Source organism: Oncorhynchus kisutch, linkage group LG14 (genome assembly GCF_002021735.2).
Source record: "Oncorhynchus kisutch isolate 150728-3 linkage group LG14, Okis_V2, whole genome shotgun sequence".
NCBI classification, from domain to species: domain Eukaryota; kingdom Metazoa; phylum Chordata; class Actinopteri; order Salmoniformes; family Salmonidae; genus Oncorhynchus; species Oncorhynchus kisutch.
This window is the reverse complement of record NC_034187.2, coordinates 3,910,024-3,977,242: the sequence shown is the minus strand read 5'-3', so window position 1 is coordinate 3,977,242 and position 67,219 is coordinate 3,910,024. Positions and strand designations below refer to the sequence as shown.

The 67,219-nt window shown below is 44.8% G+C and overlaps 3 protein-coding genes across 5 annotated transcripts in view; 2 read left to right on the top strand and 1 right to left on the bottom strand.

The window, feature by feature from the left end:
- The first annotated feature begins 7,326 nt into the window (after positions 1 to 7,326).
- LOC109904345 (enhancer of rudimentary homolog) lies at positions 7,327 to 14,964 on the top strand. Its single transcript, XM_020501602.2, has 4 exons — positions 7,327 to 7,428; positions 13,588 to 13,675; positions 13,850 to 13,970; positions 14,426 to 14,964. Exons 1-4 carry the CDS (start codon positions 7,426 to 7,428, stop codon positions 14,526 to 14,528), a joined length of 315 nt encoding a protein of 104 aa, XP_020357191.2. The 5' UTR covers positions 7,327 to 7,425; the 3' UTR covers positions 14,529 to 14,964.
- A 1,493-nt stretch (positions 14,965 to 16,457) lies between these two features.
- Positions 16,458 to 59,581, top strand: LOC109904623 (BRD4-interacting chromatin-remodeling complex-associated protein). 2 transcript variants are annotated; one of them, XM_031787659.1, is made up of 15 exons: positions 16,458 to 16,844; positions 18,371 to 18,593; positions 25,067 to 25,212; positions 25,348 to 25,390; positions 32,463 to 32,531; positions 36,258 to 37,828; positions 41,908 to 42,145; positions 42,355 to 43,017; positions 43,847 to 45,167; positions 47,299 to 47,531; positions 48,459 to 48,514; positions 49,408 to 49,556; positions 49,878 to 49,972; positions 53,076 to 53,178; positions 57,356 to 59,581. In XM_031787659.1, the coding sequence occupies exons 2-15, from the start codon at positions 18,573 to 18,575 to the stop codon at positions 59,242 to 59,244; spliced, it is 6,597 nt and encodes a 2,198-aa protein (XP_031643519.1). In that variant the 5' UTR covers positions 16,458 to 16,844; positions 18,371 to 18,572; the 3' UTR covers positions 59,245 to 59,581. The 2 variants fall into 2 exon arrangements, with proteins under 2 accessions (XP_031643519.1, XP_031643520.1); XM_031787660.1 differs by having other exon boundaries at positions 16,459 to 16,844; positions 25,167 to 25,212.
- A 4,329-nt stretch (positions 59,582 to 63,910) lies between these two features.
- LOC109904624 (exonuclease 3'-5' domain-containing protein 2) overlaps positions 63,911 to 67,219 on the bottom strand; it is a 23,408-nt gene continuing 20,099 nt past the window's right edge. For both annotated transcript variants that reach the window (XM_031787658.1, XM_031787657.1), the window contains exon 11: positions 63,911 to 67,188. In XM_031787658.1, coding sequence (XP_031643518.1) covers positions 66,972 to 67,188 — 217 coding nt within the window. In that variant the 3' untranslated portion in view covers positions 63,911 to 66,971. The remainder of the gene's footprint in view (positions 67,189 to 67,219) is intronic.

Sequence of the window (67,219 nt, the reverse complement as noted above, 5' to 3'; positions counted from 1 at the left end):
GTAGCATACTGCAGTTATACTGCTAAGTTACTGCGGTATTTGTAGCATACTGCAGTTATATTGCTAAGTTACTGCGGTATTTGTAGCATACTGCAGTTATACTGCTAAGTTACTGCGGTATTTGTAGCATACTGCAGTTATATTGCTAAGTTACTGCGGTATTTGTAGCATACTGCAGTTATACTGCTAAATTACTGCGGTATTTGTAGCATACTGCAGTTATACTGCTAAATTACTGCGGTATTTGTAGCATACTGCAGTTATATTGCTAAGTTACTGCGGTATTTGTAGCATACTGCAGTTATACTGCTAAATTACTGCGGTATTTGTAGCATACTGCAGTTATATTGCTAAGTTACTGCGGTATTTGTAGCATACTGCAGTTATACTGCTAAGTTACTGCGGTATTTGTAGTATACTGCAGTTATATTGCTAAATTACTGCGGTATTTGTAGCATACTGCAGTTATACTGCTAAGTTACTGCGGTATTTGTAGTATACTGCAGTTATATTGCTAAATTACTGCGGTATTTGTAGCATACTGCAGTTATACTGCTAAATTACTGCGGTATTTGTAGCATACTGCAGTTATACTGCTAAATTACTGCGGTATTTGTAGCATACTGCAGTTATACTGCTAAATTACTGCGGTATTTGTAGCATACTGCAGTTATACTGCTAAATTACTGCGGTATTTGTAGCATACTGCAGTTATATTGCACTCTGACAGGAATCTTTTTTTTTTTTAAAGGGATGTGTTGTGTTGGGCAAACAAATTGCACTGTACAGGAAAAAACAATTGATAGTGTGTCCATAAAGTCAGGGCGCATTATACTGTCTAGAGTCCCTTAGAATACAAGAAATGGTGAGTTTGAACATAAAAAGCTAGGTCTGGACTTTTTCTGCGGTCAAACAGTTTATAATGGGATGCCTGGACACTATACGGTACAAATGTAGTACTGTAGAGAAAAAAATGATTGATTGCGTATCTGTTAAACCACGGTCCAGTCTATTCACTAGAGTCTACCTTTTCCAGACTGGCACATTGCTATTTTATGAGGTAATAATATTTCACAAAAAACCCAAACCCACATCCCTGCTACTTTCAGTCCCCCCAAAAAACCCAAACCCACATCCCTGCTACTTTCAGTCCCCCCAAAAAACCCAAACCCACATCCCTGCTACTTTCAGTCCCCCAAAAAACCCAAACCCACATCCCTGCTACTTTCAGTCCCCCCAAAAAACCCAAACCCACATCCCTGCTACTTTCAGTCCCCCCAAAAAACCCAAACCCACATCCCTGCTACTTTCAGTCCCCCCAAAAAACCCAAACCCACATCCCTGCTACTTTCAGTCCCCCCCCCCAAAAAAAAAATCCAAGATGCACATTGTTTTGATTTGACACCTTTTTGATTAATTTGCGACCAGAGTGGGTTGAAGAAAAGCATTGTTAACTGTTGATAGGCTATAGGAATAACTGGGGTGATGCTAAGCTATAGCGGGTTGATCTTACTTGGACACTGACTCAAAAAAATTGTTGATTTTTTGTTGTCACGCCAACACTTCACCTGATGCAGGCTGTCCTTGGGCTGATTTAAAAAAAAAAATTAATATATTTTTTTTAAATGTGTGAGGTCTGCAGCCTGCTCATCATCATTAAGATAATGTAGGTCATTTACAGGTAGGCCAGTTAGTTAACACCGTAGGTCACTGACTGGTCTACCTGTAAATTAACACAATGTAGGTAACTGACTGGTCTACCTGTAAATGAAAACACCGCAGGTCACTGACTGGTCTACCTGTAAATGAAAACACCGCAGGTCACTGACTGGTCTACCTGTAAATGACCACACCACAGGTCACTGACTGGTCTACCTGTAAATGACCACACCACAGGTCACTGACTGGTCTACCTGTAAATGACCACACCACAGGTCACTGACTGGTCTACCTGTAAATGACCACACCTTAGGTAACTGACTGGTCTACCTGTAAATGACCACACCTTAGGGAACTGACTGGTCTACCTGTAAATGAACACACCTTAGGTCACTGACTGGTCTACCTGTAAATGAACACACCTTAGGTAACTGACTGGTCTACCTGTAAATGACCACACTGTAGGTCACTGACTGGTCCAGCTGTAAATTAACACACTGCAGGTCACTGATTGGTCTACCTGTAAATGACCACACTGTAGGTCACTGACTGGTCCAGCTGTAAATGACTGGTCTACCTGTAAATGACTGGTCTACCTGTAAATTAACGCACTGTAGGTCACTGACTGGTCTACCTGTAAATTAACGCACTGTAGGTCACTGACTGGTCCAGCTGTAAATTAACACACTGCAGGTAACTGACTGGTCTACCTGTAAATGACCACACCACAGGTCACTGACTGGTCTACCTGTAAATGAACACTCCACAGGTCACTGACTGGTCTACCTGTAAATGACCACACCACAGGTCACTGACTGGTCTACCTGTAAATGAACACACCACAGGTCACTGACTGGTCTACCTGTAAATGACCACACCACAGGTCACTGACTGGTCTACCTGTAAATGACCACACCACAGGTCACTGACTGGTCTACCTGTAAATGACCACACCACAGGTCACTGACTGGTCTACCTGTAAATGAACACAATGTAGGTCACTGACTGGTCTACCTGTAAATGAACACAATGTAGGTCACTGACTGGTCTACCTGTAAATGAACACACCTTAGGTCACTGACTGGTCTACCTGTAAATGAACACACCTTAGGTAACTGACTGGTCTACCTGTAAATGACCACACTGTAGGTCACTGACTGGTCCAGCTGTAAATTAACACACTGCAGGTCACTGATTGGTCTACCTGTAAATGACCACACTGTAGGTCACTGACTGGTCCAGCTGTAAATGACTGGTCTACCTGTAAATGACTGGTCTACCTGTAAATTAACGCACTGTAGGTCACTGACTGGTCTACCTGTATATTAACGCACTGTAGGTCACTGACTGGTCCAGCTGTAAATTAACACACTGCAGGTAACTGACTGGTCTACCTGTAAATGACCACACCACAGGTCACTGACTGGTCTACCTGTAAATGAACACTCCACAGGTCACTGACTGGTCTACCTGTAAATGACCACACCACAGGTCACTGACTGGTCTACCTGTAAATGAACACACCACAGGTCACTGACTGGTCTACCTGTAAATGACCACACCACAGGTCACTGACTGGTCTACCTGTAAATGACCACACCACAGGTCACTGACTGGTCTACCTGTAAATGACCACACCACAGGTCACTGACTGGTCTACCTGTAAATGAACACAATGTAGGTCACTGACTGGTCTACCTGTAAATGAACACAATGTAGGCCACTGACTGGTCTACCTATAAATGACCATGACACTAATGACTTTGAAGCAGTTAGTTAAAGTAGTAAAAAAAATTTTTTTTAAAGTTTTAATCACTTGCTAACAGTCAGAATTTGGCACCTACATTATAGAGCTAAACAAACGTCTACTGTATATTTGTACCGTATAGTGTCCATTGGCTCCATTTTAAGGGTCAGTGTTTTTGGCACAGGTCAAGGCTGGTCTTGGGCCGATTCAAATGTGTAAAAGGCACAACCTGCTCATCATCATCAGGCTAATCTACGTTGTTAACAGGTATGGATCGTCATAATGAGGTTAATCTAGGTTGTTAACAGGTATGGCTCATCATCAGGTTAATTTAGTTCGTTAACAGGTATGGCTCGTTATCAGGTTAATTTAGGTTGTTAACAGGTGTGCCAGTCCATTATTCTTTGAAGTGACTAATCACTTCAGTGTATTGTAGGCCTACAGTGTATTGCATTGGGACCAATGGAGTGGGTGGAGTAGAAAGTGTTGCTGGGCATATAGATGTCAGTCCCCCAGGAAATAACACCATATATGGATTCTACAGAACCTAGTGATTAATCCCAACCCCACTTTTACTTCTGCACCTATAATAGTTTTCTCTTTATACTGTAAGCCAATATGTACAGTGGGGCAAAAAAGTATTTAGTCAGCCACCAATTGTGCAAGTTCTCCCACTTAAAAAGATGAGAAAGGCCTGTAATTTTCATCATAGGTACACTTCAACTATGACAGACAAAATTTGATGAATTTATGAATTTATTTGCAAATTATAGTGGAAAATAAGTATTTGGTCAATAACAAAAGTTTATCTCAATACTTTGTTATATACCCTTTGTTGGCAATGACAGAGGTCAAATGTTTTCTGTAAGCCTTCACAAGGTTTTCACACACTGTTGCTGGTATTTTGGCCCATTCCTCCATGCAGATCTCCTCTAGAGCAGTGATGTTTTGTGGCTGTTGCTGGACAACACGGACTTTCAACTCCCTCCAAAGATTTTCTATGGGGTTGAGACCTGGAGACTGGCTAGGCCACTCCAGGACCTTGAAATGCTTCTTATGAAGCCACTCCTTCATTGCCCGGGCAGTGCGTTTGGGATCATTGTCATGCTGAAAGACCCAGCCACGTTTCATCTTCAATGCCCTTGCTGATGGAAGGAGGTTTTCACTTGAAATCTCACGATACATGGCCCCATTCATTCTTTCCTTTACACGGATCAGTGGTCCTGGTCCCTTTGCAGAAAAACAGCCCTAAAGCATGATGTTTCCACCCCCATGCTTCATAGTAGGTATGGTGTTCTTTGGATGCAACTCAGCAGTCTTTGTCCTCCAAACTTGACGAGTTGAGTTTTTACCAAAAAGTTATATTTTGGTTTCATCTGACCATATGGCATTCTCACAATCTTCTTCTGGATCATCCAAATGCTCTCTATCAAACTTCAGACGAGCCTGGACATGTACTGTCGTAAGCAGGGGGACACGTCTGGCACTGCAGGATTTGAGTCCCTGGCGGCGTAGTGTGTTACTGATGGTAGGCTTTGTTACTTTGGTCCCAGCTCTCTGCAGGTCATTCACTAGGTCCCCCCGTGTGGTTCTGGGATTTTTGCCCACCGTTCTTGTGATCATTTTGACCCCACGGGGTGAGATCTTGCGTGGAGCCCCAGATCGAGGGAGATTATCAGTGGTCTTGTATGTCTTCCATTTCCTAATAATTGCTCCCACAGTTGATGTCTTCAAACTAAACTGCTTACCTATTGCAGATTCAGTCTTCCCAGCCTGGTGCAGGTCTACAATTTTGTTTCTGGTGTCTTGGCCATAGTGGAGTTTGGAGTGTGACTGTTTCAGGTTGTGGACAGGTGTCTTTTATACTGATAACAAGTTCAAACAGGTGCCATTAATACAGGTAACGAGTGGAGGACAGAGGAGCCTCTTAAAGAAGAAGTTACAGATTTGTGAGAGCCAGAAATCTTGCTTGTTTGGAGGTGACCAAATACTTATTTTTAACCATAATTTGCAAATAAATTCATTAAAAATCCTACAATGTGATTTTCTGGATTTTTTCCCCTAATTTTGTCTGTCATAGTTGAAGTGTACATATGATGAAAATTACAGGTCTCTCTCATCTTTTTAAGGGGGAGAACTTGCTAAATTGGTGGCTGACTAAATACTTTTTTGCCCCACTGTATTTCATATACAGTGTATTCCCTTACGAAAAAATATTGCAGTCAGAGTGCAGTATAACTGCAGTTCAACTGTGTTTCCTGTCCTATTAAGCAAATGTAACCAGTACTTTTGGGTGTCAGGAAAAATATATGGAGTAAAAAGTACATCGTTTTCTTTAGGAATGTAGTGAAGTAAAAGTAAATGTTGTCAAAAATATAAATAGTAAAGTACAGATATCCCCAAAAAACAAGTAGTAGTACTAGTAGTGTTTTTATGTACTTTACATCACTGCTTTTACTGCAGTTTTAAAACTGCAATCTTTTTGTTGTTGTTGTAAGGGTTGAATTGAATTGATTTGCCCTTGGAACATGTTTTAAAAGCCTAATTTTATTTGTTATTTTTTATTTCACCTTTATTTAACCAGGTAGATCAGTTCACCTTTATTTAACCAGGTAGATCAGTTCACCTTTATTTAACCAGGTAGGCTAGTTGAGAACACCTTTATTTAACCAGGTAGGCTAGTTGAGAACACCTTTATTTAACCAGGTACGCCAGTTGAGAACAAGTTCTCATTTACAACTGCGACCTGGCCAAGATAAAGCATAGCAGTGTGAACAGACAGCAACACAGAGTTACACATGGAGTAAACAATAAACAAATCAATAACACAGTAGAAAAAAAAGAGTCTATATACATTGTGTGCAAAAGGCATGAGGAGGTAGGAGAATAATTACAATTTTAGCAGATTAACACTGGAGTGATAAATGATCAGATGGTCATGTGCAGGTAGTGATACTGGTGTGCAAAAGAGCAGAAAGGTAAATAAATAAAAACAGTATGGGGATGCGGTAGGTAAATTGGGTGGGCTATTTACTGATAGACTATGTACAGCTGCAGTGATCGGTTAACTGCTCAGATAGCAGATGTTTAAAGTTGGTGAGGGAGATAAAAGTCTCCAACTTCAACGATTTTTGCAATTCATTCCAATCACAGGCAGCAGAGAACTGGAAGGAAAGGTGGCCAAATGAGGTGTTGGCTTTAGGGATGATCAGTGAGATACACCTGCTGGAGAGCGTGCTACGGGTGGGTGTTGCCATCGTGACCAGTGACCTGAGATAAGGCGGAGCTTTACCTAGCATGGACTTGTAGATGACCTGGAGCCAGTGGGTCTGGCGACGAATATGTAGCGAGGGCCAGCCGACTAGAGCATACAGGTCGCAGTGGTGGGTGGTATAAGGTGCTTTAGTAACAAAGTGGATGGCACTGTGATAAACTGCATCCAGTTTTCTGAGTAGAGTATTGGAAGCCATTTTGTAGATGACATCGCCGAAGTCGAGGATCGGTAGGATAGTCAGTTTTAATGCAAATGCAAAGATAGTTTTAATTTAATGCAAATGTCACTTAATATGAACAAATATGAATTATTGTTAATGTTTAGACAATTATTTTTCATACGGAATATCATGAATAAATACAGGTTAATTACACCTTTTTTTTTACTATTACGTGGGCGAGTTTTATCTTGAAATGACCGAAATTCCGTGACCCGGAAGTACTTTTCTGGCCGATACCGTTTCCTAGATAGCATAGCCACAAAGTCAAAATTTGCTTTATGTTAAAAATGTATGAAAACAAAAATAATTCGCTTTGTGGTCTTAATTTAAGGCTCGAGTTAGACATACGGTTAGCCGTGTGGTTATTAAGGTTAGGTATTAATTACAATTTTAAGAACATACATTTTTAGAAATAGGCGGGGTTTATGACTTTGTGGGTGTGGTAACTAGTGACGAGACGCTGATATCGAGTTGAACAAGATACCTTACTTACGCCAAGACCTCGGTGAAGGAATTATCCAAAACATGGTTAGTTTTTGTTTGTTTTAAAATAGCATATCTAAATTTGTGTTTAAGTGGTTTTCCAGAGTTAAAACAAAAAAAAAGATTCGATTGCTAGCTAGCCTTTTGAAATGTTGCGTGCATGTCAATCAACGGATGCTAACGCGTTAGCTAGCGTGCGAAGTGTGTTGTTTTTAAACGTCTTGGTTATAAACCAGTCTGACATATTACATGGTGTTGTATTAATCTTCAACTAGATGTTATAGTCTGCGTGTTCATTGACATGTCTGTGTTAAATTCCGAGTTACGCCTAGTTTCAGTACTAACGTTTTTAGTTAGCGACAACAATAATTGTATCAATGGGGGATGGTAGCGAAACAAATGCCTGGCTTTTGGTCCTGTGTTGCAGGATGATCCAGCTCATAGCTTTAACTGAGGTCGTCTAGAAATATTAAGTTACTGAAATTAAAGCATTTTATTGATTCTCTTCAAAGTAATATACAGTTGTACTCGTTACTCATGGGTCGTGTTAGTTCAAAGACCGGTAGATGGCGATGTTGAGTCGTGTCATTTAACCGTCCGAAGGGAATGTATGCAACCGATGTATGCAGCCAACTTGATCGGTTGAAATATGACGATACCAGCGCTCACTTCAAAAAATGCCCCGTAAGCCTCGCCCCAGTGGGCAGGGCTAAGCATATTGCCCTGGGACACGTTTTAATATGGTGAACCGCAGATCATTTTACAATGGGGCCTTGGTTCTGTGTATTCAGATTATGCTAATGTATTTGAGACCAGTGTATTTCAGTTAATTTCGTTTTTGACTTAAGTCAAGTATCTGTGAGTAGTAGACCTAAACAGGGGAAACAACGAGTCCCAACAGTTCACAATATAATAAACCAGAGAGGGGGTGTTTACTAGCTAAATTATTGGGACCCTTACAAAACAAGAGCAGTTTTGAAAGTGCAGTAACTTCAGTCGACTGGTAATTTGGACACAGTAATTACAGAATAACTGCAATTATACTGCATTGTAACTGTAGCTACACTACAAAATTAATGCAGTAAAAAAAAATTTAATTTGGATGCAGTATTTGTCGTTATACTGCACTCTGACTGGAATCTTTTTTTTGTAATGGGGAACTGGTTAATCTGGAATACATTCTAAATGTAAATGGAGAGAGAGTTAAATGGTGTATTTGTTGAAAAGATGGGTCTGGTTGAGAATAGAACGTTTGGGTGGAGAATAGAACGTTTGGGTGGAGAATAGAACGTTTGGGTGGAGAATAGAACGTTTGGGTGGAGAATAGAACGTTTGGGTGGAGAATAGAACGTTTGGGTGGAGAATAGAACATTCTGTTTTCTGCCTAAGTGTGGTGTTTACCACAAGTTTCTCGAAGTCCATAATGAACCTATACTCTCCGTTGTCTTACCAACTACAGCAACAACTTTTATTATTTGCCCTTTTGTAGAAAACCTTTTAATTTATATTTTAAACTACTGACTAAAAGGTGTGACCATTAACATTGGCTGCATATCTATTGTCCTTCTCCCAAAATGTGGACTTGCACAATTTTTAAAACATTTTATTTAACCTTTATTTAACTAGGCAAGTCAGTTAAGAACAGATTCTTATTTACAATGACGGCCTACACCGGCCAAACCCGGTGTAAAGTAGCTCAAGCCAATGCTTGGATATCCATGAGGAGAGAGATTGATTTCAGGGTGCTTCGTCAACAGACTGGCTGTGTCCCAATAGGGCACCTTATTCCCTATACATAGTGCACTAATGCTGACCAAGGCCCTGGTCAAATGTAGTACATTATACAGGGACAGTTGTAGGGAATAGGGTGCCCTTTGGAACCCATTCTGCCTGTTGAGCCTCACCCAGCCTATAGGAAACCAACCCCCCCCCCCCCCCCCCCCCCCCAGTTAAGCAAACAAAGGGTGAGAGGCTGTGACTGTTAATTATTTATTTTTTGAAAAAAGAAAAAAAAACTGGCAATGACCTTTTGATTAAGTTCCTTTTTTTGTAGGTTTAATAAAACTGTGAATTCATCTTTTGATTTTGATCATTGGTGGAATATTCAACGGACTGAACATTGTTGTACCAATGTGAGGAATTAGTTGTGTTGTGTTGTGTTGTTGCTTTTCAGCCTCATCTAGCCATGACATGGAATAACGGAGTAAATACCTCTTGGGAAATCATTTGGGGAGAAAAGTAAACACTCTCAGTAGGCGCACATCTTTATTTGCTTTGCTGTAAATGACAGAGTTACAAGACCCGTGTAAAAGCATACATTAAATTCTCTAACAATGTCTTTCATTTAAAATTGAAAGCATATTCTTCCTTCATTCACCATTTTTTTTAATAAGGAAAGAGCAAAAGCAGTAATAACGGCCAGCAGACAATATCCATAATGAAATATATAGAAAGTACAAACACTGGTCAGATGGCTTTTCATAAAGACGTCGTGGTCTTCGTGTTTCTGGGTGTGTGGCAACTCAGTGACTTGAGGGGGAGAAAGAACCATTGGAGGCAGGTATCAGGTAGAGAGGGGGGGGGGCAGGTAAATCCAGGTGCCTGGCCAGGGTGTCCTCTGTCATGGTCCTAGTGCCTCGCCCCCCCCCCCCCCCCCCTGGAAGGGGAGACAGAGAAAGACAGTGTTGCTGTGGACACTGGATAATCTGACTCACAAACACATGTTTGACCTGGCTGTGATACTGTAGTACTACTTATGTAACTTTACTGAGTCGAGTCGGGTAGCATTCAACGTCCTGCGTTTTGTGTTAACCATGGCAACCAGAACTGTAAATAAAAGAGATGTGCCTCTGTCGCCTTTAAATGTATTTTCCATGTCAGCCAGGAACATCCCTTTCAAAGAAACACCATTTATTTAAATCTCTAGTTGAGGAAAATACGTTTTAGTTTTTGTTCTGATCACAAGGAAAACCTAACAAATCAGTTAACGAGCCCAGTTACGGCAGAACAATCTGAATGTTCTATCGGGGAGTGAAAACAATTCATTTCTCTGGCTGCTACTAGAAATACTATAATTAAGCAATACGTCCTGAGGAGGTGTGGTATATGGTCAATATACCACGGCTAAGGGCTGTTCTTAGTTACAGAGTGCCTGGACACAGCCCATTAGCCGTGGTATATTGACCATATACCACAAACCCCCGAGGTGCCTTATTGCTATTATAAACTGGTTCCCGACGTAATTAGAGCAGTAAAAATACAATGGTTTGTTATACCCGTGGTATACGGTCTGATATACCACAGCTGTCAGCCAATCAGAATTCAGGGCTTGAACCACCCAGAGTTGAACAGTAATTAAATATACTATAAACTTGTCTCCGTATTAAATCGCATAGCCTACACAGACCCACCGCGGACCTTTTGACAAATAACTGTGTGTGAAGAGGCGCCCCCCCCCCCCCCAAGGTCTGTTATCAACGAGCTCCGTGTTTTCCAAACACTGATAATAACCAGATTTTCCCAATCATTTAGGTTGTAAATGAAGCACTCCTCTGGTATGTTCTATTGAGAACTGTCCGGCACTCGTTGTTTCCCTGTTTTACTACTCCCAAAAGATATTTTACTTATCTTAGCCGCATACCAACGGATCACCGCATCGTACCAACGGATCAACGGTGATCCGTTGGTAAGATGCGGTGATCCGTTGGTATGCGGCGATGCGAGCGCCTATTTCAAAAGGAACCGCTCCGTAAGCCAGAGATAGACATGCTGCGGTTTTAATATGGTGAAACGCCTCTCATACGGGTCCTTCGTGGTTCTGTGTAGCTAATATATTTGAGACCAGTATATTGCATTTAAAATTTGGGGACCTTTAACAGAATGTGACTGGCAGAACGGGTGTTGTATGTGGAGGATGAGGGCTGTAGTAGATATCTCAGATAGGGGTGGGAGTGAGGCGTAACACGGAAACCAAACCGGCTGCGCACGTGCGCCATCATGCATATATGTATTTTATCCCCCCACACCAAACACGATCACAACACGCAGGTTCAAATATCAAAACAAACTCTGAACCAATTATATTAATTTGGGGACAGGTCGAAAAGCATTAAACATTTTATGGCAATTTAGCTTGCAGTTGCTAGCTAATTTGTCCTAGTTAGCTAGCTTTCTGTTGCTAGCACATTTGTCCTAGTTAGCTAGCTTTCTGTTGCTAGCACATTTGTCCTAGTTAGCTAGCTTTCTGTTGCTAGCACATTTGTCCTAGTTAGCTAGCTTTCTGTTGCTAGCACATTTGTTCTGGAATATAAACATTTAGTTGTTATTTTACCTGAAATGCACAAGGTCCTCTAATCCGCCAATTAATCCACACGTAAAACGGCCAACCGAATCGTTTCTCGGTCTCTCATCCTTCCAGGCTTTTTCTTCTCTGGACTTTATATTGCGATTGGCAACTTTCATAAATTAGGTGCATTACTGATACTGGCCTTGTTCGTCTTTGTCACCCACTTGGGTATATCCAATGAGGAGAAGGCACGTGGGTACCTGCTTCTATAAACCAATGAGGAGATGGGAGAGGCAGGACTTACAGCGAGATCTGCGTCAGAAATAGAACGGACTATTTTAGCCCTTGGCAAGGCAGATGTTCGTTGGCATGTTCGAGCAGTGTGGGTGCAATAATTGAATAATGTAGATTTCTAAATTTATTTTGCTACGCTCACGCACGCAAGCGGTGTCGTCAGCCTGTAAGATCGGTTGGTGGGAGCGTCCTGTATAAACACAAACTCACTTCCTTGACAACAGCTCTGTGCTGCTCCGTGAAGGACCAGAAGTATGAATGGCCTGATTTCTACAGAGGCCGTATGATTTTAAATGCTCAATGGCCAATGCAGACGTCAGATTGATCATGCAGTGCCTTTTAGGCCATATGTCCATCAGATGCACATGCATTTTGCCATATTTTGTTTTTGCCTGATGTCTAGCCTGCATTTTCCACACTTGATGCACATGCCCTTCGCAAGGCTGCAGAACGGTTTGTAGCATGGAGAAGATCCTGTTCGACCAAAGCTAATATACAGAATAAAAACGCAACATGTGAAGTGTTGGTCCCCTGTTTCATGAGCTGAAATAAAAGATTCCAGTTCTATTCTCACAAAAAGCTTATTTCTCTCAAATTTTGGGCACAGATTTGTTTACATCCCTGTTCGTGAGCATTTCTCCTTTGCCAAGATAATCCATCCACCTGACAGGTGTGGCATATCAAGAAGCTGATTAAAAAGCATGATCATTACACAGGTGCGCCTTGTGCTGGGGACAATAAAAGGCCATTCTAAAATGTGCAGGTTTGTCACACAACACAATGCCACAGCTGTCTAAAGTTTTGAGGGAGAGTGCAATTTGCATGCTCACTGTAGGAATAACAACCAGAGAATTTAATGTTATTTTCTCTACCATAAGCCGCCTCCAAATTCGTCCAACCTGCCTTACTACCGCAAACCACGTGTCTGGCGTTTTGTTGGGAGCTAGCGGTTTGCTGATGTCAACGTTATGAACAGTGTCCCGTGGTGGTGGCGTATGGGCAGGCCCAAGCTACGGACCACGAACACAATTGCAATTTGAATGCACAGAGATACCGTGATGAGATCCTGAGGCCCATTGTCGTGCCATTAATCTGCCACCATCACCTCATGTTTCAGCATGATAATGCAAGGCCCCATGTCACAAAGATCTGTACACAATTCCTGGAAGCTGAAGATGTCCCAGTTCTTCCATGGCCTGCATACTCACCAGACACGTCACCCATTGAGCATTTTGGGATGCTCTGGATCGACATGTACGACAGCATGTTCCATTTCCCACCAATTATCCAGCATCTTCTCACAGCCATTGAAGAGGAGTGGGACAACATTCCACAGGCCACAATCAACAGCCTGATCAACTCTATGTGAAGATGCCGCTCCTACCCACCGACTCGGTACTGGTACCCCATGTATATAGCCAAGTTATCAATAACTTTGTATTTGTTCCTCATAATTTTTTCTTCTTTTTTTCTCTCTCTGCATTGTTGGAAAGGGCCCGTAAAATCAGCTTTTCACTGTTAGTCTACACCTGTTTTGTTTAGGACGCATTTCACTGTTAGTCTACACCTGTTTTGTTTAGGATGCATTTAACCAATAACATGAGATCATGTGTTTGTTGTTGCAGTCTCACACGATCCTGTTGGTCCAGCCCACCAAGAGACCAGAGGGACGTACGTATGCTGACTATGAATCAGTCAACGAGTGCATGGAAGGTAAAATTGACAGCCAACTCAACTGACAGAGAAGGATATAGAACCCACATCGTCTGTGAGACAGTACTGACCCGCTGAGCAAAATAAACAACAACGTGATGGATTTAAAAAAAAAATGCTGTTAGATGGTCAACCAGTTTAAACTTATCACTAATCTATAAATCTCTTTTCCAGGTGTGTGTAAGATGTACGAGGAACACCTAAAGAGAATGAACCCAAACAGTCCATCCATCACCTATGACATCAGTCAACTGTTTGACTTCATCGACGACCTGGCTGACCTCAGCTGCTTGGTGTAAGTCTGGGGGCGTTCCAGGAGGTGTTGCAACTTGTCTGTGTAGGCAACCTGGAACGTCTCCCAGTCCTAGTTGTTGTTCTTTCGTCTGAATGAGTCTGTCTGAACGATATCAAATGCCATACATTTTTTAAAATTAATTTATTAATAACCTGGTTGTTTTAATTTGCGTTAGAGTTGTTGTAAGGGTATTATGAATGCCTATAATGTCTTATAGTTCACTATAACACCAGCGTTAGATCTGCAGGTATTAAGTGAAGTGTCACCTAAGTGTGTACTTAGAAACATCCTAGGGTTGAGGATTTCTATCGCCTCATAAGGCTCAATTTTAATGGGGACACTCCGTCTCTCTTTCTCCACTAGGTACCGTGCCGACACACAGACGTACCAGCCCATGCGGACACACAGACGTAGCAGCCCATGTTTTAATATATCGTTCCGTCTGTCTCCTCTAGGTACCGTGCCGACACACAGACGTACCAGCCGTACAACAAGGACTGGATCAAGGAGAAGATTTACGTGCTGCTGCGGCGCCAGGCCCAACAGGCTGGGAAATGAGCCCTACAGCCTCTAGTTCCAGGCTGACTGCACTGCAGACGCATGCCAGATAGCAACACATCTGGTTTGGTGTTTACCATGTCACCTAACCACACACATACAATACAGCAATCTGATGACAGCTGCGTAGTCAATGACATTGGTTGATGCAGTGCGACTTTTGCAATGTAGTCTGCCTGGAACGCGACCAATCTATGACGGAAGAGGGGGGGGGGGGGGGTTTGATAGGAATGGAGAAGGGTTGAATTATGTTATGAGTCCTGGATATTATACTATTTTATAAGTTGTCTCGGTGAGAACTTTTCTAGTAGGATGGGGTGAAGTGTGATTTTATTTTATTCTTTTGTTTTGTTTTGTATTTAAAATTGTTTCCCCCCCTTTATGAAGATGTATTTTGTCTTTACTTAAATTAAATAAAAACCGCAAGAGAACTGTGTTTTTGTGTTTAAATGTTCTGTACTCATATGGAGAGGACTTGTCCATTGTGGCCTACTTTGATTTTCTACTAAACTCAGAAATCAAAAAAGAAATGTCCTCTTTTTCAGGACCCTGTCTTTTCAAAGATAATTTGTAAAAATAAAAAATCCAAATAACTTGACAGATCTTCATTGTAAAGGGTTTAAATAAACACTGTTTTCCATGTTTGTTCAATGAACCATAAACATGAACGGCCACCTGTGGAACGGTCGTTAAGACACTAACAGCTCGCAGACTAAGCATTAAGGAATGAGCGTTACACTGATTGTAACCTGTACTCTGGAGCGGGATCGAGGGTCCCTCATGGTCTGGAGCGGTGTGTCACAGCGTTGTGAGGCATTCTCATCGCTGTGTGTTACTGGGAAGACGTCCTCCCTCGTGGTACCCTTCCTGCAGGCTCATCCTGACATGACCCTCCAGCATGACAATACCACCGGCCATACTGCTCGTTCTGTGTGGGATTTCCTGCAAGACAGGTATGTCAGTGTTCTGCCATGGCCAGCGACGAGCCCGGATCTCAATCCCATTGAGCACGTCTAGGACCTGTTGGATCGGAGGGTGAGGGCTAGGGCCAGGGCCATTCCCCCCAGAAATGTCCAGGTACTTGCAGGTGCCTTGGTGGAAGAGTGGGGTAACATCTCACAGCAAGAACTGGCAAATCTGGTGAAGTCCATGAGGAGGAGATGCACTGCAGTACTTAATGCAGCTGGTGGCCACACCAGATACTGACTGTTACTTTTGATTTTGACCTCCCCCTTTGTTCAGGGACACATTATTCAATTTCTGTTAGTCACATGTCTGTGGAACTTGTTCAGTTTGTCTCAGTTAAATCTTATGTTCACACAAATATTTACACATGTTAAGTTTGCTGAAAATAAACGCAGTTGACAGTGAGAGGACGTTTCTTTTTTTGCTGAGTTTATATTGTAAGGGATATTGACAGAATGGTATACTAATGGTTGTTTCTTTTTAATGAATGATTTTTCACATCAATGGCCCTGTGAGAAGTTTCATGCTCACTTTGAAATAATATTTATTAGGGGAAGTTCAATGATCTTTACTGAAATATTCATGTGCACTTATTGATGCATTATTTCAGTCATATATCGTTTGGTTTATTATGGGGGTAAGGCCTGTCAGTCAGTGGCTATTTGACGCTGTTTTAATTAGCTGCATGGGTCATTTATTTTCTCACCAGGCCATTTCTGGACATGTTACATTTGGAAATGTTTCAAATGTCATTGATGCCTTTTAACGAATCATTCATTGTAAATGTATGCAACATGATATGATTTTAGACCGTCGCTACTGGAATATATGAGAAATCAGACCGCTAGCTAAATCATAGGTCTATGAAAATTATATTTTGTATTTATTTAACCTTTATTAAACTGGGCAAGTCAGATCTTTAGAGGACAGGTCTTTCCATTGGCTTTCCGTAGTCCTCATACATGCATAATGAAATAGCTCCGAAAATGATCCAAGAGAGCTGGGATATTTAAAGTAGCGTTTGTAGAACGTCCGCATGATGACAGGAGCACACAAGAGAGAGAGAACATGCAGCATTCCCATCTCTTCTTCACCAGTGAAGGACGTAGCGGCAGCTGGGCCACATCTCTTCTTCACCACTGAAGGACGTAGCGGCAGCTGGGCCACATTGCTGCCTTCTACTGTTTTCTACCTTTTGTGTTCTGGTCGGCTCTCTCTCTCACTCTTGTTTCGCGCACCCACCCCAGTCCCACCCCTCCTCTTAGCATCTCAAAAGACCACTGAGAGAGAATCGATGGCGCAGAGGCCCGCCTTGCTGACAGGACAATAAAACCACAAAAGAAGAAAAGGGTGAGTTTTTTTTTTCTAAGTTGAATTGCGGGAATTTTCTCTAATGGCAGAAGGAGACTGTGGACGAAGGAGTCTGTAGCTATATTTACACAGCATCCTTTGTTGTTTTCCGCTGTCCCCCCCCCCCCCTCCTCTCTCTCACCTCTCGAAATAAATAAGCATCACCACCATCCATAGCAACTATCTGTACATTATTTTAGATGTGAGATCCAACTCTCACCCCCAAATGTACAGTGTATAGCCTATGCAAAATATAACGACAAAAACACCACTGTATTATTTAAGACATATATAGATCAACGTTTAAATTGTGCGGGATGGTTCGAGGTCGGTCGTTTTTAATTCAATGCTCGCTGCGGTAACGTTTACCGTTTACCGCGGCGGGTGTGTGTGTGTGTGTTGTGGTTGTAAACAAAAAAAAATATGACAGATCGGTGGAGGAGGTCGGTCTATTTTAAGGGACCTCCCCTGGAAATTGAGCGAGAGGGGTAGGAAATGGAGCGAGTAGCCTAATGTTGTTACAATGTGTTGTGGGTTCATTCGCACTCGCTTCTCAAGACTGCTCGCTTAAAGGGAGGGGGTGTTTTGGGGGTACCCATCTCCACCATAATAATCCTAATAATCCTAATCAAATAGGATACTATTTTTCTCACCTACATTTTAAAGCCCATAACATAGGAAAATGGCATATAAACAGAATCATATGAACCATTTCCCACAACATAAAAGAGGATGTTCAATGCCATTGATATTGCCTGTTATTGTGTGGTTACTGTTTCTACATGACATTGATATTGCCTGTTATTGTGTGGTTACTGTTTCTACATGCCATTGATATTGCCTGTTATTGTGTGGTTACTGTTTCTACATGCCATTGATATTGCCTGTTATTGTGTGGTTATTATTTCTACATGCCATTGATATTGCCTGTTATTGTGTGGTTACGGTTTCTACATGTCATTGATATGGTCTAATGGACACCCATACATGTCTGCAATCACCCTACACATCTGTTGTACTGGGCTGTAATGTATCACACATACATCATACAACACAGCAATGTGTTGGAGCTCCCGAGTAGATCAGCGGTCTAAGGCACTGCATCTCAGTGCTAGATGCGTCACTACAGACCCTGGTTCGATTCCAGGCTGTATCACAACCGGACGTAATTGGGAGTCCCATAGGGCGGCGCACAATTGGCCCTGAGTCGTCCGGGGTTTGGCCAGGCTAGGTCGTCATTGTAAATAAGAATTTGTTCTTAACTGACTTGCCTAGTTAAATAAAATAAAAACACAAATATTTTGGATGCAAATAAGAATCCAAGCGACACACATAATATAGTTGGTTGCTGTCATTTCTATAGAATACAGTAACCAAATGACAGATTCATTACGAGAGATGTCCCGAGAGGACTAAGCCCAGACTGTTGTGGGTAACAGACATGGGTTTAAAGCAGAGGACTGGTGCTGTAAGACTTTAGTAGTAACCTTAAATAACCCCTCAACGTGGCCATGTTGTGCCCTTAGGACCTGCCTTAGTCCACTCCGTTGTGAGATACAGTGATGCCCCGTCAGACCGAGGACCTGCCCCACAGTCCTGCCTCCTCAACTGGGCACCGTTTTGCTGACAGCCTCTAATCCCCTGGAGCCTCTGGAGCTTCTGAATCCTCAAACCCAAGGCAGAGGTTCCCATGAGGCCCCCCAGGAGAACTCAGCGTGACACCTCTGTATGGGGCCTCCAGCATATGAAGTAGGTCTGAATCCATCCGTGCCCTTCACACCAGATATATAGCATGTTTCACTCTGTTAAACCACTGAAGGAGGAAGTGTATGGGGTGCCCTTCACACCAGATATATAGTATGTTTCACTCTGTTAAACCACTGAAGGACGAAGGGTAATGGGGTGCCCTTCACACCAGATATATATTATGTTTCACTCTGTTAAACCACTGAAGGAGGAAGTGTATGGGGTGCCCTTCACACCAGATATATAGTATGTTTCACTCTTTAAACCACTGAAATATCAAATCAAATTTGATTTGTTACATGCACCAGACGTGTACAACAGACGTGAAATGCTTACTTTACAAGCCCTTAACCAACAATGCAGTTCAATAAATAAAGTTGAGAAAATATTTACTAAATAAACTAAAGTAAAAAAATGTAATAAAAACAAACTATAAAACAACAATAATAAGGCTATATACAGGGGGTACCGAGTACCGAGTCAATATGTGGGGGTACAGGTTAGTTGTGGTAATTTGTACATGTAGGTAGGGGTAAAGTGACTATACATAGATAAACAGTGAGTAGCAGGAGTGTAAAAACAAAGAGGGTGTCAACGTATCTGGTGCTCTTCACACCAGATACAGTGCCTTGCGAAAGTATTCGGCCCCCTTGAACTTTGCGACCTTTTGCCACATTTCAGGCTTCAAACATAAAGATATAAAACTGTATTTTTTTGTGAAGAATCAACAACAAGTGGGACACAATCCTGAAGTGGAACGACATTTATTGGATATTTCAAACTTTTTTAACAAATCAAAAACTGAAAAATTGGGCGTGCAAAATTACTCTGTTAAACCACTGAAGGAGGAAGGGTATGGGTTGCCCTTCACACCAGATATATAGCATGTTTCACTCTGTTAAACCACTGAAGGAGGAAGGGTATGGGTTGCCCTTCACACCAGATATATAGCATGTTTCACTCTGTTAAACCACTGAAGGAGGAAGGGTATGGGTTGCCCTTCACACCAGATATATAGCATGTTTCACTCTGTTAAACCACTGAAGGAGGAAGGGTATGGGTTGCCCTTCACACCAGATATATAGCATGTTTCACTCTGTTAAACCACTGAAGGAGGAAGGGTATGGGTTGCCCTTCACACCAGATATATAGCATGTTTCACTCTGTTAAACCACTGAAGGAGGAAGGGTATGGGTTGCCCTTCACACCAGATATATAGCATGTTTCACTCTGTTAAACCACTGAAGGAGGAAGGGTATGGGTTGCCCTTCACACCAGATATATAGCATGTTTCACTCTGTTAAACCACTGAAGGAGGAAGGGTATGGGTTGCCCTTCACACCAGATATATACAGTACCAGTCAAAAGTTTGGAAACACTCATTCCAGGGTTTTTCTTTATTTTGACTACTTTCTACATTGTAGAAAGACTTCAAAACTATGACATAACACATATGGAATAATGTAGTAACCAAAAAAGTGTTAAATCTAAATATATTTTATATTTGTGATTCTTCAAATAGCCACCCTTTGCCTTGATGACAGCTTTGCACACTCTTGGCATTCTCTCAACAAGCTTCATGAGGTAGTCACTTGGAAAGCATTTCAATTAACAGGTGTGTCTTGTTAAAAGTTCATTTGTGGAATTTATTTCCTCTTAATGCATTTGAGCCAATCAGTTGTGTTGTGACAAGGTGGTGGTGGGGGGGGGGAGATAGGCCAAGTCCATATTATGGCAAGAACAGCTCAAATAAGCAAAGAGAAATGACAGTCCATCATTACTTTAAGACATGAAGGTCAGTCAATCCGGAACATTTCAAGAACTTTGAAAAATCCTTCAAGTGCAGTCGCCAAAACCATCAAGCGCTATGATGAAACTGGCTCTCATGAGGACCGCCACAGGAATGGAAGACCCAGAGTTACCTCTGCTGTAGAGGATAAATTCATTAGAGTTACCAGCCTCAGAAATTGCAGCCCAAATAAATGCTTCAGAGTTCAAGTAACAGACACATCTCAACATCAACTGTTCAGAGGAGACTGTGTGAATCAGGCCTTTGTTGTCAAATTGCTGCAAAGAAACCACTACAAAAGGCCACCAATAAGAAGAAGAGACTTGCTTTGGCCCAGAAACAAAAGCAATGGACATTAGACCGGTGGAAATCTGTCCAAATTGGAGATTTTTGGTTCCAACTGCCATGTCTTTGTGAGATGCGGTGGGGGTGAACCAATGATCTCCGCATGGTGTATTTCCCACCGTGAAGCATGGAGGAAGAGGTGTGATGGTGTTGGGCTGCTTTGCTGATGACACTGTCTGTGATTAATTTAGAAATCAAGGCACACTTAACCAGCATGGCTACCACAGCATTCTGCAACGTTGCGCCATCCCATCTGGTTTGGGCTTAGTGGGACTATCATTTGTTTTTCAACATGACAATGACCCAACACACCTCCAAGCTGTGTAAGGGCTATTTGGCCAAGAAGGAGAGTGATTGAGTGCTACATCAGAGGACCTGGCCTCCACATTCCCCCGACCTCAACCAAATTGAGATGTTTTGGGATGAGTCGGACAGCAGAGTGAAGTAAAAGCAGCCAACAAGTGCTCAGCATATGTGGGAACTCCTTCAGGACTGTTGGAAAAGCATTCCAGGTGAAGCTGGTTGAGAGAATGCCAAGAGTGTGCAAAGCTGTTATCAAGGCAAAGGGTGGCTATATGAAGGATCTCAAATATAAAATATATTTAGATTTGTTTAAGACTTCTTTGGTTGCTACATGATTCCATGTGTGTTATTTCATAGCGTTGATGCCTTAACTATTATTCTACAACGTAGAAAATAGTAAAAATAAAGAAACCCCTTGAATGAGTAGGTGTTCTAAAACTTTTGACCGGGAGTATAGATAAACCTAATATGACGACTGTGGTATACAACATAGAAGCTTATCAGGTTCTGATCATCTTTACCATGCTTCTTCACCTGAGATTGACCCTCGATTGCTAATCAATCAGTTCTCTATTCTCCAGGCTCCGCTTTGTCATCGAAATGGACAACCTTGCGATGAGTGACATGTATCCATCGTGATTTTCCCTGGACTTTTACTGCTGACCTCATTATGAACAAAACTTGATAAAGGACCTTCCCATTTTGGCCATAATGTCTCTGTTACATTATTATTTTTTTTAACCATCACCCACGGTCCTGGTACTACGTCATGTCCCCCCCCTCTGGAGTTATTCCCCTCGGCCTCTTTTACTTGTCTGACTATGGTTTCTCCTACTGCATTAGAAAGTTATATTCAACAGTTCCTCTAGCGGAACATCCAGTGAAATTGCAGAAATAATAAATAATAAATAAATCAAAATTAAGCTTAACTTCTTGTTAATCCAGCCACCGTGTCAGATTTCAAAAAGGCTTTACGGCGAAAGCAGACCATGTGATTATCTGAGGACAGCACCCCATCAAACAAACACATGACAATCATATTTCAACCCGCCAGGCGCAACACAAAACTCAGAAATAACGATATAATTCATGCCTTACCTTTGAAGATCTTCTTCTGTTGGCACTCCAATATGTCCCATAAACATCTCAAATGGTCCTTTTGTGCGATAAATTCCGTCATTATATCCCCAAAATATACATTTATTTGGCGCGTTTGATCCAGAAAAACACAGGTTCCAACTCGCCCAACATGACTACAAATGATCTAATAAGTTACCTGTAAACTTGGTCCAAACATTTCAAGCAACTTTCCTAATCCAACTTTAGGTATTTTAATACATAAATAATCAATAAAATTTAAGACAGAAAATACTGTGTTCAATAGCGGATAAAATGAAAGTGGAGCGAGTTCCAGGTCGGGCGCCCCAAACAAAACAGTCCACTTGGCTCGACACTCAGAAAGGAAAGGGCTACTTCTTCATTACTCAAAAGAAAAACATCAACCAATTTTGAAAGACTGTTGACATCTAATGGAAGCCATAGGAACTGCAACCAGATGCCTCAGACATCTAGATTCCCATTGAAAACCAATTGAAAACACAATGAACTCGAAATGAAATTTTCATCCGGATGTGAAAATACTGCCCTCTTTCCCAAACAGGTTAAGAATTGTGTAACTCATAAAATGTATGTCTGCTTTTCTCAAATCTGACGTGCCTGGTAGTGACATGGGTCGACCTGTGACGACCTCAAACAGACTCAACCCTGTTGGTTTGTTCTGATTTGCCTGTGTACTACATAATACTGTAGGCAATGCATCTGACCACGCTATCCCTTCTTTGATGAATATTTCAAAGTCTCTCTTTCAGTACTCTATTTGTGTGTTCTACCTGTCCACTCGGTTGAGGATGGTAAAGGGCAGTGTAGTTGCCAGTCTTATGTTCAGAAGACGAGCTACATCCTGATACACTTTTCCTGTGTAATGAGTGCCTTGTTCCGGAAATCGAATTGTTCCGGAAATCGCCATCTGGGAATGATTTCTGGAATCAGAATTTTAGCTGTGAGTTGTGCAGTTCCTTTCGTAGTAGGGCTTCAACCCATCGTGAGAAACGATCGACAAACGACCAGCACATCTTCCTGTCCTTTACATTTGAGCAGCGTGCTGTAGATGTCTGATGGGTCCTGGTGGGGCTCATCTGTACTTTCACTTGTCCCTTGGTGTTGTTTTCCATACACATGTTGCAATTCCTCACAACAGCTTCAGCCTCTTGCCACACACCAGGATTCCACCATTTGCCCACAAAATCGATAAACTATCTTGTCCACACCAAAGTGTTCCAAAGAGTGGATCTGTGTCACCAAGTAGGGTAGGAGTGCATTTGGCGCTACACATCTCCCGGTTGTATTTCCACACACCTTCTTGATGGAGTCCCTGCAGTCATCCATTCCTACACTTCATCTTTTGGTCCACTGTTTTTGTCACACCCTGATCTGTTTCACCTGTCCTTGTGATTGTGTCCACCCCCTCCAGGTGTTGCTTATTTTCCCCAGTGTATTTATCCCTGTGTTTCCTGTCTCTCTGTGCCAGTGTATTTATCCCTGTGTTTCCTGTCTCTCTGTACCAGTGTATTTATCCCTGTGTTTCCTGTCTCTCTGTACCAGTGTATTTATCCCTGTGTTTCCTGTCTCTCTGTACCAGTGTATTTATCCCTGTGTTTCCTGTCTCTCTGTACCAGTGTATTTATCCCTGTGTTTCCTGTCTCTCTGTACCAGTGTATTTATCCCTGTGTTTCCTGTCTCTCTGTGCCAGTGTATTTATCGCTGTGTTTCCTGTCTCTCTGTACCAGTGTATTTATCTGTGTTTCCTGTCTCTCTGTGCCAGTGTATTTATCTCTGTGTTTCCTGTCTCTGTGCCAGTGTATTTATCCCTGTGTTTCCTGTCTCTCTGTACCAGTGTATTTATCTGTGTTTCCTGTCTCTCTGTGCCAGTGTATTTATCTCTGTGTTTCCTGTCTCTGTGCCAGTGTATTTATCCCTGTGTTTCCTGTCTCTCTGTACCAGTGTATTTATCCCTGTGTTTCCTGTCTCTCTGTACCAGTGTATTTATCCCTGTGTTTCCTGTCTCTCTGTGCCAGTTCGTCTGGTATGTTTCCAAGTCAACCAGCGGTTTTTCCCCGTTCTCCTGATGTTTCGCATTCTCCTTTTTCTAGTCCTCCTGGTTTTGACCCTTGCCTGTTTCTGGACTTTGTACCCGCCTGCCTGACCATTCTGCCTGCCTTGACCTCGAGCCTATCTGCCACTCTGTACCTCCTGGACTCCTGGTTTTGACCTTTTTAGTCTGTCCACGACCGTTCTCTTGTCTACGCTTTTGGATTAATAAACAATGTAAGACTCCAAACATCTGCCTCCTGTGTCTGCATTTGGGTCTCGCCTTGTGCCTTGATCGCTTTACATGTCTATAATGTATTGTAATGTATCCAAGGTGCATCTCCTAACCATGTTTAGGTGACAGAGTTGTTCTCTTGGCAGCCGCCTTGGCAGCTCTGTCAGCCAGGTCATCACCTTTACTCTCGTCTGTAAAGATTTTCCCCATGTGCTTTCACTTTCAAAAAATTGCAACTCGTCCAGGTAACTGGAAAGCATTCAGTAGAGTCGTCACCTCTAGTACCATTCTTCACATGAGCTCCCAGTGATGTCATGAATCCTCTGTTTTCCCATATTTATTCAAAATCCTGGGTAACTCCGAAAGCATACCTCGAGTCTGCGTAGATATTAGCTGTTTTTCCCTTCAGCCTATTTACCTGCTTCCGTCAAAGCCACCACGGATGTTCCTGCAGGTGACGTGCCTGTCACTATCACATTATCCATTGTAGTAACTACCCAGCCTGCCCTTCCCCCCTTCCATAATGTGCAATAAAATCTTTCTCTTGATATTGAATAAAGTTTTCTCAGCAACCACTTTCGAAGTATCATTTTTTCTACCGAATGATGAGGTGTGCTCCGATGCTGTGGCTACTTCAAAACATCTCAATGTCACCAGGTGCTGAAGATGCATCTAGAACGAGAGAGAGAACTATGTGATGTGACTTTCTCGTCCTCCTCCTCCTCCTCCTCCTCCTCCTCCTCCTCCTCTCCTTCAGTTGACATGGAGAATGAAGACGGAACCTGTCTGCTTGATGTTTTGTGGTGAGCGTTGCTGACAAGATCTTTCTGCAAAAAGCAATATAGAAATGGCATATGATATTGGTCTGAGATAACATGTTTAAATCAGCCAGTCCTGTTCTAAGAGCTATATTTAACCCTGTTCTATTTCTCCTTCAGTGATCCCCAAGCCTTAAATAACTTCCTTCATGGAACAAACGAGGTAATGATTTATCTTATTATCCAGCATCAATCAGAACACGTATCTCAGAGAGACAATGCCAAATGTATTATTGATTAATAAATAGCTGTAGGTGTTGTTTATGGTGACAAGAACGATGAAAAGACAACTGTTGTTGTCACAGAGAACCAGAGAAAATAGCAATCAGAATACTAGCTCAGTAGGATCTCTATGGTCAGAACTGTCTGTCTGTCTGTCATCTCTATGGTCAGAACTGTCTGTCTGTCATCTCTATGGTCAGAACTGTCTGTCTGTCATCTCTATGGTCAGAACTGTCTGTCTGTCATCTCTATGGTCAGAACTGTCTGTCTGTCATCTCTATGGTCAGAACTGTCTGTCTGTCATCTCTATGGTCAGAACTGTCTGTCATCTCTATGGTCAGAACTGTCTGTCATCTCTATGGTCAGAACTATCTGTCATCTCTACAGTAATAAATGTCTAACTGTCTGTCATCTCTATGGTCATAACTGTCTGTCATATTTATGGTCATAACTGTCTGTCATCACTATGGTCATAACTGTCTAACTGTCTGTCATCTCTATGGTCATAACTGTCTGTCATCTCTACGGTCATAACTGTCTGTCATATTTATGGTCATAACTGTCTGTCATCACTATGGTCATAACTGTCTAACTGTCTGTCATCACTATGGTCATAACTGTCTGTCATCTCTATGGTCATAACTGTCTAGCTGTCTGTCATCTTTATGGTCATAACTGTCTGCCATCACTATGGTCATAACTGTCTGTCATCACTATGGTCATAACTGTCTGTCATCACTATGGTCATAACCGTCTCATCACTATGGTCATAACTGTCTGTCATCTCTACGGTCATAACTGTCTGTCATATTTATGGTCATAACTGTCTGTCATCACTATGGTCATAAATGTCTAACTGTCTGTCATCTCTCTGGTCATAACTGTCTAACTGTCTGTCATCTCTATGGTCATAACTGTCTTTCATCTCTTTGGTCATTACTGTCTGTCTGTCATCACTATGGTCCTAACTGTCTGTCATCTCTCTGGTCATAACTGTCTGTCATCTCTATGGTCATAACTGTCTAGCTGTCTGTCATCTTTATGGTCGTAACTGTCTGCCATCAATATGGTCATAACTGTCTAACTGTCCGTCATCTTTATGGTCATTACTGTCTGTCATCACTATGGTCGTAACTGTCTTTCATCTCTATGGCCTTAACTGTTTGTCATCACTATGGTCATAACTGTCTAACTGTCTGTCATCACTATGGTCATTACTGTCTGTCATCACTATGGTCGTAACTGTCTTTCATCTCTTTGGTCATTACTGTCTGTCATCACTATGGTCATAACTGTCTAACTGTCTGTCATCACTATGGTCATTACTGTCTGTCATCACTATGGTCGTAACTGTCTTTCATCTCTTTGGTCAATACTGTCTGTCATCACTATGGCCATAACTGTCTGTCTGTCATCTTTATGGTCATAACTGTCTGTCATCACTATGGTCATAACTGTCTAACTGTCTGTCATCACTATGGTCATAACTGTCTAACTGTCTGTCATCTCTATGGTCATTACTGTCTGTCATCACTATGGCCATAACTGTCTGCCTGTTATCTTTATGGTCATAACTGTCTGTCATCTCTCTGGTCATAACTGTCTGTCATCACTATGGTCATAACTGTCTGTCATCTCTATGGTCATAACTGTCTAGCTGTCTGTCATCTTTATGGTCATAACTGTCTGTCATATTTATGGTCATAACTGTCTGTCATCACTATGGTCATAAATGTCTAACTGTTGTCTTCTCTCTGGTCATAACTGTCTAACTTTCTGTCATCTCTATGGTCATAACTGTCTTTCATCTCTTTGGTCATTACTGTCTGTCATCACTATGGTCCTAACTGTCTGTCATCTCTCTGGTCATAACTGTCTGTCATCTCTATGGTCATAACTGTCTAGCTGTCTGTCATCTCTATGGCCTTAACTGTCTGTCATCACTATGGTCATAACTGTCTAACTGTCTGTCATCACTATGGTCATTACTGTCTGTCATCACTATGGTCATAACTGTCTTTCATCTCTTTGGTCATTACTGTCTGTCATCACTATGGCCATAACTGTCTGTCTGTCATCTTTATGGTCATAACTGTCTGTCATCACTATGGTCATAACTGTCTAACTGTCTGTCATCATTATGGTCATAACTGTCTGTCATCTCTATGGTCATAACTGTCTGTCTGCCATCACTATGGTCATAACTGTCTGTCATCACTATGGTCATAACTGTCTGTCATCTCTACGGTCATAACTGTCTAACTGTCTGTCATCTCTATGGTCATAACTGTCTAGCTGTCTGTCATCTTTATGGTCATAACTGTCTCATCACTATGGTCATAACTGTCTAACTGTATGTCATCACTATGGTCATTACTGTCTGTCATCACTATGGTCATAACTGTCTACCTGTCTGTCATCTCTTTGGTCATTACTGTCTGTCATCACTATGGCCATAACTGTCTGTCTGTTATCTTTATGGTCATAACTGTCTCATCACTATGGTCATAACTGTCTGTCATCTCTATGGTCATAACTGTCTGTCTGTCATCACTATGGTCATAACTGTCTGTCATCTCTATGGTCATAACTGTCTGTCTGTCATCACTATGGTCATAACTGTCTGTCATCTCTATGGTCATAACTGTCTAGCTGTCTGTCATCTTTATGGTCATAACTGTCTGTCATCACTATGGTCATAACTGTCTGTCATCACTATGGTCATAACTGTCTGTCATCTCTATGGTCATAACTGTCTCATCACTATGGTCATAACTGTCTGTCATCTCTACGGTCATAACTGTCTGTCATATTTATGGTCATAACTGTCTGTCATCACTATGGTCATAAATGTCTAACTGTTTGTCATCTCTCTGGTCATAACTGTCTAACTGTCTGTCATCACTATGGTCCTAACTGTCTGTCATCTCTCTGGTCATAACTGTCTGTCATCTCTATGGTCATAACTGTCTAACTGTCTGTCATCTTTATGGTCATAACTGTCTGCCATCACTATGGTCATAACTGTCTAACTGTCCGTCATCTTTATGGTCATAACTGTCTGTCATCTCTATGGCCTTAACTGTCTGTCATCACTATGGTCATAACTGTCTAACTGTCTATCATCACTATGGTCATTACTGTCTGTCATCACTATGGTCATAACTGTCTTTCATCTCTTTGGTCATTACTGTCTGTCATCACTATGGCCATAACTGTCTGTCTGTCATCTTTATGGTCATAACTGTCTGTCATCACTATGGTCATAACTGTCTAACTGTCTGTCATCACTATGGTCATAACTGTCTAACTGTCATCACTATGGTCATAACTGTCTGTCATCTCTATGGTCATAACTGTCTGTCTGCCATCATTATGGTCATAACTGTCTGTCATCACTATGGTCATAACTGTCTGTCATCTCTATGCTCATAACTAGCTGTCTGTCATCTCTATGGTCATAACTGTCTGTCATCTCTACGGTCATAACTGTCTGTCATCACTATGGTCATAACTGTCTAACTGTCTGTCATCTCTATGGTCATAACTGTCTAGCTGTCTGTCATCTTTATGGTCATAACTGTCTGTCATCTCTACGTTCATAACTGTCTGTCATCACTATGGTCATAACTGTCTAACTGTCCGTCATCTTTATGGTCATAACTGTCTCATCTCTATGGCCATAACTGTCTGTCATCACTATGGTCATAACTGTCTAACTGTATGTCATCACTATGGTCATAACTGTCTGTCATCTCTATGGTCATAACTGTCTGTCATCTCTATGGTCATAACTGTCTAGCTGTCTGTCATCTCTATGGCCTTAACTGTCTGTCATCACTATGGTCATAACTGTCTAACTGTCTATCATCACTATGGTCATTACTGTCTGTCATCACTATGGTCATAACTGTCTTTCATCTCTTTGGTCATTACTGTCTGTCATCACTATGGCCATAACTGTCTGTCTGTCATCTTTATGGTCATAACTGTCTGTCATCACTATGGTCATAACTGTCTAACTGTCTGTCATCACTATGGTCATAACTGTCTAACTGTCTGTCATCACTATGGTCATAACTGTCTGTCATCTCTATGGTCATAACTGTCTGTCTGCCATCACTATGGTCATAACTGTCTGTCATCACTATGGTCATAACTGTCTGTCATCTCTATGCTCATAACTAGCTGTCTGTCATCTCTATGGTCATAACAGCCTGTCATCTCTACGGTCATAACTGTCTGTCATCACTATGGTCATAACTGTCTAACTGTCTGTCATCTCTATGGTCATAACTGTCTAGCTGTCTGTCATCTTTATGGTCATAACTGTCTGTCATCACTATGGTCATAACTGTCTAACTGTATGTCATCACTATGGTCATTACTGTCTGTCATCACTATGGTCATAACTGTCTACCTGTCTGTCATCTCTTTGGTCATTACTGTCTGTCATCACTATGGCCATAACTGTCTGTTATCTTTATGGTCATAACTGTCTCATCACTATGGTCATAACTGTCTAACTGTCTGTCATCACTATGGTCATAACTGTCTGTCATCTCTATGGTCATAACTGTCTGTCTGTCATCACTATGGTCATAACTGTCTGTCATCACTATGGTCATAACTGTCTAACTGTCTGTCATCACTATGGTCATAACTGTCTAACTGTCTGTCATCACTATGGTCATAACTGTCTGTCATTTCTATGGTCATAACTGTCTGTCTGTCATCACTATGGTCATAACTGTCTGTCATAACTGTCTGTCATCACTATGGTCATTAATGTCTGTCATCACTATGGTCATAACTGTCTGTCATCTCTATGGCCAGAACTATCTGTCATCTCTACAGTAATAAATGTCTAACTGTCTGTCATCTCTATGGTCATAACTGTCTAACTGTCTGTCATCACTATGGTCATAACTGTCGGTCATCTCTATGGTCATAACGGTCTAACTGTCTGTCATCTTTATGGTCATAACTGTCTGTCATCACTATGGTCATAACTGTCTTTCTTCGCTATGGTCATAACTGTCTCATCTCTATGGTCAGAACTATCTGTCATCTCTACAGTAATAAATGTCTAACTGTCTGTCATCTCTATGGTCATAACTGTCTAACTGTCTGTCATCTCTATGGTCATAACTGTCTGTCATCTGTACGGTCATAACTGTCTGTCATATTTATGGTCATAACTGTCTGTCATCACTATGGTCATAACTGTCTAACTGTCTGTCATCACTATGGTCATAACTGTCGGTCATCTCTATGGTCATAACTGTCTAACTATCTGTCATCTCTACAGTAATAAATGTCTAACTGTCTGTCATCTCTATGGTCATAACTGTCTAACTGTCTGTCATCTCTATGGTCATAACTGTCTGTCATCTGTACGGTCATAACTGTCTGTCATATTTATGGTCATAACTGTCTGTCATCACTATGGTCATAACTGTCTAACTGTCTGTCATCTTTATGGTCATAACTGTCTGTCATCACTATGGTCATAACTGTCTAACTGTCTGTCATCACTATGGTCATAACTGTCGGTCATCTCTATGGTCATAACGGTCTGTCTGTCATCTCTATGGTCATAACTGTCTGTCATCTCTATGGCCAGAACTATCTGTCATCTCTACAGTAATAAATGTCTAACTGTCTGTCATCTCTATGGTCATAACTGTCTAACTGTCTGTCATCACTATGGTCATAACTGTCGGTCATCTCTATGGCCATAACTGTCTGTCTGTCATCTTTATGGTCATAACTGTCTGTCATCACTATGGTCATAACTGTCTAACTGTCTGTCATCACTATGGACATAACTGTCGGTCATCTCTATGGTCATAACGGTCTGTCTGTCATCTTTATGGTCATAACTGTCTGTCATCACTATGGTCATAACTGTCTAACTGTCTTTCATCGCTATGGTCATAACTGTCTCTCATCTCTATGGTCAGAACTATCTGTCATCTCTACAGTAATAAATGTCTAACTGTCTGTCATCTCTATGGTCATAACTGTCTCATCACTACGGGGCGGCAGCGTAGCCTAGTGGTTAGAGCGTTGGACTAGTTCAAACCCCCTAGCTGTTCAAACCCCCTAGCTGACAAGGTACAAATCTGTCGTTCTGCCCCTGAACAGGCAGTTAACCCACTGTTCCTAGGCCGTCATTGTAAATTAGAATTTGTTCTTAACTGACTTGCCTAGTTAAATAAAGGTAAAAAAATATATAAAATAAATAACTGTCTGTCATCTCTACGGTCATAACTGTCTGTCATCTTTATGGTCACACTATGGTCATAACTGTCTAACTGTCTGTCATCTCTATGGTCATAACTGTCTCATCTCTATGGTCATAACTGTCTTTCATCTCTTTATGGTTATAACTGTCTGTCATCACTATGGTCATAACTGTCTAACTGTCTGTCATCACTCTGGTCATAACTGTCTAACTGTCTGTCATCTTTATGGTCATAACTGTCGGTCATCTCTATGGTCATAACTGTCTAACTGTCTGTCATCTCTGTCATTACTGTCGGTCATTTCTATGGTCATAACGGTCTAACTGTCTGTCATCTTTATGGTCATAACTGTCTGTCATCACTATGGTCATAACTGTCTGTCATCACTATGGTCATAACTGTCTGTCATCACTCTGGTCATAACTGTCTAACTGTCTGTCATCACTACAGTCATAACTGTCTGTCATCTTTATGGTCATAACTGTCTGTCATCACTCTGGTCATAACTGTCTAACTGTCTGTCATCTCTACGGTCATAACTGTCTGTCATCTTTATGGTCATAACTGTCTGTCATCACTATGGTCATAACTGTCTAACTGTCTGTCATCTCTACGGTCATAACTGTCTGTCATCACTATGGTCATAACTGTCTGTCATCAATATAATAGTATTGTAAACCTTGTGAATATGATATTGATATGATATATTATATTGTGAATGTCTCTCAGTATGATCATGGTATTGTCTCTCTGTTTCACCAGCTGCAGAATGATGACCTGCTCATTACCTGTTCCTCTGGAGAGCCCTCCTCCCTCTTCACTGACACCCCAGTGAGTGTCCTTCCCTCTCTCTCCATCTTTCTATCTCTCCCTCTTCACTGAGCCTGCGGTGAGTCTCCATCCCTCTCTCCCTCCCTTTCTCCACCGCCCTCTCCCTCCCTTTTCACATCCCTCTCTCCCCCATCCCTCCCTCCTTCCTCACTGACCCCCTGGTGAGTCTGCCTCCCTCTCTCCCCCATCCCTCCCTCCTTCCTCACTGACACCCTTGTGAGTCTGCCTCCCTCTCTCCCCATCCCTCCCTCCCTCCTTCCACACTGACCCCCTGGTGAGTCTGCCTCCCTCTCTCCCTCCATCCCTTCCTTCCTTCCTCTCTCCCTCACTCTTCACTGACCCCCTTGTGAGTCTGCCTCCCTCTCTCCCCATCCCTCCCTCCCTCCTTCCTCACTGACCCCCTGGTGAGTCTGCCTCCCTCTCTCCCTCCATCCCTTCCTTCCTCTCTCCCTCACTCTTCACTGACCCCCTTGTGAGTCTGCCTCCCTCTCTCCCCCATCCCTCCCTTCCTTCCTCTCTCCCTCACTCTTCACTGACCCCCTGGTGAGTCTGCCTCCCTCTCTCCCCCAGCCCTCCCTTCCTTCCTCTCTCCCTCACTCTTCACTGACCCCCTGCTGAGTCTGCCTCCCTCTCTCCCCCATCCCTCCCTTCCTTCCTCTCTCACTCACTCTTCACTGACCCCCTGGTGAGTCTGCCTCCCTCTCTCCCCCCTCCCTCCCTTCCTTCCTCTCTCCCTCACTCTTCACTGACCCCCTGGTGAGTCTGCCTCCCTCTCTCCCCCATCCCTCCCTTCCTCCCTCTCTCCCCTCCCTCCCTTCCTTCCTTCCTTCCTCTCTCCCTCACTCTTCACTGACCCCCTGGTGAGTCTGCCTCCCTCTCTCCCCCATCCCTCCCTCCCTTCCTCCCTCTCTCCCTCCCTCCCCTTCCTTCCTTCCTCTCTCCCTCACTCTTCACTGACCCCCTGGTGAGTCTGCCTCCCTCTCTCCCCCATCCCTCCCTTCCTTCCTCTCTCCCTCACTCTTCACTGACCCCCTGGTGAGTCTGCCTCCCTCTCTCCCCCATCCCTCCCTTCCTCCCTCTCTCCCTCCCTCCCTTCCTTCCTCTCTCCCTCACTCTTCACTGACCCCGTGGTGAGTCTGCATCCCTCTCTCCCCCATCCCTCCCTTCCTCCCTCTCTCCCTCCCTCCCTTCCTTCCTCTCTCCCTCACTCTTCACTGACCCCCTGGTGAGTCTGCCTCCCTCTCTCCCCCATCCCTTCCTCCCTCTCTCCCTCCCTCCCTTCCTTCCTCTCTCCCTCTCTCCCTCCCTCCCTTCCTTCCTCTCTCCCTCCCTCCCTTCCTTCCTCTCTCCCTTTCTCCCTTCCTCTCTCCCTCACTCCCTCCCTCCCTTCCTTCCTTCCTCTCTCCCTCACTCCCTTCCTCCCTTCCTTCCTCTCTCCCTCACTCCCTCCCTCCCTTCCTTCCTCTCTCCCTCACTCCCTCCCTCCCTTCCTTCCTCTCTCCCTCTCTCCCTTCCTTCCTCTCTCCCTCCCTCCCTTCCTTCCTCTCTCCCTCCCTCTCTCTCTCCCTCTCTCCCTTCCTTCCTCTCTCTCTCTCTCTCTCTCTCCCTCCCTCCCTCCCTCCCTCCCTCCCTCCCTCCCTCCCTCCCTCCCTCCCTCCCTCCCTTCCTTCCTTCCTTCCTTCCTTTCTTCCTTCCTTCCTTCCTTCCTTCCTCCCTCCCTCCCTCCCTCCCTCCCTCCCTCCCTCCCTCCCTTCCTTCCTTCCTCTCTCTCTCTCCTCCCTCCCTCCCTCCCTCCCTCCCTCCCTCCCTCCCTCCCTCCCTCCCTCCCTCCCTCCCTCCCTCCCTTCCTCTCTCCCTCCCTCCCTCCCTCCCTCCCTCCCTCCCTCCCTCCCTCCCTCCCTTCCTCCCTCTCCCTTCCTCTCTCCCTCTCTCTTCACTGACATCCTGCTGAGTCAGCCTCTGTATGCACAGACAAACCCACACCTACAGAACAAAATATGCTATCTAGAACATTAAAGGGTCCTTTGGCTGTCCCCATAGGATAACCCATAGGAGAACCTATAGGATAACCCATAGGAGAACCTATAGGAGAACCCATAGGAGAACCTACAGGATAACCCATAGGAGAACCTATAGGATAACCCATAGGAGAACCTATAGGAGAACCCATAGGAGAACCTACAGGATAACCCATAGGAGAACCTATAGGATAACCCATAGGAGAACCTATAGGAGAACCCATAGGAGAACCTATAGGATAACCCATAGGAGAACCTATAGGATAACCCATAGGAGAACCTATAGGAGAACCCATAGGAGAACCTATAGGATAACCCATAGGAGAACCTATAGGATAACCCATAGGAGAACCTATAGGAGAACCTACAGGAGAACCCATAGGAGAACCTACAGGAGAACCCATAGGAGAACCAATAGGAGAACCTATAGGAGAACCCATAGGAGAACCTACAGGAGAACCCATAGGAGAACCCATAGGATAACCCATAGGAGAACCTATAGGAGAACCCATAGGAGAACCTACAGGAGAACCCATAGGAGAACCAATAGGAGAACCTATAGGAGAACCCATAGGAGAACCTACAGGAGAACCCATAGGAGAACCCATAGGATAACCCATAGGAGAACCAATAGGAGAACCTATAGGAGAACCCATAGGAGAACCTATAGGATAACCCATAGGAGAACCTACAGGAGAACCTTTTGAAGAATCCTTTTTGGTTCCAGCAAGAACCCTTTCGGGCGGCAAGTTGCCTAGTGTTTAAGAGCATTGGCCAGTAAACTAAAGGTAGCAGGTTCGAATCCTCAAGCCGTAGGTGAAAAATCTGTCTGCTGAATTAAATCAATTACTAAAATGTTAACTGTAAATGTTCCAGGTGGAACCCTTTCCACAGAGGGTTCTACATGGAGCCGAAAGGGTTCTACCTGGAACCAAAACCCTTTTTTCTAAGGGTTCAAATCAAGGACTAGCCGTTGCTCATTATTTATCCCTCACACTGTAACTCTATGGTCATACTATGGTCATACTCATTTTCCTACTCTAGGAACATTCTGATTGACTCCTACTCTAGGAACATTCTGATGTTTTCCTACTCTAGGAACATTCTGATGTTCTCCTACTCTAGGAACATTCTGATGTTCTCCTACTCTAGGAACATTCTGATGTTCTCCTACTCTAGGAACATTCTGATGTTCTCCTACTCTAGGAACATGCTGATGTTCTCCTACTCTAGGAACATTCTGATGTTCTCCTACTCTAGGAACATTATGATGTTCTCCTACTCTTGGAACATTCTGATGGACTCCTACTCTAAGAACATTCTGATGTTCTCCTACTCTAGGAACATTCTGATTGACTCCTACTCTAGGAACATTCTGATGTTCTCCTACTCTAGGAACATTCTGATGTTCTCCTACTCTAGGAACATTCTGATGTTCTCCTACTCTAGGAACATTCTGATGTTCTCCTACTCTAGGAACATTCTGATGTTCTCCTACTCTAGGAACATTCTGATGTTCTCCTACTCTAGGAACATTCTGATGTTCTCCTACTCTAGGAACATTCTGATGTTCTCCTACTCTAGGAACATTCTGATGTACTCCTACTCTAGGAACATTCTGACGTTCTCCTACTGTAGGATCACTCTGGTGTTCTCCTACTCTAAGATCACTCTGATTGACTCCTACTCTTTTATCTCCCTCCCTCAGAGCCCAATGTCTCTGTTGGCAGATGACATTACCCCCCCTGCAGAATGCGTTGACCTGTCCTTCCTGGAAGAGGCTCTACTGGGGGGGTCCCCCGAGGGAGGGAGGGAGAGAAGAGGGGAGGGAGAGGAAGTGCAGGAGGAAGAGGAAGTACCGCCCTGTGACATTCTCCAGCAGAGTCTTCAGGAGGCTGACATCACAGAGCACACTATGGCTCAGGAGGCGGGGCTCATCCAAACAGGGCCTGGGGAGGGCCACACCCTGTCTCTCTACACACCTGGCCCCCCACTCCTCCTCCCTCCTGCTGCCGTGCCGTTCCTCTCCAAAACCCTAGCCTTCCCTCACCCCCACCCTGGCCCCCCCACCCTGCAACACAGGGACACCCAGGCTGCGGTGGAGCCTCCCCAACCATCCCTGCTGGCCGTGGGACCAGGCTGCCCCTCCCTGAAGCCTGCTGCTCCCCAGCTGATGGGCCTCCTCCCTGGGAACATCTTCCCTGCACCCCCGCCAGAGACTTCCTTCTCCCTGACCCCTGCACAGGCCTCCAACACCTCCTTTTCCCTCATCCAGAAGGCAGTTCCTAGCCTGACAGGGCGCCCCCTACTGGCCCCAACCCTCAGAGCGGCTGCAGCCCCCGGGATCTTTCTCCAGAGAGGACCCCTGCCCATCCAGCCCAAGCTGCCTATCAGCATCCAACCCCGACTTGTTCAGATCAGCCCTAAGCCTCCTGGCCCTGGTGGGCCTGGTCAGAAACCCTCTCCAGGTCTCACCTTCCTCCCTGGGACGCCCTCGTCAAACATCCTCCTGTCCCCCCCTCCTCCCCAGCCCAAGCCTGCCCAACACCTCACCAAGCCCCATCCCCAGCCTGCCCAACACCTCACTGCCCCCCACCTCACCAAGCCCCAGCCCGTCAGCCTGCAGCTGGTCAACCAGGGAGGAGGCTCCTTCCTGATCCAGCCTCAAGGTCTCTTCCATGGCCAGAATCAGTTCCTTCTGCCTGGCCAATCCCCTGTCACTCTGTCCCAGCTCCCTGGCCAATCTCCTGTCACCCTGTCACAGCTCCCTGGCCAATCCCCTGTCACCCTGTCCCAGCTCCCTGGCCAATCCCCTGTCAACCTGTCCCAGCTTCCTGGCCAATCCCCTGTCACCCTGTCCCAGCTCCCTGGCCAATCACCTGTCACCCTGTCCCAGCTGCCTGGCGGTTCCGCGCGGCCCCTGTTCACCTCTGGCCACCAGGGAGCAACAGTCCAGTCTGTCCAGGGTATGACACCCTCCATGGGCCACCACCTAGTAGATGGCTCCCAGATCCTGACGGCCGTGCCCCACCACAGACAGCTCAACTTCAGCCCCCACACAGTCTTCAGCACCACCTCAACAGGCCAGCTCTCCCTCCGCCAGGGAACCCTGCTCTCTGGCTCCCTGCAGCTACAGTCAGGGTCGCCTACTGTCTTCCAGATGCCAGCCCAGTTGGCGGGTGCCTACAATCCCCAAGGGTCCCAGGGGCAGGGGGGTCCAGGCCAGCATGCCACCCTGCTCCACAGCCCTGCTCTAGGGAGCCACATCACCCTGATGCAGTGAGTGTGATATAGAGCCTGAGTCCCAATTGGCTCCCTATTCCATGCAGGGCCTAGTGAATGTCTACGCACCCTTTGCACAGTAGTCAAGTGGTGTGTTCATACTTGGTGGAAGAACCTCATTACACCTGTGAATAATTCTGAATAAGATTCTACCATCGATGCACAACTCTTAAGGCAACATATAAATCCATTATTTTTGTCAAAATTGCTCAAAGCACAGTAATTTTGGTTGGGAATCATTGATGGACAGTAATATTCGAACCTCTGTTAAAAAAATATATATATATATATTTATTTAAAATCGTCCACTATGTTTACAACAAGGCCCTTAAGTAATTCGGTAAAAACACCATGTTTATGTCTACAATGGAAAAACTTCAAGTTTCCTTCGTCTGTCAGTCAGTTTCGGTACAGCATACTATGGGGATCGTACTCCTGACAAGGCCAATACTATGGGGATCGTACTCTCACGACGCCTGACAAGGCCAATACTATGGGGATCGTACTCCTGACAAGGCCAATACTATGGGGATCGTACTCCTGACAAGGCCAATACTATGGGGATCGTACTCCTGACAAGGCCAATACAATGGGGATCGTACTCTCACGACGCCTGACAAGGCCAATACTATGGGGATCGTACTCTCACGACGCCTGACAAGGCCAATACTATGGGGATCGTACTCTCACGACGCCTGACAAGGCCAATACTATGGGGATCGTACTCTCATGACGCCTGACAAGGCCAATACTATGGGGATCGTACTCTCACGATGCCTGACAAGGACAATACTATGGGGATCGTACTCTCACGACGCCTGACAAGGCCAATACTATGGGGATCGTACTCTCACGACGCCTGACAAGGCCAATACTATGGGGATCGTACTCTCACGACGCCTGACAAGGCCAATACTATGGGGATCGTACTCTCACGACGCCTGACAAGGCCAATGCTATGGGGATCGTACTCTCACGACACCTGACAAGGCCAATACTATGGGGATCGTACTCTCACGACGCCTGACAAGGCCAATACTATGGGGATCGTACTCCTGACAAGGCCAATACTATGGGGATCGTACTCTCGCGACACCTGACAAGGCCAATACTATGGGTGATCGTACTCTCACGACGCCTGACAAGGCCAATACTATGGGTGATCGTACTCTCGCGACACCTGACAAGGCCAATACTATGGTTGATCGTACTCTCACGACGCCTGACAAGGCCAATACTATGGGGATCGTACTCTCACGACGCCTGACAAGGCCAATACTATGGGGATCGTACTCTCACGACGCCTGACAAGGCCAATACTATGGGGATCGTACTCCTGACAAGGCCAATACTATGGGGATCGTACTCCTGACAAGGCCAATACTATGGGGATCGTACTCCTGACAAGGCCAATACTATGGGGATCATACGCCTGACAAGGCCAATACTATGGGGATCGTACTCCTGACAAGGCCAATACTATGGGGATCGTACGCCTGACAAGGCCAATACTATGGGGATCGTACGCCTGACATGGCCAATACTATGGGGATCGTACTCTCACGACGCCTGACAAGGCCAATACTATGGGGATCGTACTCTCACGACACCTGACAAGGCCAATACTATGGGGGATCGTACTCTCACGATGCCTGACAAGGCCAATACTATGGGGATCGTATTCCTGACAAGGCCAATACTATGGGGATCGTACGCCTGACAAGGCCAATACTATGGGGATCGTACTCCTGACAAGGCCAATACTATGGGGATCGTACTCCTGACAAGGCCAATACTATGGGGATCGTACGCCTGACAAGGCCAATACTATGGGGATCGTACTCCTGACAAGGCCAATACTATGGGGATCGTACTCCTGACAAGGCCAATACTATGGGGATCGTACGCCTGACAAGGCCAATACTATGGGGATCGTACTCTCACGACGCCTGACAAGGCCAATACTATGGGGATCGTACTCTCACGACACCTGACAAGGCCAATACTATGGGGATCGTACTCTCACGACGCCTGACAAGGCCAATACTATGGGGATCGTACTCTCACGACTTCAGTTAAAGGATTTACAATCACGCCTTAGAAGGCCAATACTATGGGGATCGTACTCTCACGACGCCTGACAAGGCCAATACTATGGGGATCGTACTCTCACTACTCTCACAACGCCTGACAAGGCCAATACTATGGGGATCGTACTCTCACGACGCCTGACAAGGCCAATACTATGGGGATCGTACTCTCACTACTCTCACGACGCCTGACAAGGCCAATACTATGGGGATCGTACTCTCACGACGCCTGACAAGGCCAATACTATGGGGATCGTACTCTCACGACTTCAGTTAAAGGATTTACAATCAATTAAATCTGTGCCTGGCTGGAACACCCCGCTGTCCACAGGTGATAGGAGTCTCGGGTTCATTCCTTCAATTATTCCACTCTTCACCTCGTTGTGAACAGGAACGATTCACGCTATTAAAATAAACAATTGTAGCACGAGACTGTCTTAATTGCGCCAACTAAACTGTCCCTTAGTGGTAGAGCGAGCGCACCCCCTAAATTTTTCGTTTAGAACAAATTCTTATTTACAACAACGGCCTAAGAACAGTGGGTTAACTGCCTTGTTCAGGGGGCAGAACGACTGATTTTTACCTTGTCAGCTCGGGGATTCAATCCAGTAACCTTTCGGTTACTAGTCCAACGCTCTAACCACTAGGTTATCTGCCTCCCCCCTCTAACCACTAGGTTACCTACCTCCCCCCTCTAACCACTAGGTTACCTGCCTCCCCCCTCTAACCACTAGGCTACATAGCCTGGTTCCTCTCTAGGTTTCTTCCTAGGTTTTGGCCTTTCTAGGGAGTTTTTCCTAGCCACCGTGCTTCTACACCTGCATTGCTTGCTGTTTGGGGTTTTAGGCTGGGTTTCTGTACAGCACTTTGAGATATCAGCTGATGTACGAAGGGCTATATAAATAAATTTGATTTGATTTGATTTAGGCTACCTGCCTCCCCCCTCTAACCACTAGTCTACCTGCCTCCCCCCTCTAACCACTAGTCTACCTGCCTCCCCCCTCTAACCACTAGTCTACCTGCCTCCCCCCTCTAACCACTAGGCTACCTGCCTCCCCCCTCTAACCACTAGGCTACCTGCCTCCCCCCTCTAACCACTAGGCTACCTGCCTCCCCCCTCTAACCACTAGGCTACCTGCCTCCCCCCTCTAACCACTAGGCTACCTGCCTCCCCCCTCTAACCACTAGGCTACCTGCCTCCCCCCTCTAACCACTAGGCTACCTGCCTCCCCCCTCTAACCACTAGGCTACCTGCCTCCCCCCTCTAACTACTACCACTACACCCTTTAACTACACTACTACTATACCCTTTAACCACACTGTTACTACACCCTTTAACACCACTACTTCTACTACTACACCCTTTAACCACACTACTACTACACCCTTTAACACCACCACTACTACTACACCCTTTAACACCACCACTACTACTACACCTTTTAACTATAATACTACACCCTTTAACTACACTACTACTACACCCTTTAACTACAATACTACACCCTTTAACTACACTACTACTACACCCTTTAACAACACTACTACTACACCCTTTAACAACACTACTACTACACCCTTTAACAACACTACTACTACACCCTTTAACAACACTACTACTACACCCTTTAACAACACTACTACTACACCCTTTAACAACACTACTACTACACCCTTTAACAACACTACTACTACACCTTTTAACAACACTACTACTACACCCTTTAACCACCCTACTACTACACCTTTTAACAACACTACTACTACACATTTTAACAACACTACTACTACACCCTTTAACCACACTACTACTACACCTTTTAACAACACTACTATTACACCCTTTAACTACACTATTACTACACCCTTTAACCACACTACTACTACACCATTTAACAACACTACTACTACACCCTTTAACCACACTACTACTACACCTTTTAACAACACTACTACTACACCCTTTCACTCTGTCTTCCTCAACAGCTCTGGGATGCAGCTCACCTCAACCCACCCAGACAGTCACATGACCTCGATTTCCATCCTCAACACCACCCCTCCTGCTGTAGTACAGGGCCTGCCCTTCACCCCCCAGACCTCCAGACCCCTAGGGGGCGTTACAGATGGACAGATCAGTGTTCAGCAGGCGTCTGTAGTGTTGCTGCCTGACAGAGCTGGCCATGAGGAGAGGAGGGAGCAAGCGGCGTCCCCACACCTGCCTCAGGTGAGAAGTCAACACTTGAGTGATTGATTGATTGATTAATTAATTGGTTGGTTGGCTGGTTGATTACTTGATTTGTTAATTGATTGGTGCTCAGTTAATTGATTGGTTAATTAATATATCCTCCTAAGTCAAATGCTAGGTGGATCTAGTAAACTAGCAAAACAAATGTACACCAGAACATTCTCTAATCAGTTCGTTGTTCCCTTCAGTCGACAAGGCACCTTTTCCAGCAGCATGCCTCTCTCCAACCCTCCACCGCCAGTCTCCAGTCCACTTCTCCCCCTGTAATGGCCCTCCTACAGACCCCGCTGGAGGCCCCACAGGCCCTGGACCCACCAGGTATGCTACCCAAATACCTGCTAGACCAAGTTGGGACGTTACACAAACACCTGCTGGACCCAGTTGGGATGTTACCCAAACACCTGCTGGACCCAGTTGGGACATTACCCAAACACCTGCTGGACCCAGTTGGGACATTACCCAAACACCTGCTGGACCCAGTTGGGACGTTACCCAAACACTTGCTGGACCCAGTTGGGACGTTACCCAAACACCTGCTGGACCCAGTTGGGACGTTACCCAAACACCTGCTGGACCCAGCTGGGACGTTACCCAAACACCTGCTGGGCCCAGTTGTGACGTTACCCAAACACCTGCTGGACCCAGTTGGGACGTTACCTAAACACCTGCTGGACCCAGTTGGGACGTTACCCAAACACCTGCTGGACCCAGTTGGGACGTTACCCAAACACCTGCTGGACCCAGTTGGGACGTTGCCTAAACACTTGCGGGACCAGACGGAGACAGGGACAAAACCAAGGGTGGAGAAGGTTCACAGCCCCACCCAGGCCTTCATCCATCATCTACAACAGGTCAACTAGCCTTTATGCTCTCTGTTGTGACTTTTTGTTGACTTATAGGGGTAATTAGGGCAATTTCTCGCATGGAATAGCTTTCATTTCTCAGAACAGGAATAGATTGACGAGTTTCAGAAGAAAGTCCTTTGTTTCTGGCGAATTTTGAGCCTGTAATCGAACCCACAAATGCTGATGCTCCAGATACTCAACTAGTTTAAAGAAGGTTGTTGTATTGCTTCCTTAATCAGGACAACAGTTTCAGCTGTGCTGACATAATTGAAAAAGGGTTTTCTAATGATCAATTAGTCTTTTAAAATGCTAAACCCGGATTAGCTAACGCAACGTGTCATTGGATCACAAGAGTGATGGTTGCTGATAATGGGCCTCTGTACACCTATGTAGATATTCCATAATAAACCTGCCGTTTCCAGCTTCAACAGTAATTTACAACATTAACAATGTCTACACTGTATTTCTGATCAATTTGATGTTATTTTAAAATTGACAAAAAAAAAAGTGCTTTTCTTTCAAAAATAAAAATATTTCTAAGTGACCCCAAACTTTTGAACGGCAGTGTACACGTAAACAAACAATGTATGGCCTCAAAACAAAACTATAATGTTGATATCATGGATGATCAGTCCTGGCATCCATTGCTCTATGAATTTGAGTGGTCACATTTCTCCATCCCCGTCCCTCAGCTTTTTACCCGAAAACAGGGTAGGGGTTTGAACTGCTGATTGCCGCTCTAAATGTTTATTGAATTAAATGTTGAAGATATTGTCTTGATTTACATAACATAACCTTATTGTTTTCCTTCGTCACACCACAATTTCTACCATAGCAAGCACTTACCCCTCCCAATCCCTCCCCATCACCTGAGGTCCTGGCTGGGACTGTGTCAGTGGAGGATCACACTGTCTCCGCTGTGGCCAGTGAGATGGAGGAGGCCCCTCCACCCATCCAGCCAGCAGTTCTAGGACATGCAGGAGCCCAGTCTGCGATGCCCCTCAGCCCTTGTGTGTTGGTGGCCTATCCAGCTTCACTACACCCAGAGACAAAGGAGACTACTCTGCTATGCCACTCTCCTACCCTGCTATGCCACTCTCCTACCCTGCAATGCCACTCTCCTACCCTGCTATGCCACTCTCCTACCCTGCTATGCCAATCTCCATCTGAGCAGGGTTTAGGGACCACACCCCCGGCTGGGCAGGGCTTATGGACCACACCCCCGAATGGGCAGGGCTTATGGACCACACCCCCGAATGGGCAGGGCTTAATGAGCACCCCCCCGAATGGGCAGGGCTTAGTGAGAACACTCCGGAATGGGCAGGGCTTAGTGAGCACACCCTTTACTAGGCAGGGCTTAGGGTCCACACCACAACAAGACAGTTTATCTTCCCCACCAAGTGGGGCCACCTCCCTGGGACTGGCTGGGTCTGGATCTGGGTCTGGAAGTGCCGTCCCTCAAACCCAGGCTGCAGTGTTCAGAAGCCCCTCCCCTCTGCCTGTCAGCACCTCCCCCCAGCTCCAGACTGCAGTGTTCAGAAGCCCCTCCCCTCTGCCTGTCAGCACCTCCCCCCAGCTCCAGACTGCAGTGTTCAGAAGCCCCTCCCCTCTGCCTGTCAGCGCCTCCCCCCAGCTCCATACTGCAGTGTTCAGAAGCCCCTCCCCTCTGCCTGTCAGTGCCTCCCCCCAGCTCCAGACTGCAGTGTTCAGAAGCCCCTCCCCTCTGCCTGTCAGCGCCTCCCCCCAGCTCCAGACTGCAGTGTTCAGCAATCCCAGCCCCTCTCCTCTACCTGTCTGTGTGCCTCAGCAGCAGCCTGACCACCTCCTAGCGCAGTCTGACCCCCTCCTAGCGCAGCCTGACCCCCTCCTAGCGCAGCCTGACCCCCTCCTAGAGCCGCCTGACCCCCTCCTAGCGCAGCCTGACCCCCTCCTAGCGCAGCCTGACCCCCTCCTAGCGCAGCCTGACCCCCTCCTAGCGCAGCCTGACCCCCTCCTAGTGCAGCCTGACCCCCTCCTAGTGCAGCCTGACCCCCTCCTAGTGCAGCCTGACCCCCTCCTAGTGCAGCCTGACCCCCTCCTAGTGCAGCCTGACCCCCTCCTAGTGACTCCCAGCTCCTATGGAGATCAGGCTAACCAGCAACACACAAAGCAAAGCAGTGAGTCTGATCACACAGAGTCTGCAACCCAAATGGCACCCTATTCCCTATGTAGTGTCCTACTTTTGACCAGAGTCCTATGGGAATAGGGTTCCATCAGGGATGCACACAGAGTATTAATACAAATCATCATGCAACAATTCTAACAGTCCCTTTCACAGTCTTTCTAACCCACTCCTTTCACTCTGTCTCCCTACCTCACACACATCATCACCACCACCATCATCATCACCATCATCATCATCACCACTACCAACACCATCACCACCATCATCACCACCACTACCAAAACCATCATCAACATCACCACTACCAACACCATCATCACCACCACCATCATCATCACCATCATCACCACTACCAACACCATCATCACCACTACCAACACCATCATCACCACCACCATCATCACCACCACTACCAACACCACCATCACCATCATCACCACCATCATCATCATCACCATCATCACCACCACTACCAACACTACCACCACCATCATCAACACCACCACCATCATCACCACCATCATCACCATCATCACCACCACTACCATCATCACCACCACCACCATCACCATCACCACTACCAACACCACCACCATCATCAACACCATCATCACCACCATCATCACCATCATCACCACCATCATCACCATCATCACCACCACTACCATCACCATCAACACCAACACCACCACCATCATCAACACCATCATCACCACCATCATCACCATCATCACCACCACTACCATCACCATCATCACCACCACCACCACCATCATCACCACCACTACCATCACCATCACCACCATCATCACCATCATCACCACCACTACCAACACCATCATCATCATCACCACCACCACCATCATCACCATCACCACTACCAACACCACCATCATCACCACCACTACCATCATCACCACCACCACCACCACCATCATCACCATCACCACTACCAACACCACCACCATCATCAACACCATCATCACCACCATCATCACCATCATCACCACCATCATCACCATCATCACCACCACTACCATCACCATCACCACCACCACCACCACCATCATCACCACCATCACCACCACCATCATCACCACCATCATCATCATCATCATCACCACTACCATCATCACCACCACCATCACTACCATCATCACCACCACCACCACCATCATCACCACCACTACCATCACCATCACCACCATCATCACCATCATCACCACCACTACCAACACCATCATCATCACCACCACCACCATCATCACCATCACCACTACCAACACCACCATCATCACCACCACTACCAACACCATCATCACCACCATCATCATCATCACCACTACCAACACCACCATCATCACCATCACCATCATCAACACTACCAACACCAACATCATCACCACCACCATCATCAACACCATCACCAAAACCACTACCAACACCATCATCACCCCTACCAACACCACCATCATCAACACTATCAACAAAACCATCATCAACATCAATCATCATCACCACTACCAACACCACCATCATCAACACCATCACCAAAACCATCATCAACATCATCACCACCACTACCAACACCTTCATCACCACCACCATCACCACCATCATCACCACTACCAACACCTTCATCACCAAAACCATCATCATCACCATCATCATCATCACAACCATCACCATCACAACCATCGCCATCACCATCATCACCATATCATCACCATATCACCCACCATCATCACCCCCATCACCCCATCACCATCATCATCACTATCATCACCCCATCATCATCCCCATCACCCCCATCATCATCCCCATCATCACCCCCATCACTCCCATCATCACCCCCATCATCATCCCCATCACCACCATCATCACCACCATCAATATCACCATCATTACCACCTCCATCACCACCATCATCACCACCATCATCATCACCCCCATCACCCCATCACCATCATCATCACTATCATCACTATCATCACTCCCATCATCACCCCCATCATCACCTCCATCACCACCATCCTCATCACCCCCATCATCACCCCCATCATCATCACCTCCATCACCATCATCACCACCACCCCCATCATCTTCTGTATTATAATGCTCAGAACCACCAGCTGCCTTGGCCATGGATGTAGAGGGTAAAGCCTTTACTCTTGATGTCCATCCACCTTCTCCCAGACCCCAGTGGCCACCAGGCCCCCACACAGTCCAGGGGCCCAACACAGTTCGTTGGCTCCACACTGTCCAGGAGCCCCAGTACGACCAGGGGCCCCAATCCCACAGAGAGCAGGACCAGTGGCTCAGAGCAGTTCAGACAGCCCAACAGTCAAAGACAAAGGTGAGAAACATGGACCCCTATTCCCTATATAGTGCACTACTATTGACCAGAGCGTTATGGGCCCTGCTTTTGGCCCTCGAGGCCCTGTTCAAAAGAAGTGCACTATATAGGGAATAGGGTGCCATTTCAGATATGTCCATTCTCAGATTCTAGGCCTTCCATCCAGCATATTGGTCTGAAACCACAATGCTCTTCATTCTACTCACATTCTGAAACCACGATACTACTCAGATTCTGAAACCACGATACTACTCAGATTCTGAAACCACTATACAACTCAGATTCTGAAACCACTATACAACTCAGATTCTGAAACCACTATACTACTCAGATTCTGAAACCACGATACTACTCAGATTCTGAAACCACTATACTACTCAGATTCTGAAACCACTATACAACTCAGATTCTGAAACCACTATACTACTCAGATTCTGAAACCACTATACTACTCAGATTCTGAAACCACTATACAACTCAGATTCTGAATATACAACTCAGATTCTGAAACCACTATACTACTCAGATTCTGAAACCACTATACAACTCAGATTCTGAAACCACTATACAACTCAGATTCTGAAACCACTATACTACTCAGATTCTGAAACCACTATACTACTCAGATTCTGAAACCACTATACTACTCAGATTCTGAAACCACTATACTACTCAGATTCTGAAACCACTATACAACTCAGATTCTGAATATACAACTCAGATTCTGAAACCACTATACTACTCAGATTCTGAAACCACTATACAACTCAGATTCTGAAACCACTATACAACTCAGATTCTGAAACCACTATACTACTCAGATTCTGAAACCACTATACTACTCAGATTCTGAAACCACGATACTCTTCATTCTACTCAGATTCTTCAATCTCCAGTAAACCTAAGGTCATATCTCATCCATACCAGGTGGCCGGTCCTGTGGCGAAGGAGAGAGAGCAGAGACTGACTGAAACGATGTGCAGGTGAGAAGTAGGACACGTCAGGTCGTCACTCTCTGATATTGACGACGTCCGTATCACATGATGATGAAGTGCAGTTACCAAAAGGTTTTCTGAGGTGTGAAAGAAGGACAGATGCCCTGCTGTTTTATGGTGCAACGGTTCATCCTTAAAGGGATATTTGGCATTGAAGTCATTGAGCTAACGCTAGTTAGCATTTGCTCATTAAACTATCTCTAACTTCCTTCATTTTTTAAAATTTCACCTTTATTTAACCAGGTAGGCTAGTTGAGAACAAGTTCTCATTTGCAACTGTGACCTGGCCAAGACAAAGCATAGCAGTGTGAACAGACAACACAGAGTTACACATGGAGTAAACAATTAACAAGTCAATAACACAGTAGAAAAAAAAGAGAGTCTATATAGATTGTGTGCAAAAGGCATGAGGAGGTAGGCGAATAATTACAATTTTGCAGATTAACACTGGAGTGATAAATGATCAGATGGTCATGTACAGGTAGAGATATTGGTGTGCAAAAGAGCAGAAAAGTAAATAAATATAAACAGTATGGGGATGAGGTAGGTAAAATTGGGTGGGCTATTTACCGATAGACTATGTACAGCTGCAGCGATCGTTTAGCTGCTCAGATAGCAGATAATTGAACCCTGTGGCACCCCCATAGAGACTGCCAGAGGACCGGACAGCATGCCCTCCGATTTGACACACTGAACTCTGTCTGCAAAGTAGTTGGTGAACCATATTGGATGCAGAGACATACAAATGGTATCCATGAGTTCATCGGACTCTGGGGAAGTAGATAAAATGGCTTTTAAAAACAGCAGGAGCAGAGTAGTGATCCTCTGGTGACTTTTACATTGTTTGAACCCAAACCTAGTGTCTGTGATGTCATCCTCAGGCTCCAGCAGCAGCTGTGTCAGGACCAGAGACCGGTCCAGAGCCCTTACATCTGTTCTCCCTTCTCCTCATTGGGGGAGGCTGTGACACACCTGTTACCATACCACACCTGTGCCGGACACCTGCCTAGTCAGGACGACTTCAACTTAGGTCAGAACACCACTTTTAATTCACTCTGTAGAGACTGGCAGTACACTCTCTTAGAGAAAAAAAGGGTTCCAAAAGGAACTCAAAAGGGTTCTACATGGAACCCAAAAGGGTTCTACATGGAACCCAAAAGGGTTCTACAAAAAGGGTTCTACATGGAGCCCAAAATGGTTCCTCAAAAAGTTATCCCATGGGGACAGGTGAGCAACCCTATTATGTTGTAGATATAACCTTGTTTTTCTAAGAATGTAGTAAAAACGGGAGCTTGATGCCATTACGAGTCTCTGTATGTCTGATTATTGACGTGTGTCCCCCTCTCTCCAGTGGACAAGCAGTTTGACACTGTGTCCGGGTTCCTACTGAAACGCACCAAGGACATGATCAACAAATACAGACAGCTACTGCTCGGGGAGGCACTGGTACGACACTGCTCTCACACATCTATATTTCCCTTTTTTTTTCTCCTAAATCATAAATCGCAACTGTCTTTGCTAAAGTTATTTGTTTTCTTCTGTATTTTGCTTTTATTGGATGGAAATTCCTCTGACAATTCTACGTTTTTTGTTTTGGAGTTCCTCAAGGGTCAGTTCTAGGACCACTACAGTTTTCAATTTTACAGTTGAAGTCGGAAGTTTACATACACTTAGTTTGGAGTCATTAAATCTAATTTTCAACCACTCCACAAATGTCTTATTAACAAACTATTGTTTTGGCAAGTTGTTTAGGACATCTACTTTGTGCATGACACAAGTCATTTTTCCAACAATTGTTTACAGACAGATTATTCCACTTATAATTCACTGTATCACAATTCCAGTGGTTCAGAAGTTTACATACACTAAGTTGATTGTGCCTTTAAGCAGCTTGGAAAATTCCAGAAAATTATGTCATGGCTTTAGAAGCTTCTGATAGGCTAATTGACATCATTTGAGTCAATTGGAGGTGTACCTGTGGATGTATTTCAAGGCCTACCTTCAAACTCAGTGCCTCTTTGCTTGACATCATGTGAAAATCAAAAGAAATCAGCCAAGACCTCAGAAAAACAATTGCAGACCTCCACAAGTCTGGTTCATCCTTGGGAGCAATTTCCAAACGCCTGAAGGTACCACATTCATCTGTACAAACAATAGTACGCAAGTATAAACACCATGGGACCACACAGCCGTCATACCGCTCAGGAAGGAGACGCGTTCTGTCTCCTAGAGATGAACGTACTTTGGTGCGAAAAATGCAAATCAATCCCAGAACAACAGCAAAGGACCTTGTGAAGATGCTGGAGGAAACATGTACAAAAGTATCTATATCCACAGTAAAACGAGCCCTATATCGACATAACCTGAAAGGCCGCTCAGCAAGGAAGAAGCCACTGATCCAAAACCGCCATAAAAAAGCCAGACTACGGTTTGCAACTGCACATGGGGACAAAGATCGTACTTTTTGGAGAAATGTCCTCTGGTCTGATGAAACAAAAATAGAACTGTTTGGCCATGATGACCATCGTTATGTTTGGAGGAAAAGGGGGAGGCTTGCAACCCGAAGAACACCATCCCAACTGTGAAGCACGCGGGTGGCAGCATCATGTTATGGGGGTGCTTTGCTGCTGGAGGGACTGGTGCACTTCACAAAATAGATGGCTTCATGAGGGAGGAAAATTATGTGGATATATTGAAGCAACATCTCAAGACATCAGTTAGGAAGTTAAAGCTTGGTCGCAAATGGGTCTTCCAAATGGACAACGATCCCAAGCAAACTTCCAAAGTTGTGGCAACATGGCTTAAGGACAACAAAGTCAAGGTATTTGAGTGGCCATCACAAAGCCCTGACCTCAATACTATAGAAAGGCCTACAAACCTGACTCAGTTACCCCAGCTCTGTCAGGAGGAATGGGCCAAAATTCACCCAACTTATTGTGGGAAGCTTGTGGAAGGCTTCCTGACATGTTTGACCCAAGTTAAACAATTTAAAGGCAATGCAACCAAATTCTAATTGAGTGTATGTAAGACCCACTGGGAATATGAGGAAAGAAATGAAAGCTGAAATAAATCATTCTCTCTATTATTCTGACTTTTCACATTCTTAAAATAAAGATGTGATCCTATCAGACGTAAAACAGGGAATTTTTTACTAGGATTAAATATCAGGAATTGTGAAAAACTGAGTTTAAATGTATTTGGCTAAGATGTATGTAAACTTCCTACTTCAACTCTATATGCTACTGCTTGGTGATGCTATTCGGAAACACAGTGTCAACTTTCACTGATACACGGACAATACAAGGCTGCTGATACAGGCTTTATAAGTACATATTTTGTGCCCAATAGAAATTAATGGTAAATTATGTATTGTGTCATTTTGTAGTCCCTTTATTGTAGATAAGAATAACACTTCTACATTAATGTAGATACTACCATGATTACGGATAAGCCTGAATGAATCGTGAATAATGGTGAGTGAGAAAGTTACAGACGCACAAATACCACGACATGCTAACCTCTCACCATTACAATAACAGGAGAGGTTAGCATACCTCCAAGACATGCTAACCTCTCACCATTACAATAACAGGAGAGGTTAGCATACCTCCAAGACATGCTAACCTCTCACCATTACAATAACAGGAGAGGTTAGCATACCTCCAAGACATGCTAACCTCTCACCATTACAATAACAGGGGAGGTTAGCATGTTATATCATAACCCCAAGACATGCTAACCTCTCACCTTTACAATAACAGGGGAGGTAAGCATTTCATAGCATACCCCTAAAACATGCTAACCTCTCACCATTACAATAACAGGGGAGGTTAGCATTTTATAATCATGCCCCTAAGACATGCTAACCTCTCACCATTACAATAACAGGGGAGGTTAGCATTTCATATCATACCCCTACGACATGCTAACCTCTCACCATTACAATAACAGGGGAGGTTAGCATTTCATATCATAACCCCCAAGACATGCTAACCTCTCACCATTACAATGACAGGGGAGGTTAGCATTTCATATCATAACCCCCAAGACATGCTAACCTCTCACCATTACAATAATAAGGAACATTAGCAATTGGGTGGGGGGGGGTGATATTTGTGCATCCGTAACTTTCTCAGTTATTATTCACGATTCATTCAGGATGAACTGTAACCGTGCTAGTAGCATCAACATTAACGTAGAAGTGTTTAGAAACATTATATTCTTATTTATAATAAAAGTGACTCCAAAATGACACAATACATTATTTACCGTTAGTTTCTATTGGGCACAAAATCATCTGAAACACAACCTAAACAAACAGCACATACATCCAACGAGTCAAATGCTTGATATAATCATTGCATGCTGTGAATATGAGACTAAATACTTACCGTTTGACTGTTTAAATACACGTGCAAGTGAATTTGGCCCAATGTTTTGGTCCCCAAAAATGGGGGGGGGGGGGTAATATGTACAATGTCCCAATAATTACAGAAGGCACTCTATCACACTGTATGTACCAATGTCCCCCATTTATCAATATCAACAGCAGGTGATGCCGTCGGCAGAGATGGTGATGCTGGATCGTCTGTTCCTCCAATCAGAGAGGTTTTCCCTGGGGGAGGACCGACACAGGGCCCGTAGAGACCCAGGTTAGTGCCGTGGGGGAGTGGAGATGCACTATATATACAGCAGTATGTGGACACCCCTTCAAATGAGTGGATTCGGCTATTTCAGCTACACCCGTTGCTGACAGGTGTATCAAATCGAGCAGACTGCCATGCAATCTCCATAGACAAACATTGGCAGTAGAATGGTCCTTACTGAAGAGCTCATTGACTTTCAACGTAGCACCGTCATACGATGTCACCTTTCCAACAAGTCAGTTCTTCAAATTTTTGCCCTGCTAGAGCTGCCCCCTGTCAACTGTAAGTGGAAACGTCTAGGAGAAACAATGGCTTAGCCACAAAGTGGTAGGCCACACAAGCTCACAGAACAGGGTTTAGTGGATGCCAGGAGAACACTACCTGCCCCAATGCATACTGCCAACTGTAAAGTTTGGTGGAGGAGGAATAATGGTCTGGGGCGGTTTTTCATTGTTCGGGCTAGGCACCTTAATTCCAGTGAAAGGAAATCTTAACACTACAGCATAAAATGACATTCTAGACGATTCTGTGCTTCCAACTTTGTGGCAACAGTTTGGGGAAGGCCCTTTCCTGTTTCAACATGATAATACCCCTGTGCACAAAGCGAGGTCCATACAGAATTAGTTTATTGAGATCGGTGTGGAAGAACTTGACCTCAACCCCATCGCACACCTTTTGAGATGAATTGGAATGCTGAATGTGAGCCAGGCCTAATCACCCAACATCAGTGCCCGACCTCACGAATGTTCTTGTGGCTGAATTGAAGCAAGTCCCCGCAGAAATGTTCTAACATCTAGTGGAAAGCCTTCCCAGACCAACTCCATATTAATGCCCATGATTTTGGAACAGGTACAGGTGTAGTGTACCTACTGGTGTACAGGTACAGGTGTAGTGTACCTACTGGTGTACAGGTACAGGTATAGTGTACCTACTGGTGTGTACAGGTACAGGTGTAGTGTACCTACAGGTACAGGTGTACAGGTGTAGTGTACCTACTGGTACAGGTGTAGTGTACATACTGGTACAGGTGTACAGGTGTAGTGTACCTACAGGTACAGGTGTAGTGTACCTACTGGTGTACAGGTACAGGTGTAGTGTACCTAATGGTACAGGTGTACAGGTGTAGTGTACCTAATGGTACAGGTGTACAGATGTAGTGTACCTACAGGTACAGGTGTAGTGTACAGGTACAGGTGTAGTGTACCTACAGGCACAGGTGTACAGGTGTAGCGTACATACAGGTGTACAGGTGTACAGGTACAGGTGTAGTGTACCTACAGGTGCACAGGTGTAGTGTACCTACAGGTAAACAGGTGTAGTGTACCTACGGGTACAGGTGTAGTGTACCTACGGGTACAGGTGTAGTGTACCTACTGGTACAGGTGTAGTGTACCTACTGGTACAGGTGTAGTGTACCTACAGGTACAGGAGTACAGGTACAAGTGTAGTGTACATACAGGTACAGGTGTACAGGTACAGGTGTAGTGTACTTACAGGTGTAGTGTACATACAGGTACAGGTGTACAGGTACAGGTGTAGTGTACTTACAGGTGTAGTGTACCTACAGGTACAGGTGTAGTGTACGTACAGGTGTAGTGTACCTAAAGGTACAGGTGTACAGGTACAGGTGTAGTGTACCTACAGGTACAGGTGTACAGGTGTAGTGTACCTACAGGTACAGGTGTAGTGTACCTACAGGTGTAGTGTACCTACAGGTGTAGTGTACCTACAAGGTGTACAGGTGTAGTCTCCCTACAGGTACACAGGTACACGTGTAGTGTACCTACAGGTGTACAGGTGTAGTGTACCTACAGGTACAGGTGTACAGGTGTAGTGTACCTACAGGTACAGGTGTACAGGTGTAGTGTACCTACAGGTACAGGTGTACAGGTGTAGTGTACCTACAGGTACATGGTGTAGTGTACAGGTGTAGTGTACCTACAGGTACAGGTGTACAGGTACAGGTGTAGTGTACCTACAGGTACAGGGTGTAGTGTACCTACAGGTACAGGGTGTAGTGTACCTACAGGTACATGGTGTAGTGTACCTACAGGTACAGGTGTACAGGTGTACAGGTGTAGTGTACCTACATGTACAGGTGTACAGGTGTAGTGTACCTACATGTACAGGTGTACAGGTATAGTGTACCTACATGTACAGGTGTACAGGTGTCGTGTACCTACATGTACAGGTGTAGTGTACCTACATGTACAGGTGTACAGGTGTAGTGTACCTACATGTACAGGTGTACAGGTGTAGTGTACCTATATGTACAGGTGTACAGGTGTAGTGTACCTACATGTACAGGTGTAGTGTACCTACATGTACAGGTGTACAGGTAAATGGTGTAGTGTACCTACAGATGTACAGGTGTGGTGTACCTACATGTACAGGTGTACAGGTACATGGTGTAGTGTACCTACAGGTGTACAGGTGTAGTGTACCTACAGGTACAGGTGTACAGGTGTAGTGTACCTACAGGTGTACAGGTGTAGTGTACCTATGGTGTACAGGTTTACATGTGTAGTGTACCTACAGGTACAGGTGTAGTGTACCTACAGGTACAGGTGTAGTGTCCCTACAGGTACAGGTGTAGTGTCCCTACAGGTACACAGGTACACGTGTAGTGTACCTACAGGTGTAGTGTACCTACAGGTGTACAGGTGTAGTGTACCTACATGTACAGGTGTACAGGTGTAGTGTACCTACATGTACAGGTGTACAGGTGTAGTGTACCTACATGTACAGGTGTAGTGTACCTACATGTACAGGTGTACAGGTAAATGGTGTAGTGTACCTACAGATGTACAGGTGTGGTGTACCTACATGTACAGGTGTACAGGTACATGGTGTAGTGTACCTACAGGTGCACAGGTGTAGTGTACCTACAGGTACAGGTGTACAGGTGTAGTGTACCTACAGGTGTACAGGTGTAGTGTACCTATGGTGTACAGGTTTACATGTGTAGTGTACCTACAGGTACAGGTGTAGTGTCCCTACAGGTACAGGTGTAGTGTCCCTACAGGTACACAGGTACACGTGTAGTGTACCTACAGGTGTAGTGTACCTACAGGTGTACAGGTGTAGTGTACCTACAGGTGTACAGGTGTAGTGTACCTACAGGTGTACAGATGTAGTGTACCTACAGGTACAGGTGTACAGGTGTAGTGTACCTACAGGTACAGGTGTACAGGTGTAGTGTACCTACAGGTACAGGTGTACAGGTACATGGTGTAGAGTACCCACAGGTACAGGTACAGGTGTAGTGTACCTACAGGTACAGGGTGTAGTGTACCTACAGGTACAGGTGTACAGGTACATGGTGTAGTGTACCTACATGTACAGGTGTACAGGTGTAGTGTACCTACATGTACAGGTGTACAGGTGTAGTGTACCTACATGTACAGGTGTACAGGTGTAGTGTACCTATGGTGTACAGGTTTACATGTGTAGTGTACCTACAGGTACAGGTTTACATGTGTAGTGTACCTACAGGTACAGGTGTAGTGTACCTACAGGTACAGGTGTAGTGTACCTACAGGTACAGGTGTAGTGTACCTACAGGTACAGGTGTAGTGTACCTACAGGTACAGGTGTAGTGTATCTACAGGTACAGGTGTAGTGTACCTACAAGTTCAGGTGTAGTGTACCTACAAGTTCAGGTGTACAGGTGTAGTGTACCTACTGGTGTACAGGTACAGGTGTAGTGTACCTACTGGTGTACATGTACAGGTTTAGTGTACCTACAGGTGTAGTGTACCTACAGGTACAGGTGTACAGGTGTAGTGTACCTACAGGTACAGTTGTACAGGTGTAGTGTACCTACTGGTAGAGGTGTACAGGTGTAGTGTACCTACTGGTAGAGGTGTACAGGTGTAGTGTAAGGTTAGAGTGGTACAGGTGACTACAAGTAGTGGTGTACAGGTACAGGTGTAGTGTACCTACAGGTACAGGTGTACTGGTACTGGTGTACAGGTACAGGTGTAGTGTACCTACAGGTATACAGGTGACCTATCTACTGGGCTAAAAGTGAAGCACTGTGATGTTTAACCAGAAATGTCATTTTAATGTCTTTCTTTGAAGTTAAATGAGCTCTTCTTTGAACATAGTCAGTCAGTGTTATGTAATGTACCGATGTGTAGCGTTCCCTCCCCTTGTACCTTTATGCTTGTATCTTCCACAGAGTCCTTCCTGATGACCCTGCATGCATCTGAGTCCTCCAGCTCCGCGTCATCCCGTGTGGGGCTGGATCGGTCTGGCAGCCTCCCCTCCCCCCCAGCTTGGACCAGACTCTCCGACCGACCCCCGGGACTCAGGACCTACCACTCCACCAGCCGCGGAGGCCTTAGGCTCACCATCAAACACAAGGCTGGATCCAGGATGGTGGTTCACAACTCAGCCTGTGACACCGTGCACGCTACTGCCCCCTCTGGTCACAAGCGGTACTACACCGGCCAACTGATCAATGGGAGTGTTGATCTGACTGAGCAGGGCTCCTCCCATAGGACCTCCTGCCATCCAATCGATGAGGAGATGTCGAACGGAGCCCTGCCCTCCAAAGTAGTAGAGGACATCCCACATGGTCACCATAGTGACAGCAGGGAATCTGTTGCACAGATTCAGACAGCAGCACTGGGTTCACAATATATAAGTTCCCCAAACTCCCTTACTATGCCAAGCTTAGACCCACAGACTGCCTGTCTAGAGCCTCCCCTTTCAGACCCTGGAGAGATGAGTACACCCAAACTGAAACGCTTCAGGCCCATGCTTCCGGACCTCCCATTCCAGGCGGACAGGCACAGCGACAGGCCCCCGCCTTTTCCACAGACCAGCTACAGGCCCCCGCCTTTTCCCCAAACCAGCGACAGGTCCCAGCCTTTCCCCCAGACCAGCTACAGGCCCCCGCCTTTTCCACAGACCAGCTACAGGCCCCAGCCTTTCCCCCAGACCAGCGACAGACCCCAACCTCTTCCCCAGACCAGCTATAGGCCCCAGCCTCTTTCCCAGACCAGCTATAGGCCCCAGTCTCTTTCCCAGACCAGCGACAGGCTCCAGCCTCTTTCCCAGACCAGCTATAGGCCCCAGACTCTTTCCCAGACAAGCAACAGGCCCCATTTTCTTCCCCAGACCAGAGACAGACACCAGCCTCTTTCCCAAACTAGCTACAGGCCCCAGTCTCTTTCCCAGACCAGCAAAAGACCCCAGTCTCTTTCCCAGACCAGCAACAGACCCCAGTCTCTTCCCCAGACCAGCGACAGGCCTCACGCTCTTTCCCAGACCAGCGACATGCCCCAGCCTCTTCCCCAGGCCAGCTACAGACTCCAGCCTCTTCCCCAGACCAGCAACAGACCCCAGTCTCTTCCCCAGACCAGCGACAGACCCCAGTCTCTTTCCCAGACCAGCGACAGACCCCAGTCTCTTCCCCAGACCAGCGACAGACCCCAGTCTCTTTCCCAGACCAGCGACAGGCCCCAGCCTCTTCCCCAGACCAGCGACAGGCCCCAGCCTCTTCCCCAGACCAGCGACAGGCCCCAGCCTCTTCCCCAGACCAGCGACAGGCCCCAGCCTCTTCCCCAGACCAGCGACAGGCCCCAGCCTCTTCCCCAGACCAGCGACAGGCCCCAGCCTCTTCCCCAGACCAGCGACAGGCCCCAGCCTCTTCCCCAGACCAGCGACAGGCCCCAGCCTCTTCCCCAGACCAGCGACAGGCCCCAGCCTCTTCCCCAGACCAGCGACAGGCCCCAGCCTCTTCCCCACACCAGCGACAGGCCCCAGCCTCTTCCCCACACCAGCGACAGGCCCCAGCCTCTTCCCCGGGCCAGCTACAGACCCCAGCCTCTTCCCCAGGCCAGCTACAGGCCCGAGGCTAGTCCTAGCCCCCAACCCCCCCTGCCAGAGGACAACACCCTCAGTGAACACCTGCAGAGTGCCATCGACAGCATCCTGGAGCTGCAGCGCCTGCAGGGTCCCACGGCTGCAGCCCAGCCCCGGATCCAGGGGGCGTGCCCGGTTGCAGGCCCCGCCTCCCTACTGGACCAGGCCATCAGTAGCATCCTACAAGGAAACCTCTAGAGACTCCTGAGATGAGGGACACCTGGAAGGAAGGGGAAGAACTCAGCCTGTTTCAAAACGCTCGGTCTGCTTTAACCAAGCTAGGAGGACGAGGGATAAAGACTAGGCACAAAAAAAACAGGAAATGCAGAGAAATTTACACCAAGCATTATCTTCTAGATGGCCTTCTAGATACTTCATTTGATGTACATGTGAGATTAAATCTAATTCAGTAGGAGATATACCGTGTCAGTGGTAGTTTGGGGATCACGACGCCAGGTGTATCATATTTATAAATAACAGTGAGAAACAGAGACAGGAGACTGAGATTATTCATATAATACTTTTAATTTTAATTTTAAATATGTTCTTCAAATAATTTTAATTTTAAATATGTTCTTCAAATAATTTAAATTTTAAATATGTTCTTCAAATAATTTTAATTTTAAATATGTTCTTCAAATAATTTTAATTTTAAATATGTTCTTCAAATTATTTTAATTTTAAATATGTTCTTCAAATAATTTTAATTTTAAATATGTTCTTCAAATTATTTTAATTTTAAATATGTTCTTCAAATAATTTTAATTTTAAATATGTTCTTCAAATTATTTTAATTTTAAATATGTTCTTCAAATAATTGTAATTTTAAATATGTTCTTCAAATGTGAATTATTATTATTATTTTTGCTTGATATTACTAAGAAGATCCTATAGTGTATTATTTCAATAATCTGTGCCAACTGTGTAAAATGTGATTATTGGGTTGATTAAGAGCAGGAAGGTTGTCTTTATGTGAATCTCTGTGCCTGGGTGTCAGGGGTAGATGGTGAGTTTGAGTGAGTCAGTGTTTTTAGGAACATTGTGAATGATTCTTTCTTCAACATAACGGTTTAACCCCAAAGAAACGTATTGTTCATCTGGGGTGTATTCACTACGAACAAGCCGGAAACAAGACAGGGGACGAAACAGGGAAGCACCTACCTGACTTTTGCCCAATAGAATCTCTTGTTTCGGTTAGCAAAATGTTTTCTGTTGCACTAATGAATACACCCCTGAATACACCAGCAAATGGCAACATATCCCATACATTCACAAGAGCCTGTCAAGAGTCACAGCGAAAAGAGAAAAGATCTGACGCAAGGTGTGAAAGATACAGTCCTGCTTTTCGGGGATCAAAATGGACGTTTTTCCACGATTCTAACTGTGATTTGAATGCCTTTTATTTATTTATTTATTTTTGGGTTAAAAGACAAGAACAGATCCAAAACTTCTTAACAAGCAAGCAACAAGAGGGTTTCTGTGTGAGGGTTTCTGTGTGAGGGTTTCTGTGTGAGGGTTCCTGTGTGAGGGTTCTGTGTGAGGGTTTCTGTGTGAGGGTTTCTGTGTGAGGGTTCTGTAGTGTAGTGAGAGATCTCCAAGTACGTCCCAAACGACACCCTTATTCCCTATCGAAACGAGTGTACTAAATAGGGAATAGGACACCATTTGGCACACACAGTATACCTTGGTCTCCTAACACAACACATTACCCACCTGGCACCAGAGGAGCTCACCTGTATCTTCTACCAGCCTTGGACCAAAAACTAGGAGAATCATCAGCTTTATACAGTTGAAGTAGGAAGTTTACATACACTTTAGCCAAATACATTTAAAAACTCAGTTTTTCACAATTCCTGATATGTAATCCTAGTCAGAATTCCCTGTTTTAGGTCAGTTAGAATCACCGCTTTATTTTAAGAATGTGAAATGTCAGAATAATAGTAGAGAGAATGATTTATTTCAGCTTTTATTTCTTTCATCACATTGCCAGTGGGTCAGAAGCTTACATACAATTAAAATTTGGTAGCATTGCCTTAAAATTGTTTAACTTGGGTCAAACATTTCAGGTAGCCTTCCACAAGCTTCCCACAATAAGTTGGGTGAATTTTGGCCCATTCTTCCTGACAGAGCTGGTTTAACTGAGTCATGTTTATAGGCCTCCTTGCTCGCACACGCTTTTTCAGTTCTGCCCACAAATGTTCTATGGGATTGAGGTCAGGTCTTTGTGATGGCCAATCCAATACCTTGACTTTGTTGTCGTTAAGCCATTTTGCCATTTGAAGACCCATTTGCGACCAAGCTTTAACTTCCTGACTGATGTCGAGATGTTGCTTCAATATATCCACATAATTTTCTTCCCTCATGATGCCATCTAGTTTGTGAAGTGCACCAGTCCCTCCTGCAACAAAGCACACCGATAACATGATGCTGCCACCCCCGTGCTTCAAGGTTGGGATGGTGTTCTTTGACTTGCAAGCCTCCCCCTCTTTCCTCCAAACATAACTATGGTCATTGTGGCCAAACAGTTCTATTTTTGTTTCATCAGACCAGAGGACATTTCTCCAAAAAGTACAATATTTGTCCCCACGTGCAGTTGCAAACCGTAGTCTGGTTTTTATGGCGGTTTTGGAGCAGTGGCTTCTTCCTTGCTGAGTGGCCTTTCAGGTTATGTCAATATAGGACTCGTTTTACTGTGGATATAGATACTTTTGTATCTTCACAAGGTCCTTTGCTGTTGTTCTGGAATTGATTTTCACTTTTCGTCTCCTTCCTGAGCGGTATGACGGCTGCGTGGTCTCATGGTGTTTATACTTGCGTACTATTGTTTGTACAGATGAACGTGGTACCTTCAGGTGTTTGGAAATTTCTCCCAGGGATGAACCAGACTTGTGGAGGTCTACAATTTTTTTCCTGAAGTCTTGGCTGATTTCTTTTGATTTTCCCATGATGTCAAGCAGAGACACTCAGTTTGAAGGTAGGCCTTGAAATACATCCACAGGTACATCTCCAATTGACTCAAATGATGTCAATTAGCCTATCAGAAGCTTCTAAAGCCATGACAATTTTCTGGAATTTTCCAAGCTGTTTAAAGGCACAGTCAACTTAGTGTATGTAAACTTCTGACCAAACTGGAATTGTGATACAGTGAATTATAAGTGAAATAATATGTCTGTAAACAATTGTTGGAAAAATGACTTGTGTCATGCAAAGTAGATGTCCTAAACAACTTGCCAAAACTAGTTTGTTAACAAGACATTTTGTGGAGTGGTTGAAAATGAGTTCATTTTTATTTATTTTTAAAATGTTACCTTTGTTTTAATTTAATTTTACCTTTATTTTACTAGGCAAGTCTTATTTTTAATGACGGCCTAGGAACAGTGGGTTAACTGCCTTGTTCAAGGGGCAGAACGACAGATTTGTACCTTGTCAGCTCGGGGATTCGAACTTGCAACCTTTCGGTTACTAGTCCAACGCTCTAACCACTAGGCTACCCTGCCGCCCCAATGACTCCAACCTAAGGGTATGTAAACTTCCGACTTCAACTGTATATTACCCTGAATTAGGCCGTTTATATTTACCCTGTATGTTCAAGGCTGAATAATTAAGGGAAGACACAAATGTGAAGAAACCATAAAAGCAGTCGCTTGTTCAGCTTGTACACTTGACAATCTATCATTCATGTAAAAAAGGCAAATTAATGTGGGGGTAGTGTTACCACATTTAATACTTTTCTTTCTTTTTTTTTTTTAAATTGAGATGTTTGTCTTGATAATATGTCTAACCATTACTCTTAAATGACCTCTAAAACAGAGAGCCCTGAATATGTGAAAGTAAAAGCAATGCATTTATGTGTTTAAACTCTTACTACGGAAACCATTTCAGAGAATTGGGAGAGTCACCTTTTTTGGTAGTTCAGGGTTTTATTTAAAAAAAAAAAAAATTTATCATACAAACAGTTCCACTTTACTGAACAAAATGTGAATTCTGGTATTCAGTAATATAGTACAGTGCTGCTAGGCAACGCGATAATTCAGTAGTGCATAGTAATTCCAACAGGGGGAATTGATTGAGCCAAGGCATGTTCAGTAAATTCCATCTATAGAGCTGACGTGACTCTAGTCTCACGTTTCTCTACCGACCCAAAAAATATAAAACAACAAGTTGTGTTGGTCTCATGTTTCATGAGCTGAAATACAAGATCCCAGAAATGTTCCGTATGTCGGAGTATTTCTGTCTGAAATAAAAGCTCTTTTGTGGGAGAAAAACTAATTCTGATTGGCTGGGCCTATCTCCCCATGTGGCTGGGCCTGGCAACCCAGTGGGTGGGTCTATGCCCTCCCAAGGCCCATCCATGGCTGGACCCCTGCCCAGTCATGTGGAATCCAGAGATTCGGGCCTAAATAAATGCATTTCAATTGACTTTCCATATATATATATATATATATATACACACAGTAAAATCATTTAACATTGTTGCATTTATATTTTTGTTCAGAATACTTAGCATATTTCCATCTGAACATAAAAATAAAAAAAACATTCGCATCCTGCTGAACGTGCCTCACGTTTATGGTTGTGACATTCCACTGTTACGTCTGTTGAGCAGCACTGAACCAAACAAATTACTGTTTGAATTGAAGAACATTTGGGGGCGAATGAGGGAATTTTTCGCTTGTTGAGACAGTTTTTTTTGGTCATGTATTTTGAGTTGTTTTGACTGAACTGCGAAACTAGAAGGTGTGATTGGACAGCCCCATAAGGCCCTGGTCAAACGTAGAGCACTGTACAGGGGGGGAAAAAGGGTTGTAAATTTGAGACAGCCCATGTTATACACTGATTCAAAACAACAAAAAAAGACAAACCATTTGACTAACAGAATGTTTTTAATGGCAATATCAAGAGGCCTTAACACCACAACAGTGGATTGTATAAACTTCATTAAATACTGACAACATCCAACTAAAGACTCCTGGGAGATGAACGACATGAGAAGCGATTCGTTCATTTACAAAATGTAAAAGGACTACGCTTTTGTACAACATTTTTACAGACTATTAAAATGATTTTGTATTTAAAAACAGTGTTTATTTTGTGTTTCTCTTGTTCAACTGAACTGATGCCGCCGCCCCCCCGCCCATCTCATTCTTGATATAAAACATGCAGACAGAACAAGAGGTGATAAAGATTAGCCAGAGATGCATGAACACGATGGTAGAAAATAATTACAAGATGATGTTACAATACTGTTTTACTGCATCGAATTAGGTTTCTCAGTACTCTCATCTGTGTGAGTGAGTTGGGCCTCTGGGGCTTGACACTAAGAAATTGATTTGTGATGGCTTGGTGATTAAACCTACAACCTGCATTCCATAGAATGAGTTGGTGTTTGGGGACCCGAGCTAGAGATGGCCTGGAGGAGTAAAACACACAAACCCCTCGTTGTTTCTAAATCATCTTGGCGTCTGAGAAACACAACAAAACTCACAAGATGAACCCAAGATGGCTTGTGATGCCCCGAGCTGCAGGGGTGGGGTGGAATCAGCCATGACTAAGCATTTTTAGTGTCAGCTATATAAATAAATAAGAAAGACCCACGGTTTCCTTCTGTAAGGTTATCAAACGATCAACAATGGATGGTCGTTGATCACCTTCATTATTGCAATTCTTAAAAATCAATAAAAGATTCATTGTTTGAAGAAAATAACAAAAGTCCCCCACTTAAAGAATTGTCCATGACAACACTCCAATCCATCCCACTCTGAATAATCAAAACCAGCCTCACAAGTAGACAAATCTGATCTTTTATTTTACAATATTAGGGAAACAGAACAGCTTCTATGGGGGTTACATCTGGAGAAACGTAAATAAAAGCTGCTGGTTTCTTTTAAGCAAAACAACTTCTCAATTTAAACAAAAACACAATTGTCGTCATGCTCAGGAACATGAAAATCTCTGCTTTGCAAACAGGTTAGGCGCGCCGTGCGCGTCAGCAGGTTAGCCGCGCCGTGCGCGTCAGCAGGTTAGCAGCGCTGTACGCGTCAGCAGGTTAGCAGCGCCGTGCGCGTCAGCAGGTTAGCCGCGCCGTGCGCGTCAACAGGTTAGCCGCGCCGTGCGCGTCAACAGGTTAGCCGCGCCGTGCGCGTCAGCAGGTTAGCCGCGCCGTGCGCGTCAGCAGGTTAGCCGCGCCGTGCGCGTCAGCAGGTTAGCCGCGCCGTGCGCGTCAGCAGGTTAGCAGCGCTGTACGCGTCAACAGGTTAGCAGCGCTGTACGCGTCAACAGGTTAGCAGCGCTGTACGCGTCAACAGGTTAGCAGCGCTGTACAAGAAGGCCATCATTCTTTACTAACCAATGAAGCTAGTCACTCTCAGGCTACCAATACATACAGACTGGTCCTTATCTCAATCTGAAATGATTAGGAGGGGGGAAAGGAGGTTGGACTGGAACTGTTGTAGAGGAAGAAAGATGTGTCCTGATTTTAGTCTCTTCTAATAAGGGGAAGAGTCACACTAAAACATGTGACACGAGGTGTCCTGATTAGAGAGAGAGCGAGAGAACACATCCACGACCAACATAAAGTAGTGCACCATGTAGAGAATAGGGTGCAATTTGGGATGCAGCCAGACAGTACGGGAGGAAGTGATGTCACGTCGCCAAGCCAACCGTTCTACATTGTCCTACTGAACCTGAGAGTGAAATGGAACCTTAAATCACTATAAAAAAAAAAAAACGCACTGCCTTGTGGGTCCCCGTTCAAAAGTAATGTAATTTGTGACGCATCCAATGGCTGGTGGTCATATCATAATGTCTGATCTGTTGAAGATGAACAACAAATGGGAACATCAAATCGTGTCGTTGAATTAAAGTCACCTTTGCAAAGCAAACCGTTGACTTCCGCACACACAAACACATAGGAATTATCATTAGGGCTGAAAACCTGCAGGGGAAAATTATAATTTATATTTCATGAGAATTAAGAGCAGGTTTCAGCGTAGTCTTAAAATACAGGATTTTCTGAAATTGGTGAAAATCACATTTTTATATATTGATATACATAGGGCTGGTTTACTGGCCCCAGATTAAATCTAGTCCTGGAGAGAATCTCCATTTAAATGGATCTTTAAGACCAGGACTAGTCAATCTGTCTGGGAAACCAAACCACAGTGTTGGTTAAAAAGTGTCCATATGCAATATAATTTCATTATGAATCCTGCAGCATGGATGGTGTTCTTGATAGACTTCCTTTTCCTGTCAGAACCAAGGCAGTCTGTCCATCTCCTCGGGCTCCAGCTAGGCCGTACCTCTGTCAGAACCAAGGCAGTCTGTCCATCTCCTCGGGCTCCAGCTAGGCCGTACCTCTGTCAGAACCAAGGCAGCCTGTCCATCTCCTCGGGCTCCAGCTAGGCCGTACCTCTGTCAGAACCAAGGCAGCCTGTCCATCTCCTCAGGCTCCAGCTATCTGAAATGGCTCTAGACACTACATGGTGCACCCCTGTCGGCCCAGGTCTAAAGTACTGCCCTTTATAAAGAATAGGGGAACCATTTCAGCCAATGGTCTCTGCTAGTCTCTGGCTCTAGTTCATCGGAGGGCCTGTAGGGGACGTTTTGAGTTCAAGCGAGGTCCATGAGTCTATAGGTCTGACTCAACATGTATGTCACCATATAGGAACAGGGTGACAGACTGCCTCGTCCCAGGCGGAGGTGAGACTACCACCAGACACCGTAGGTCGGTCAGTCAGCTCTCTGGGCTCCAGTGTGGATAATGTAGCTTCTGTTTTAACTACTGACAATACGGTGAACCAGAGAAGAGAGAAGCTGATGGATAAATAGAGAGAGAGATATGGAGCCTGGCTACCAATCCATTTCCTTAGACTCCTTGTCATGCCAAACTGCCTGGCCCTTTTCAGGTTAAAAACGTAGACTGTAGTTCAGTTGAGTTGGATGGGGAGATCCTCGCCGTATTTGCGTAGGAACTTGCTGTGATTGTGGTTGACGGACCACAGAGGAGGGAGGTAGCGCGGCGTCATGGTAGACAGGAAGTGCTGCCTCCAGTGGCGTTCTAGGCCCATTAACCCCTTCAGACCCTGCTTGGCATGCGCCTGCACCACCTTCAGCCCGTGGGGAACGTAGCTCTCATTGAAGATCCTGGGAGGGGGGGGGGGGGGGCAGGGAGGGA

What these genes read in the sequence shown, in the direction of transcription:
- LOC109904623 (XM_031787659.1), top strand. Translation starts at nt 18,573, where the DNA reads ATGGGGCCTCCAGCATATGAA. An exon ending in TCATCCATCATCTACAACAG is followed by an intron (nt 43,018 to 43,846) that starts GTCAACTAGCCT and finishes TTTCTACCATAG; the next exon opens with CAAGCACTTACCCCTCCCAA. An exon ending in TACTGCTCGGGGAGGCACTG is followed by an intron (nt 49,973 to 53,075) that starts GTACGACACTGC and finishes CAATATCAACAG; the next exon opens with CAGGTGATGCCGTCGGCAGA.
- LOC109904345 (XM_020501602.2), top strand. An exon ending in AGTCAACGAGTGCATGGAAG is followed by an intron (nt 13,676 to 13,849) that starts GTAAAATTGACA and finishes TCTCTTTTCCAG; the next exon opens with GTGTGTGTAAGATGTACGAG. An exon ending in GCTGACCTCAGCTGCTTGGT is followed by an intron (nt 13,971 to 14,425) that starts GTAAGTCTGGGG and finishes TGTCTCCTCTAG; the next exon opens with GTACCGTGCCGACACACAGA.